Source organism: Phocoena phocoena, chromosome 12, assembly GCF_963924675.1.
Source record: "Phocoena phocoena chromosome 12, mPhoPho1.1, whole genome shotgun sequence".
Classification (NCBI taxonomy): Eukaryota; Metazoa; Chordata; class Mammalia; order Artiodactyla; family Phocoenidae; genus Phocoena; species Phocoena phocoena.
The window spans coordinates 43,217,668-43,278,026 of record NC_089230.1 but is presented as its reverse complement, the minus strand read 5'-3'; the positions used below and the strand labels follow the sequence as shown (position 1 = coordinate 43,278,026).

General features: G+C 38.0%; 2 protein-coding genes across 2 annotated transcripts; both read right to left on the bottom strand.

The window, feature by feature from the left end:
• Window positions 1-5,876: 5,876 nt before the first annotated feature.
• On the bottom strand, window positions 5,877-13,844 carry FAM162B (family with sequence similarity 162 member B). Its single transcript, XM_065888634.1, has 6 exons — window positions 13,795-13,844; window positions 10,539-10,663; window positions 10,214-10,393; window positions 9,958-10,069; window positions 6,430-6,538; window positions 5,877-5,909 (listed from the first exon to the last, which is right to left on the bottom strand). Exons 1-6 carry the CDS (start codon window positions 13,842-13,844, stop codon window positions 5,877-5,879), a joined length of 609 nt encoding a protein of 202 aa, XP_065744706.1.
• A 6,273-nt stretch (window positions 13,845-20,117) lies between these two features.
• On the bottom strand, window positions 20,118-36,385 carry GPRC6A (G protein-coupled receptor class C group 6 member A). Its single transcript, XM_065888633.1, is given in 8 exon segments — window positions 20,118-20,264; window positions 23,085-23,278; window positions 25,488-25,503; window positions 29,947-30,479; window positions 30,482-30,785; window positions 33,173-33,318; window positions 33,321-33,472; window positions 36,192-36,385. Coding segments are annotated over 8 exon segments (1,686 nt in total).
• Window positions 36,386-60,359: the final 23,974 nt, after the last annotated feature.

The following is a 60,359-nucleotide window of genomic DNA, read 5'->3' as shown; positions in this document are numbered from 1 at the left end:
AAGAATTTGTCCATTTCTTCCAGGTTGTCCATCTTATTGGCATAGAGTTGCTTGTAGTAATCTCTCATGATCTTTTGTATTTCTGCAGTGTCAGTTGTTACTTCTTTTTCATTTCTAATTCTATTGATTTGAGTCTTCTCCCTTTTTTCTTGATGAGTCTGGCTAATGGTTTATCAATTTTGTTTATCTTCTCAAAGAACCAGCTTTTAGTTTTATTGATCTTTGCTATCGTTTCCTTCATTTCTTTTTCATTTATTTCTGATATGATTTTTATGATTTCTTTCCTTCTGGTAACTTTGGGGTTTTTTTGTTCTTCTTTCTCTAATTGCTTTAGGTTCAAGGTTCGGTAGTTTATTCGAGATGTTTCCTGTTTCTTAAGGTAGGATTGTATTGCTATAAACTTCCCTCTTAGAACTTCTTTTGCTGCATCCCATAGGTTTTGGGTTGTCGTGTCTCCATTGTCATTTGTTTCTAGGTATTTTTTGATTTCCTCTTTGATTTCTTCAGTGATCACTTCGTTATTAAGTAGTGTATTGTTTAGCCTCCATGTGTTTGTATTTTTTACAGGTCTTTTCCTGTAATTGATATCTAGTCTCATAGCGTTGTGGTCAGAAAAGATACTTGATACAATTTCAATTTTCCTAAATTTACCAAGGCTTGATTTGTGACCCAAGATATGATCTATCCTGGAGCATGATCCATGTGCACTTGAGAAGAAAGTGTATTCTGCCGATTTTGGGTGGAATGTTCTATAAATATCAATTAAATCTATCTGGTCTGTTGTGTCATTTAAAGCTTGTGTTTCCTTATTTATTTTCATTTTGGATGATCTGTCCATTGGTGAAAGTGGGGTGTTAAAATCCCCTACTATGAATGTGTTACTGTCGATTTCTCCTTTTATGGCTGTTAGTATTTGCCTTATGTATTGAGGTGCTCCTATGTTGGGTGCATAAATATTTACAATTGTTATCTCTTTTTCTTGGGTCGATCCCTTGATCATTATGTAGTGTCCTTCTTTGTCTCTTCTAATAGTCTTTATTTTAAAGTCTATTTTGTCTGATATGAGAATTGCTACTCCAGCTTTCTTTTGGTTTCCATTTGCATGGAATATCTTTTTTCATCCCCTTACTTTCAGTCTCTATGTGTCTCTAGGTCTGAAGTGGGTCTCTTGTAGACAGCATGTATATGGGTCTTGTTTTTGTATCCATTCAGCCAGTCTGTGTCTTTTGGTGGGAGCATTTAATCCATTTACATTTAAGGTAATTATCGATATGTATGTTCCTATTCCCATTTTCTTAGTTGTTTTGGGTTTGTTATTGTAGGTCTTTTCCTTCTCTTGTGTTTCTTGCCTAGAGAAGATCCTTTAGCATTTGTTGTAAAGCTGGTTTGGTGGTGCTGAACTGTCTCTGCTTTTGCTTGTCTGTAAAGGTTTTAATTTCTCCGTCAAATCTGAATGAGTTCCTTGCTGGGTAGAGTAATCTTGGTTGTAGGTTTTTCTCCTTCATCATTTTAAATATGTCCTGCCAGTCCCTTCTGGCTTGCAGAGTTTCTGCTGAAAGATCAGCTGTTAACTTTATCGTTTTTCCCTTGTGTGTTATTTGTTGTTTGTACCTTGCTGCTTTTAATATGTTGTCTTTGTATATAATTGTTGACAGTTTGATTAATATGTGTCTTGGCGTGTTTCTCCTTGGATTTATCCTGTATGGGACTCTCTGTGCTTCCTGGGCTTGATTAACTATTTCTCATATTAGGGAAGTTTTCAACTATAATCTCTTCAATATTTTCTCAGTCCCTTTCTTTTTCTCTTCTTCTGGAACCCCTATAATTCGAATGTTGGTGCATTTAATGTTGTCCCAGAAGTCTCTGAGACTGTCCTCAGTTCTTTTCATTCTTTTTTCTTTATTCTGCTCTGCAGTAGTTATTTCCACTATTTTATATTCCAGGTCACTTATCCGTTCTTCTGCCTCAGTTATTCTGCTATTGATCCCATCTAGAGTATTTTTAATTTCATTTGTTGTGTTGTTCATTGTTGCTTGTTTCATCTTTAGTTCTTCTAGGTCCTTGTTAGATGTTTCTTGCATTTTCTCTATTCTATTTCCAAGATTTTGGATCATCTTTACTATCATTATTCTGAATTCTTTTTCAGGTAGACTGCCTATTTCCTCTTCATTTGTTAGGTCTGGTGGGTTTTTATCTTGCTCCTTCATCTGCTGTGTGTTTTTCTGTCTTCTCATTCTTTTTATGTTACTGTGTTTGGTGTCTCCTTTTTGCATCCTGTATTTTCGTAGTTCCCATTGTATTTGGTGTCTGTCCCCAGTGGCTAAAATTGTTTCAGTGGGTTGTGTAGGCTTCCTGGTGGAGGGGACTAGTGCCTGTGTTCTTGTGGATGAGGCTGGATCTTGTCTTTCTGGTGGGCAGGTCCACGTCTGGTGTTGTGTTTTGGGGTGTCTTTGGACTTATTATGATTTTAGGCAGCCTCTCTGCTAATGGGTGGGGTTGTGTTCCTGTCTTGCTAGTTGTTTGTCATAGGGTGTCCAGCACTGTAGCTTGCTGGTCATTGAGTGGATCTGGCTCTTAGTGCTGAGATGGAGATCTCTGGGAGAGCTTTTGCCATTTGATATTACATGGAGCTGGGAGGTCTCTGGTGGACCAATGTCCTGAACTCGGCTCTCTCACCTCAGAGGCTCAGGCCTGACATCCAGCTGGAGCACAAAACCCTGTCAGCCACATGGCTCAGAAGAAAAGGGAGAAAAGAAAGAAAGAAAAAATAAAATAAAACACAGTTATTAAAATGAAAAAGAAAGAAAGAAGAGAGCAACCAAACCAAAAACCAAATCCACCAATGATAACAAGTGCTAAAAACTATGCAAAATAATAATAATAATGACAGAGAGAACCCTAGGACAAATGGCAAAAGCAAAGCTATACAGACAAAATCACACAAAGAAGCATACACATATACACTCACAAAAAGAGAAAAAGGAAAAAATATATATATATATTAAAAACAAAAAGGAAGAGAGCAACCAAATCAATAAACAAATCTACCAATGATAATAAGCTCTAAATACTAAACTAAGATAAACATAAAACCATAAACAAATTAGATGCAGAAAGCAATCCCCAAGTCTACAGTTGCTCCCAAAGTCCACCACCTCAATTTTGGGATGATTCGTTGTGTATTCAGGTATTCCACAGATGCAGGGTACATGAAGTTGATTGTGGAGATTTAATCTGCTGCCCCTGAGGCTGCTGGGAGAGATTTCCTTTTCTCTTGTTTGTTCTCACAGCTCCCAGGGGCTCAGCTTTGGATTTGGCTCCGCCTCTGTGTGTAGGTCACCTGAGGGCGCCTGTTCTTCACTCAGAAAGGACGGGGTTAAAGGAGCAGCTGATTTGGGGGTTCTGGCTCGCTCAGGCCGGGGGGAGGAAGGGGTGCAGAATGCGGGGTGAGCCTGTGGCGGCAGAGGCCAGTGTGACCTTGCACCAGCCTGAGGCACACGGTGTGGTCTCCTGGAGAAGTTTTCTGTGGATCACGGGACCCTGGCAGTGGCAGGCTGCACAGGCTCCCAGGAGGGGAGGTTAGGATAGTGACCTGTGCTCACACACAGGCTTCTTGGTGGCTGCAGCAGCAGCCTTAGCATCTCATGCCCGTCTCTGGTGTCTGTGCTGATAGCCACGGCTCACGCCCGTCTCTGGAGCTCGTTCAGGCGGTGCTCTGAATCCCCTCTCCTTGTGCACCCCAAAACGATGGTCTCTTGCCTCTTAGGCAGTTCCAGAGTTTTTCCCAGACTCCCTCCCGGCTAGCTGTGGCGCACTAGCCCCCTTCAGGCTGTGTTCATGCAGTCAACCACAGTCCTCTCCCTGGGATCTGACCTTCGAAGCCCGAGCCTCAGCTCCTGGCCCCCACCTGCCCCGGCGGGTGAGCAGACAAGCCTCTCAGGCTGGTGAGTGCTGGTCGGCACCAATCCTCTGTGGGGAATCTCTCCACTTTGCCCTCTGCACCCCTATTGCAGCGCTCTCCTCCGTGGCTCCAAAGCTTCCACCCAGCCAAGCCCTGTCTCCGCCCATGAAGGGGCTTCCTAGTGTGTGGAAACCTTTCCTCCTTCACAGCTCCCTCCCAGAAGTGCAGGTCTCATCCCTATTCTTTTGTCTCTGTTTTTCCTTTTGCCCTATGCAGGTACGTGGGGAGTTTCTTGCCTTTTGGGAGGTCTGAGGTCTTCTGCCAGCGTTCAGTAGGTGCTCTGTAGGAGTCGTTCCACATGTAGATGTATTTTTGATGTATTTGTGGGGAGGAAGGTGATCTCCACGTCTTACTCCTCCACCATCTTGAAGGTCTCCCCCCCAACATATATTTTTAACAGGTGGGAAGAATAGTCAGAATGGGGAAAGAGGCCATATTTGAAGTGATAACAGCTTAGACTTTTTCAGAAGTGAGGAAAGCTATAGGTCCTCAGACTGAAGAACAAAGTCCTTAGCAGAAAAAATAAAAATAGATAGTGATGGAAGTCTAATATGCATCTCACATTCAGTATATCCGAAATAGAGGACTTGACATATGTTGCCTGTCATGCCTATCAGTTTTTTCCCCAGCCTTAGACATCTCAACAAATGGCAGCACCATCCATCTAGGTGCTCAAAGCAAGACCCCAGGCTTTTTGATGTCATTCTTCCTTTTTCTCTCCTCTTCCCACATTGAATTTACCACAAAATTCTATCCTTTTGACCCCCCAATACATCTCAAATTGCTAACCATTTCTCCATCTCTATATGACACCATCTTATTTAGGGTACATGCATTAATTATTCAAAATGAAAGGTGAATTGGAGAGAGGCAAGAGAGACAGAGTAAGACCATTTAAAAGATACTGCAATAAACTAGGCAACAGATGGTGGTTATTTCAGACCAGGGTGATATCAAGAGAGATGGTGAGGAGTGGTCCAATTGTGCATATAGTCTTAAGTGGCGTCAACAGGATTGCTGGTATATAACGACTTACTCAAGAGCAGTTGGAAAGATAATAAAATAGTGAGTGCCTGAGCAAGGCCATTTCAGATGGGGTGGTCGTGGAAGCTCTCACTGAGAAGGAGAATGAGTCAGCTACAGTAAGGCCAAGAGAAGGAAGGAAAGCCTAGAGAGAATAAAGGGTCTGACACCTTAAAAAACAAAAAAGAACTAGTGTGGCTGAAGCATAAGGAACCAAGGGAAGATGGTATGAAACACGGAGGGTCCAGGTAGTATCAAAATCCAATCTCTCATTTAGGAGCTAGAGAATCACCAACTGGGTAGACAGTCATTTTATCTAGGATAGGTTAAAAACAAGAGATGACTGAATTTCTTTATTTCTATGTTTAAGTGTTCAGCCCAGCAAACATTTAAGAAATTTTCCATTTGATGAGAATAATTTCAAAGCATAAGCTCTTTGCTGAGCCAACAGAAATGAGGAGACATGTATATAACATCAGTAAGCTCAGAAGACCCAGTCCCTGTGTGAAATATTGGGCTCAAATACCCTTGAAAACCTGAGAAGTAAAGAAGAGCAGGACCATAGGTCTAGGCAGAATGGTCATTGGCTAAATGTGCCTGGAGAGTGAAGATGGATCCAGGCAAACTATTCTGTGTGATGTGGCTGCCAAAATCTATTTCCAACTCTGGCTGTGTTACTAAAATGCAGTGTTCAAAAACAAAGAGGTTATAATCGCACTCTAAGGGACTCAGTTGCAGGTATCACAATGAAGAGGGACACTGATAAACTGGAGTGTGTCCAGAGGAGAGCTCAAAATAGAGGAAAGCTGTTACGGATGGAGAAATTAAGAGTAGAGAACAGATGACTCACAGAGATGTATCAGATATCTCCCAATATTTGTGGGGCTGCTCTTCATGGTAAAAAGTGATCAGCAGATGAAAGAATCTGGGGGAGCAAGAAGCAAAATTAGACAGTAATTAGCTCTTAATTCCCCTCTAGAAACTACATATTGGAGATGACAAGGAAAGGGCGTATACACAGGATACAGGCAAACTAGCCCACCTTGGTCATCATTTCCAACTTTTGCACTTCTAACTATTTCATGATTCTATGCAATAGCTAACTGAGTTCATGATTTAAGGAATGATGTAGTCTGGATAACTTTCATACAACAAAGTTCTTCCTGTGCAGATTTTAACCATGTTATAAACTGTTATTTTTGTTTCTGCTTATCTTATAAATGGAAACAAACTTCTGTCCCTCCTGTCCATATAGTTAATTTGTTGACTCAAATTTCCATGAACAATGCTGTTTCCAGTATGATAAATATATGCAGGTGGCTCAAGGTGTCTGAGATGAAATTGTTCTTACATTGAGAAAACAGCAGTAATCCCCCAAAGGAGAACAAAGCTCATAATCCTTCTTAAAATTCACAAGTCTATCTTTACTTTAAAGAGGTACTCACCCTTTTGGCTGACGCTATCACTGCAAAGCAGGCGATGATTGTGAGTCCAATCATTATGTAACAAGCTTTCAGTTGTACTTTGTTACTTGCAGCATCTATCATTTCTGGCCTAAACCAAGATGTGTATTCTGTTAATTATATTAAAGCAATATGATTTTCCGACTGGCATAATAAACAATGATTTTTTATGTAAATATTCCAAAAATGTCCCCGAATGCAAATGGCAGATGTGAAAGATTTCCAAATGCTAGCCCATTATCTTACCGATTTCAAGTTAACAGGTATTTATTCAGGTCCTAAATAATGTTAGCCACTATGAAATGACAATGCAGTATATTTGGTTTTTAACTGTTCAAAATATAACTACTGGAGATTATGACCTGGCTCGCCATCATTTTTGTTTCACTGACTGGGATAAAAGTAAGAATTAATGCCTATGTATGTCTATGACTCATGTTCATTTGGCCCCTGTGTTATTAAGTGGGCTTTGTTTTCAGTTTTGAACAGGTTGTTTCTGAAAACTTACTTTCATCATTTTGGTTTTTCACTAGCCTCCAAATCTCTTCTTGCCCCCTCCCATCCTGACTCCATTAAAGAAACTATTATACATTTTGTGAAGATGACTCTTATTATACTGCTATTATACATTATATATTTTGTGAGAATGTCTATTAGGGAATGGGTGTTTCCTTCGTGGCTTCTGCATGAAGTTCTCAAAAGAAGTGATCAAAATCACAGTGATTTGTTGAAGAAAAGACAAACACACCTTCATTTTCTTATTATTATTCTGACATTTTATATGCTTATTTGAATACTGCATAGTCTTATTTATTAATAAAGTTATATGCAAGTTATCCAGATTTTAGCAAAGTAGTGTTACAAAAGTAATCATGCCTGTAGGCTTTTATGATAAAATAAATTTTAAAAATTTGCAGTAATATGAAGTGGCAGTTTATAAATACATACAATTAAAGAATGACTTTTGAAAATGTATTCAGCAGTATTTTTTATCTTTGTCAAGTTTAAATAGAATGTAGTCACATAAAAAAAGAATTCCAGGAAGACAATTTGCAATTCTTCTTAAAAATGAAAATTTTTTTCTTTAACTTTCCACTAGCTGAAAGAACACAGAAAACCAATATCTAGCCTGCTTTCCTCAGATTTTAGGCAGATTAATGTAAGTTTTAAGGTAGTTGTCAGCAGATGAATTTTAGCACATTATTAGATTATACTTGTTGTTGACTTTTGTTCCAGATGGAACCTGAAAGATCTGATCTTTTTTACCCATCCATCTGGCTTTGAACAGCTATACCAAATTAGTTTAACACTGAAAAGAAAAGAAAAAGTACAGTCATTATTAAATATCATTAGTGTAAATCAGTTTAACACTGAAAAGAAAAGAAAAAGTACAGTCATTATTAAATATCATTAGTGTATGGTCCAAAAATTATAGGTCACTTAATTATATGTCCATTAAAAGCATAAAAATGAAAGCTGTTTATATTGTAAATCTAACATTTGGCTTAGGAGGCATAGCTCTCCTAAATAGCAATGCTTTTAAAAAATTATAGAAAATAATAAAATATTCAAATACTTTCATGTTTTCAACCCAAAACTACAATACTTTTTCTAGGCACCTTGCTCAAAGTTAAATTCTTCTGTTTATAATATTTCTTTTTATTTTATTTTATTTTGGCTGCATTGGGTCTTCATTGCTGCGTGCATGCTTTCTCTAGTTGTGGTAATCCAGGGCGACTCTTTGCTGTGATGCGTGGGCTTCTCATTGCGGTGGCTTCTCTCGTTGCGGAGCATGGGCTCCAGGCAAGCGGGATTCAGTAGTTGTGGCACGCAGGCTCAGTAGTTGTGGCTCACGGGCTCTAGAGCGCAGGCTCAGTAGTTGTGGCGCATGGGCCCAGTTGCTCTGTGGCATGTGGGACCTTCTCAGACCAGGGCTCCAACCCGTGTCCCCTGCATTGGCAGGCGGATTCTTAACCACTGTGCCACCAGGGAAGCCCTATAATATTTCTTTTGACTGTGATCCTGGGGAAATTAAATTATTTCTGTAAAATGGGTCTCTTCATATATACAGCCATGCTAAAATGGATCTAGGTTCTCTTGACAAGCATTAATTTACAATAATGCAGGTTCTTTACATTTTTGATTACTCTGTTGTGTAGCACTAGAATTCAAAATCCAAAAACACTGAAGATGGTCTTTTTAAGCTTTTCTGGGGCTAATTTCTTCTTTGGACTAAGTCTTTACTTTAGAGGCTATAGATCTCAAGGAAAACAAAATTTGCTTTATAATATTAAAAAACATCTTCGTGGTTGAATAAATGCTGAAAACAGATTCAAATTCCATGTTATTTCAAATTCCATGTCCATTCCTCATTAAATTTGATACAAGAAAGGAATAAAAATGTTTGAGAATTCATAATTGAATGAACATTTCCCGCCATATTTTGTTTTCCATTTGTTTGAGATGCTTTTGGTGACTAATAAATTAACAATCAATAAAAGTGTAGGCAATATGCACAGAACAAGATGTAGGCCCAGTTTCCATTATCCATTCTAATAGGCATTGATTACATCATATAAATATAATATTTGAACATCTGAAATCTTTATTTGATTTTATAGTTCTAGTCTCCCGTTTTTTTTTGAGATCAGTTCAAAAAGTTGTAGATTGATGTTATCCTTAGTTTCCTTCCTTCCCCTTGTAACCACTGCCTTGTAAAGTTCCCGTAAGATTTTTGGGCTTTGCATAAACTGAAGCTGTAGAAAGATGGTTTTTACAGGTTACATTTACTTTTTTAAAAAAAGACATATTACATTTACCCTGGAGTTGAAGTTGTCAGCTTAAGTTTTATCAAGCGAATCTCTGTCCTGGGTTTGGGATGATGAAAAGGCCAGCGACGCTGATGCGCCGTGGGTCTCCAGTCCGAGTAAACCCGTACTCAAGAGGGCTGCAGGACCGCGTACACCTGACATCTCCCACCCCAGAAGAGGAGGTCACATGAATGTGGCTTCTTCCCAGAGACTCTCTAGCCACCCCTCGAGCCATGATGCTTCCTTGGGTGCTTCAGGGAGCCGCCCTCCCTACCCCTCCCCTCCCAGGCCAGAGCCCCTCTCCCTCTCAGCCACCCGGGTGCACTCAAGGCCGGTGCCTTCCGTTTGGCCTAAGTATACTCCACTGTCTCATGGCCCGGAGCTCGCTGGGGGCGGGTATCTAAGCGACGGTGGAAGTGCCCACTGAACTTCTGGATTTTCACCCGACTTCAAGAATCTCTCTGTAAGCTTAGCTTAGCTCCCACAGCCCAATCACGGAGCCTGGCATTTAACCGCACTCGGGGGGCGTGGGTAAATTCCTTAAGGTGGTAGGTGTTACTGTGAAGACCTGTGTGGCTCCGCGGCCGCCTCCGCTCCAAGGTGCGCAGAGGTCGGGAAGTGGATGGACCCCGAGACCCCCAGGCCCGGCGCCGACCCTGCCGGGCGCACGCAACCCGGGCCGGGCACAGGCCACACTTACGGAATCCGAGGCGGGATCTCCTCCATCGTTGTGAAACGCCCGATCCACAGCAGGATTTCCCTGTCTAATTGCGACGGCTTGTGCTCGGCGGGGACCCTATGGGCCTTCCCTGCTGCGACAGCGACAGGGATGTACGGAGGCACCGAGAGACGGCACAAAGACCAGTGCACGCTCACGCCTCCGTCCCCCAGCCCCGGCTCCTCGCCCGCCTCTCCGCGGACCCCTCCCTCCCAGGCCGTTCCCAGTCCCTGCTCACAGGAGCCTGGGGGCTCCGAGCCGCCGGGGGCCCCGCCGCTGGAGTACTGGGGGTGACCGGGGGGCCGGAGAGACGTGACGGGCAGCCGCGCGGCTTCTGGGGGCGCTCCCGGGGCGCAGCGGGGGATGCGCCCCAGGCGGAGGTGCAGGAGGCGCCCGACGTTGGCGAGCAAGCTGCGCCCTGGTCTCCCGGCCGAAACCCAGCCGGAGCCTGGGACCGAGCTCCCGGGACGCCTGCCCCGCCCCGCGCAGCTCCCAGGGGAGCCCCGGAGGCGCAGCCGGAGTCTGTCGTGCGCCCCCTAGGTTCCCGGACTGCGTTCCCGGACTGCGCCCCCAGCCGGCGACCCGGGACGGGGGCTGGGACGGTCGCCAGGCGGGGCCCGGGAGCGACCTGACGGCGGGACTACTTTCCTCCTGAGGCAGCTCCGTGCCGCTCGTGTTAAAGGCGTTTCTTGGTGTGGAGTAGAAACGAGTTTCCGTCAGAGCTTTTTAGGTTCCACTGTTTGGTGCCCAAGATAATAAATCTAAACCCTCTCCTCCAGAGAAGGGCAACAGTCAGGCCTTCAAGTTCAGGTCGCTTCAGATGTTTACCAAGTAAGTGTCAGGACTTTCAACGAACTTCTGATTTTCCCATGAAGAGGTTTTTTGAAGCTAGCTCTTCACCCCACTCTCCACTCCCGTCCTTTTCTCTTTTCCAGGTAAAACGACCTCAGTTCCTACCACTGGTTTTCTCCACCTCTTTATTTCTTAGACCACAAACTCTTCAAACTCCCTTCAAAATGAGCTTTTTTTCTATCTTCCCTCTCAAAAAGAGGGGAGAATCCACTTTTCTCTGGTATCTAAATGGGAACAGGGACTCAGAGAAAGGGCTTGTAGGAAAGCTGGCTACTCCGAAGGAATCTACCTAGTCTACTTCCTCACATTCCAGGGACTACAGACCCCAGCCACGTTAAAGTGCTCTCCAGGACCCAGCCAGGCTAGCGCACCCTCCTCCTTACTGTCTCGGAGGTCCCTTCCCAACACAGACACTGCCCTACTTTTAGTTGGATCCCCACATATTTCTTTCCTTCCTAACTAGACTGTCCAGGCTGTTGAAGGCAAGATCTCTGTAACTCTGGGTCTTTCACATAATGACGTTTTAACAAAAGAGGACAGATTCATATCTCAGTAAAGAAATATGCATTTAGAGACACAATTGTGGAAGGAACCATGAGCTTTGCCTTCACACTAAGGTTTAATCCCCTAATTTGTGATTTAAGGATTGCACAATTATAAGCAAATCATTTAAGTCGTTTGTCTTGGTCTCATTTGTAAAATAAGAGTTGCTTCCTTTCAAGTTCGTTCATGCAACAACTACCAAAAAAACCCTACTCTATGCCAGCGACTTCTCAGAGCTGGGTATAGAGCAGTGAACAATGTCAAGTGGGGCTTAGTAGATGAAGAAAAAAAAAAGCAGGATGAAAAAAAGTAAGCAGGCATGGGGTGGATGCTATTTAAAAAGGATGGTTAGAGATGCCCCTCTAAATGTGCCTGGTACGTTCATAACACTTTAAAGATGTTTCTTTCCCTTCACATTCTTTAACTAGTCCCCAAACACAAGGGCATTTTAATTCATGAAATCTCTTGTAGGGAACTGTAGGAGGCAATGAGCTCCCTAAGGGTGTAGCTGAAACATTGGCACTTGGTAGATACTTAATTTTAATCTGTTAAATAGATGAAAAAATGAATGAAAAGCTTCAATAATGAAATAGACTCTATCTGGGCTAGTTTAAGAAAAGATTGAATACTTGAGGACATGTTGCATGATGAACAGAATGAATTCCTACCTGAAAAAGTACGTTGCCATAGATAATATTTGATGGTTGCAGGAATATGCTACTTGAAAATCCTCCCATTATTCAAATGGGTTGTTTTCTCCTTTAGTATTTTATTTTTCTTCACATTACTGAAAATACCCATAGAGCTAGAGAAAAACATCTGTGTGAAACAGCCAATCAGTAATATTATATATTACTGTAATATTATAATATATTATAATATTATATATATACTAACCAAGGAATATTAAACTAACTAAATAAGTTTATTTCCCTGGAGAGAACCAGATGTCAGGTATCTATACATGATTTCTCTCTCAAGCTTCTCTAGCATTGCAGAACCACAGGGCAAGAGAGCTGTGGCTTATGTCATGAGAAAAAGAACAGTTTGCATTCTGTTCTCTGTTCCTGATGCAATTAAAATATCACTATTCGGCAGTGTTCTACATTAAAAAAAAAAAAACACAGTTGCATGAGAGATGTTTTTCTTTAGCTCTAGAATTGGAACAACAACCAAAAAAAACACCAAAAACTCGAATCAACTTCTAATAGAAGAAAAACTAATTATATTCCTTTCTTTCTTTCTTTTAAACCAGGACAGTTCGTTTGTTCATTGAACAAATGTTCATTAAATGTCTCCTATGTGCTGGGTACTGTTCTGGGCTCTGAGGTTACAGCATAGCAGGTAAGCATACAAAAATCTTTGCTCCTCACAGAGTTTATTATTAATCCACAGTGGTTTCAGTTTACACGTTCTGTACTATGTTATTTCTCAGTCCAATGGTTCATCTAATTTGCATATACTATTTTCAGTTTTGTTCCTTCAAGGCTTGTTTTGATCAGTATGGTTTATGTTCCCATTTCCTACAGTTAATTTATTTACTTCTTAAGGTATACTGCTATAGCTAGGAATAATTTTTAAATAAAGTGATTTCATAGATTAAGTGGAAAGTGTGGTAACTTAAAAATTATTGTTATTTTTTATTGTTGAAAGCTAGTGTGTGCTCTGTACTGGGCTAAGGCAGGAAATGCAAAGACTGCTGCAGTCCCCAAGAAGTTCCCAGTCTGGCTGGCACTATATTCCCTCATCAGGAAATGCCTTGCTTCCAAAGGAGGAGCCGGGAGGGACCTTAACTAACTTGCTTTCCCATCCCCTACTAGTCTCTCTGTAGGGAAAGTTACTAAAGTGACAGCTTCCCTGCAGAGCCAGCTTACAGTGGCCTCCAGTGGTTCTGGCAACCTTATCAAGTGGGTGGTCCAGGCAAGCGCCTGATTACCTGCTAGGTCCTAAGCATGTGCTGAGGACACCAGCAAAAGCTCAAAATGAGATCTCAAAACCAAAAAAAAAGATCTATATACAGCTCTTCATGTTATTCCTTTTAAATCCCATTTTCACTGCTGTAGTTCAGTATTTTATTCTCTCTCAACCATCTATTGTAATGACCTCCAAAGTATTTTCCTCATCTCTGGTCAGTTCTTTCTCCAGTCTTTTCTCTGCCTAGCTTCCAGAGATAGTTTTCTAAAACATGGATGTTATCATATAAAACTTTCATGGCGCCAATCTCTTTCCTATTTCTTTTTCTAACCCTGCACCCTACATCCCTATCCACAGACTACAAAAACGACCTGAAAAAATATTATGATGAGGCAGGGAGGACTCTTTCAAAGTCTTCTGCTTTGATATTTTGCATAGTCTGATTCAAATCCATGCCCTTGTCATATCCCTAGACGTTTAAAATGTCACTAAGCAATGTAGGTAGGTTACATTGAATTACTCTGTGCTAATAGTGATGCACAACAACTGTCAATTAACATCGCGGTTTAGCTCTGGCTTGTATAGCTGGGTAGGCACTGTGTGTGTGACCAGTGCTCATCAGGGCATGGCTGAGTTCTGACTGGTTGAGTTGCTTATTGTCCCATTGTTCTAAACATTAGTCTGAAAAAATACATTCAGAAGAAACCAGGTTGGATTAACTGCTCCTGCCCTGATCAAAACCTTTCATACTTTCAATAATACATAGCTTGTATTCGTTCTAGAAATAGCAAATCTGAAATATATGCATATTTATGAAGTACTATGTATGCAAACTGCCCCCAGGACAGTGAAGAGGCATCTGCAATGGTCATGTCTCTCACATTCGTTGGCTGAAGGGTTATTTTTGTAGCCTACTTGAATGTCTATTAAGACTCATATATGCCAGATTGTGTGTAATTGCTAATCATTTTTGGTGGAGCATCCTCTGGCTCCCGTGATCAATTTCAAACTCCAAAATTCCTAGTAAGAATCTTTTTTTTTTTTTTTTTTGCGGTACGCGGGCCCCTCACTGCTGTGGCCTCTCCCGTTGCGGAGCACAGGCTCCGGACGCGCAGGCTCAGCGGCCATGGCTCACGGGCCCAGCCGCTCCGCGGCATGTGGGATCCTCCCGGACAGGGGCACGAACCCGCATCCCCTGCATCGACAGGCAGACTCTCAACCACTGCGCCACCAGGGAAGCCCCCTAGTAATAATCTTGTATGACAAAGTGAGGATTTTATGGTCCCCAACACTGAATTTGCTACAGACTTTTCACACTTGAGGCACAATTATGACTTTATGTGCTTCAAATCTGTATCCTGCAATAGCCTTTTATGATGACTTGCCAGTGCTTCTCCAGCTCCGTGTCCCACGCCACCCTCCTCATACACGTATAGGGAAGTGGTCTTGCAAAATTAATCCTACCCATTATAAGTGTACAATATAATACCTTACTTATATAGTTGCAATTGAAGAAGGGTTGTTATTTCATAATCATGATGTGAATGATGCCACCTTATATTCCCTTAAGACAATTACCTCTTGTCCTACGTGCCTTCATACAGTTCTTCAGCTTCCTTCAGCTGCTTGTCTCTCTCTTGGTTTATATGATCATGTTTTCTTGGAGACAGAGAACTGGCCTATTTGAATGTTTTCCCTATTCAGGAATTTAAAAAATCAACTTATCAAAATAATTTTCTTTTTTCTCTTCTGAACCTTTTTACTTCGGGCTACTCGTACCGATTTCTAATTTCCAATGTGAAGTCTAATAATATCTAGGCATAGCTAATTAAGATGACAGAGTCTCAGGTGTTTTTTTTTTTTATTTCTCCTTTCACCACTATCTACAAATGGACACTTAATTATTATTTACTATTTATGATTGTGATAATGAAGATTAACAACAGAATTTGTTAAGGATAATTGGCAGGGCACTAATACCACAAATCATTTAAATTATCAGAGCTCTCCAACAAGAGGTCTGGGTTGGGTAAAAAACCCAAAATCTAGGGAAATTTTTTAAGATTAAAACTGTAGGGCTTCCCTGGTGGCACAGTGGTTGAGAGTCTGCCTGCCGATGCTGGGGACACGGGTTCGTGCCCCGGTCTGGGAAGATCCCACATACCGCGGAGCGGCTGAGCCTGCGCGTCCGGAGCCTGTGCTCCGCAACAGTGAGAGGCCCGCGTACCGCGAAAAAAAAAAAAAAAAAAACTGTATAGCCTAGGAGAGAGAATGTTATAGAGGTTAAAAATCAGCTATTATTTGTTCATTATTCCTTCATTCTTTCATTCAACCAGAAAGTGTAGATTAAACACCTTTTCTCAAAAGCTTAGTACTACAAAACATCCAAGAGTTATCCCTGCTAGGCTGTCCAAAAATAAAGCATTAAAAATATCAAAAACAGCTGTCTCCTTGAATATATACTTGTTATTGGAAGGTCCATGTGTACTTTGACTAAATGCTAACTCTAAAACAAAAGAATTTATGACACTGACTGGGTGAAACATTGAATCAATAACAAAGTTCTGTTTAGATGATGCAAAAAAGGTTAAATAGGAATGGAGGCATACGTACCTAAATGTTAAGTAGTCTTTACTTCTGTTACAAACATCATGTTCTGAGTTTGAAGTGTTTCCTAGCTTCCTCTAGTAGTCATTTAAAATCTTGAAACCTAGCTCATAAAAAGCTGGACTGCTCTAAGAGTCCATCAAAGCACTTGATAGTTGTGTAAGTGTTTTATTAAAAAATTGAGTTATAAGGCCAGAAGGGAGTGACATGACATATTTAAAGTGCTTAAAGAAAAAAAAAAACTATAACCTAGGATTCTCTACCCAGCAAGGTTATCATTCATAATTGAAGGGGAGAGAACAAGCTTCTAGGGCGGGAAAAAACTGAAAGTGTTCATCTGTACTAAACTGACCTTACAGAAGTGTAAAGGATCTTCCTTAAGTGAAAAGGGAAAGGCTACGACAAGAAATATTAAATGAATGAATAAATGGTGAAAAAGTTTTTAAAGATTTTGTAAAGATTTTGTTCATATGTATTATAGTTTGAATATTTAGGAAGAAAGAGCAAGTTCTATAAGGGTAATTTCTATACTTTTCCCCAAGGGAAAAAAATGTATATAAGTTGAAAATGAGAGACTATTGCCCTGTGAAAATTAAAAGTTGTAATTTTTTGGGGGGGTCAATTTAAAAGTAACCTCTTCGCTCCTAAGAATATATTTTTACATTACCATTTCTTAATTACTTTATTTGGTAAACTAATAAAAATATATTTTAGTTTAATGCTTGTATTCATTAGTATTAAATTAAGCAGGAACATCTATATAAGTGTTTATCATGAAGCTGTTCTAAAAGTGTTCCATGAGGGTCCTAGTTCCTGTTATACTATTGACCATAAATAAAAAGTAAAAATATAATTGCCCACTAGGTGGCAACAGTATTCCAAATTGTTCTACTAATACACACCTACAGAGTAGGGGAGTTTTCCTAAATTCTCATGATACATATGAAGAGGATGAGTTCTGTCCCTGCCCTCAACTAGCTCACAGTCTGTATTCTGCAGCTCAAATATATGTACTTTCTGTTTTTTTTCATTTCTTTTTGGTCGTTAAAAATTCTAAGTATAGACTATTCTCAAGTATCAGAAGAAAAAGTGAGTTTAATATAGCCATTTTGCCAGTGTGGAGTCTGAGCTACCAAGTGTTATGTGCTGTGCCTGGAAGCAAATTATGAGTTTAGTGTCACAACCCCCAGTCCCCAAAGGTAAATCTAATAGACATTCTATGATAGTTTTTCTGCTAAAACATACATGGTTTCAGGCATTGCTTTTTTTCATGATTTTTCTCAGCCTCCAGACAATTAAATTGTCAGCCTCCAGACAATTAAAACTGGATTAGATAGCAGCTGTGCTGTAGGGCATCCAGTTCACATTTATTACATTTACTTCATAGTCTACTTTCGCCCTAACTAGTGGCAATAGAATTGCAAGTTGATGGGAACAATCTTACTCTTATCATCTGTACATTTCAGTATATTATGATATTTAAATATATAACATATTATTAAAATAACATTAAAGGGAACATAGAATTATCCCATATTCTCACATCCTGAACACAAATATTTTCTATTTCTCTATGCTTCCTTAGAATCTTTATTAAGTAAAGTACCCATAACATCTAAAATTTTTCACTTATAGATCATAAACCATTTCCATTTTGCAGCCTAATCTTTATATTTATCTTTTTATGTGGCATCTTAATATTTAGTTATAAAGAAATGTTATAATTTATTTTATTTCTATGGTGGACATAGGTTGTTTCTAACTTTACCTGTTGTAATTAATTACAGAATATATGATGTTCTGGATGGGCTTTAGTTCAGATATTTTGTTTAATTCTATCTCTAAATATGTACTCTCATATTTTTCAAAACATGTGTTCTGAATTTGATTCCCAACTCCTGTCAAGAACCATGTAAATGTGTGTTTTGTGTGTGTGTGTGTGTGTGTGAGCACACCAACAGTTTTACTCTGGGAAGTTGACTTAAGGAAATAGTTCAAACACACAAAAAATGTCCAAGTAATCCAATGTTATGATGTTTCTTCATATGTTAGCATAACTTTATTTTTGGTAACTAATGCTTTACTTTATCTTTTTGCATTTCTGTGACCAAATAACTGACATAGAGTTCATTTGGGGTATAAGTTTTCGATCTAAATCAATTTTCCCTGTACAGCACTACAATTATCCCTCCCTGTTTATTAAATAATATTCACTTTCCTGGAATTATGTGATTCTTATTTTACTGAATGCTTAAATATAATATATAAATGGGTTTATTTGGATTTTAAGATTCCATTTTATTTATGTTTGTTTTTGTTTCAATATTGCATCATTTAATTACTGTTACTTTATCTGGAAGAACTACTGACTCCTGGCAGTTCTCCCACCTTTATCATTATTATTCTCTTTTAGAATGTTCTTTACCACTTACTTTCTTATTTTTGTTATATAAAACAGCTTTTCATGATTTTCATTGCAATAATACCAGATCAGCAAATGGGCTGGTTAAGAAATTATTTTTCTTAAAATTTTTATTCTGAAGTAAAACATGCTCATTGTAATTAAAATTCAAACAGTAATAAAACATAGAAAGTGAAAGTCTGCTCAATCATGTGCCCTTTAGAGGAAACTAGTATTACCAGTTAGATACTTGTCTTCCCAATCTTTATATATAGTATGTATACAAAAATTATACTATTCTGCAGCTGGTTTCCATCATTCACAATAGATGGCAGGGCCTTTTAGTCGCTGTTCGTATAAACTTACTTCACTTTTTCAAGTGGCTGAACAGTCTTTTATTGAACAAATGTACCATAATTTATTTAATGAATTCTTTATAGACATTTAACTTGTTTGAAGTTAAAATTTTTTTATTCTTCTAAGGATTTTTACAAGGAATATCATGTATTTCTATGTAGTTGAGAATTTATTTCTGAGGTCTAAATGTTCTATCAGGAGAATTGCTAAGTCAGAGACTGTCTTCAGTTGTGATAGATACTGACAAACCAGGTGTTCTAAATTACTGTTTCATCTACAGAATATAATAATTCCTATTTCCAAACTAGTAAATTTAACAAATTTTGAAGGTCCAAGAATATCTTTTTGTACTTGGGTAAGCACTGTGTGGAACATACCCTTTCCTCTTGTTCTGTATGTGCTTTTTTTGTTTGTTTGTTTGTTTTCTGGTACGCGGGTCTCTCACTGCTGTGGCCTCTCCCATTGCGGAGCACAGGTTCCGGACGCGCAGGCTCAGCGGCCATGGCTCACGGGCCCAGCCGCTCCGCGGCATGTGGGATCCTCCCGGATGGGGGCACGAACCCATGTATCCTGCATCGGCAGGCAGACTCTCAACCGCTGCGCCACCAGGGAAGCCCCTGTATGTGTTTTGACATATGTGTTTTGACTGACCCACTGGAGAAACAGATTCTAACCTGATACTTGGATGGCTGTAAGATTATTTAATGTATCTCCTTAAAAGTTTAAACATTTTAGGTCAAAGGCATGAAAATAAGTGTTGATATACAACTCTGGAAACCTTTTCTCTCCCTAATTTGCAGTGTATATGGATTTGTATGGTATAGCAGCTAGTTGGGGTGTCTGAATTCACATCAACTTGGCCACCAAAAAGCTGTGGACTTTAGACAAGACACTTAATCTTACTGTTCCTTAAATTCCTCCTTGGTAATAGTTACTGACCTCACAAGATTGTTGTGAAAACAAATAACAACTACGATGAGGATAGTAATAATATTTTCAAATAGTGATTTATAGCTTTCAAAACACATTAACGTGCATTACCTCTTTAGATCTTTATAGTAACCTTATATGGTAGACAGAACAGCATTTTTATCATCAGTTTTTCACATAAGAAAACTAAGCCACAGTTAAGATGTGGTAACAATATCAAGGGATGTTTCTTTGACAAGTTAATGTTACTACCAAGGACAAGGAAACACTTACATAAGAGTTCCTGGCAAATAGTTTCAGGCATTGCTGTGTACGTATGGCATTTCTTCAACGTTCCTGAGGATGTTTACAATGAGGAAAAGACCAGTCTGTGACCAACTGTTTTCCCTCCGCTTTTCCCACCAAAACTCTTTGTATACAGTTATAGAGAAAAGTTTAATTACTAGAAAATAGAAATATGTGTGTGATTTATAAATGTGTACATGATAAAAGTACTGTGAGTTATTAGACAGACATTGCTTTTGTATAGCAATTCGCCTCACCCATGCCCAGTGGAAATAAAATAGGCAAGTTTCTTCTTGCCTCGGTCACCACTGGAAGCCTTGGTTATGCATCTAACTTGTACTTCTGTTTTCTCAGCTTCCACTAGAGCTTCATTACAAGCACTGATTTGGGGCCTTGCACACTAGGTTATTAGGGATAGCCCCAGAACTCAGTACACACTGGCTCTTAAAGGAGAACAGGAAAAGGACCCTCTCTCTTGTGTCTTAGAAGCGTGATTTGTCATTTTCTTGAAGTCTGACCTAACTGATCTCAGATCTTGTTGGTTTCTACTACCTCCTTGAAATATGTATGGGTGTTTCCATCAGAAAGGAAGCCTTGTCCCTCTTTTCATGGTTGTCAGTCCCTTCCGTTTAGTCCCTAAAAGCTCTACTCAGTTATCTGTCATCCTATTATCTCCCCCACATTTAGTGTCTCCCTTACAAAGTCTGGAGATGTCTTGGTAACAGTTAAAAGTAGCACTTCTTGCAGAAATTATAATAGGGAATCCTCTCTATATTCAATAATAAAATGAGTCACAGCATGGTTTAAAAAATCCAGTGTGAGTTACGGTGTTTAGCAGAGTGCTGGGTTCACAATGTAGTTGTGAGGGTGATAGTGATGATGACGAAGACAATGATGAAAGTCTGAGAACGCAGAAGGATGGCTACGTTTCTGTGTTTCAAGGAAAAAGTACCTTACTTCACTGAAATTTATGACAGGGAAAATTAGAATAAGATAGTGGCTTAAAGCATTTCTATGTTCATTCTTTCGTTGAACACATACATTTTGAGGGCCTATTATATGCCAGGCACTGTTGCAATTACTGGAGCCACAGTAAGGAATGAAATACAAAATTCCATGCTCTCAGAGGCCTTCTATTCTAGTTGACAAGATTGACAATAAACAGAATAAAAATAAGCAAAATTTCCAGAATGCTAGATAGTGATAAGTGCTAAGGAGAAAAACTAAAGACAGGAGGGTATAGAAGGAGTATTAGGTTGACAATGCAATTTTAAATAAGGTGACCAGGGAAGGCCTCCCTGAGATGGTGACATTTTAGGAAAGACAGAAAGGAAGTGAGAAAGTGTACCATGTGGACATCAGAGAAGATTATTACAGGCAAAGGAAACAGCAGGTAAAAGGCCTTGAGCTAGGAGAAGGGAAGACATGTATGGAAGACTGAGAAAGCCCGTGGGGTTGTAGGAAGGTAGTGGGAGATGAGGTCAGGGAGGTGCTGGTGGCAGGTAATGTATGGTGTTCAAAGACACTGGCTTTTCCTCTGAGAGAAATAGGATGTATAGGGAGGGTTCTGAGCAGAGCATGATATTTTACCGGATTACTCAGGCTTCTGTCTTAAGAACAGACTGAAGGGGCTAAGGGTGGAAGCAAGGAGCAGTTAGAAACCTACTATCTGAATCTGGGTGAGAGGTGATCCTAGCTTGGAGTGGGGTGGTAGCAACAGAGTAGAGGACAAAAGTGTCAGATTCTGGACTCACTTTGAAAGTATAACTTAGGATGGATATGAAGTGTGACAGAAAGAGAAGTGACAAGGATCCCACCAGATTTTTCCATGAGCAGCTAGGAGAAGGGAGTTTCCATTTATTGCAATGGGGGTAGCTTTTGGAACTCAGTTTTGGAGATAATTAGTTAAGATGACTACCAGACACCCAGGTAGAGATGTCAGTCAGGCAATTGTATATTCACTTGAGTTGAAATTCAGAAGATAAAAATCTGGGAGTCATCTGCCTTCTATATAGTGACATTATTTAAATGCCTGGATGAGATCACTAAGGAAAAGCGCAGACCGGTAAGAGGAGCGGTTCTGAGCTCTGGGCCCACCAATATTTATAGGCAATAAGAATGGTAAGGAAACAGCAAAGGAGACTGAGAAGTAGTGGCCAGAAACAGAGGAAGAAAACCAAGGGAGTGTGCTGTTGTGGAAGCAAATAAAGAAGGGAGAATAATTAGCCAGTAAGTGAAGTAAGATGATGTTTGTATTTATTAACTAGAGAGAAAGAATTTTGATGGACTGACAAGACTTCAAAAGAATGATGGGAGGAGAGATATTGAGGCCAGTGAATATATTCAACTTTTCCAAGGAGTTTTGCAGTAAAGAGAAATAGAGGAATGGGTAGTATATGGAGGGGAAAGTGGGGGTCAGTGGAGTTCTTCGGTTTTTTTCTTAAGATGGGAGGAAAAACAGCATGTTTGTATCACTGTTTAAATAACACAGAAAATACTTGAGGGTGCAGAAGAGAGTGGAGAATTGCCAGAGCAATGTCCTTGAGTAAGTAAAAAGGGTTGGGATTCAGAGGTCAACTGGAGGAGCTGACCTTGGCTAGGAGCATAGACAGTCCATCCACAGTGTCAGATGGAAAGCAGGGATACAGGCACAGATGTGGTGGCAGCAGAACACTGGAGTTCTCTTTTGATTGTCTCAGTTTTGTTAGTCAAATAGGAAGCAGGGTCCACTGAAAGTGAAGATGGGGAAGATGTGTTGGAGTCAAAGAAGAGAAAAGAAAGTATAAAAAGCCATCTAGGAAGGTGGACAGATTATGGGCTAGGGTAATAGTCTGATTGCCTAATAGCATTTAGGACCCACTGGAGGTTAGAGATCATGAATTTTAAATGAGAACAGTCAGCAAGGTAGGTGGGGATTTTTTCTTTTTCTTTTTTGCTTGTTTGTTTTTGCCAAGTTCAGCTACATGGGGGCTATACTGATTAGTTTAATATAACCAGGATTATATTTCGGTCCAATGAATAAGGTGAAGAGAGAGATGGACAAGGAAATTGAGGGTGTGTACAAGGGAGTGATATACAAGTTGACTATGGAATTTAAGGAGGGAAGTTGGGGACAGAGGACAGGCAGTAGGACCACTGGAGGTCCTGGCGGGGTCAAGGACTTTTGCAATTGAAGTACCAATTGATTTGAATGCTACAAAGCAGCCAACAACAAAATTACCTTAAGATTCCTGAACTCATTTTTTGTTTCTTGGTCTGTGACAATGAAGACATCATTCTTCAGGTCGTATTGTGCCATCTTGGCAATAGTCATGTGGCTGTTGATCTTCCAGAGCACAACATCATATCCAGTATTCATATCTCCACGGGCATCAAAATGAAATGAACTCCCTCCATCTGTGAACGTCACATTTTCTCAGTACATCAAGTAACTATGATCAATAAAAACAGAAGCAAAGACTGATAGAAATATTGTAAGTGTATCCATTACCCCAACTGTAACACTGCCTTACAGGAATATCACTTAAAAATTAGAAAAAGGACATTCTGGATCAGTGAATGCGGTAATTAGTTGAGAAGGTGCTTAACTACTAGGCAACAATTTGAGAAATGTTGAGAATTTCTGCCAAAGTCTTGCTCTGTGAATTTGAGAAAGCAAGTTAATGTTTATGGAGGTAGCTTCTCTAGCCTACAAAATTGAAATCTGACCATCTTTACTTTCTCCACGTTGCAGAATTAATGGGTCCTCTGGGGCAGATGCCTGGGCTCTAATTCTGGTTCCATATTTCATTAGTGGTGTGATCTTGGCAGTTACAATTTCTTTCTGGGCCACAGTTGAGGTAAATGAAACCTACTTAATATGATTATTATAAGAATTAAATGTAATTATGGATGTAAGCACTTTAGCCCAGTATATGGCACAGATTAAGGGTTAATAGAGATTAGCTTAATACCTTTAAGTACCTGTTATTGGCTAATAGGGATGTTGTGCAAATAAATAAAAATACTTTGCATCTATCAACTAATAAAGTCACCTGGCATTCATACATTACATGCTAATACTCAAATCTGTGATGCCCTTTTACTCCATAACAACTCAGCAAAGCAAGCTGAGCAGGGATCGTCTTCCTCTTTTCTCAGAGGAGGACCCCAGCCGAGGGGTGAAGGACCTTATCTGAGGATACACATCTTGACTTTCATTATGAGATCTTTCCATTGCACCTAACAATATATTCATTTAAATTCTCCTCATTGTTTTTTTCCTTCTGACTCAAAGCAATCGTCCCTGTGCCATTTGGAGTTATGGAAGGCAGGAAATTCGTCCTTTCCTTCTAGAGTCACAATCAGCCTGGGCCTTTGGCCAAGTCTGAGTAGGTAATCCAAGCCAGTAGCTGTCATGCGCATCAGCCCCAAAATGAAGGCTGAGGGGACAGAACTACAGACCTGGGCAACAGTCTGGTAACGACAGCACCCTGCACTAGGGTTTGTGCTGAGGGGCGTCCCTACCCGAGAAGTTTAATTGGTGAGCCCAAGGTAACTGCTAGTGTCTGCCTTCTAAGTCCATACTCGTTTGGTGGGACGCGTAGATCTTCTCATCTCCAATGGTTTTCAAGTCTGTTTCAGTAATTGAAAGTATAGTAAAGTGATCTCTAAATTCTATTTCCAATTTAGTTCAGAAAATGATTTTTTTTTAACTTGAGAAGAAATATAGTGAAAAAGTACTTTTCTTGTTACCCAGTTTGTTCAGTGAGAACTTGTATGCAATATAGCTAGAACAGAAAATGTTTTACTGACAAATGAGGCAGCCGTATTGAGCTTGTGCTGCGGGAGAAGAATACTGGACTGGGAGGGAGGAAAACATTTGAGTTCTGGCTCCACGGTCCCGTGCATCTATATCTGTGATGCTTATGTGGCTTTTGTTAGGTGCAAAATCTATGGAACAAGGCTGAAATTATTCTATTTGAATAGAGTTATTCTTATTCTATTTCTTCCTAGTTAATCTTTTTTAAAAAAATATTTATTTATTTGTTTGTCTGGCTGTGCCGGGTCTTAGTTGTGGCATGTGGGATCTTTGCTGCCTCGTGTGGGATCTTCATTGCGGCATGTGGACCCTTAGTTGCGGTGTGTGGGATCTAGTTCCCTGGCCAGGTATCGAACCAGGGCCCCCTGCATTGGGAGCGCGGAGTCTTAACTACTGGACCACCAGGGAAGTCCCTTAGTTAACCTTTTATGAATGTTTCTTTCCTTCAGTTTTTTCCCCCTTTGGCAAATAGAATATAAGAAAATCAAATTGTATTTTAAGTAAATATATTAGCTACAGTAGTCATGTCAATAACCAAATATCACTTTAGCAAAATCTCTAAGCATGTATATTGATTTTATTATATGTCCTCACAGGTTTCTTAGTTCTTTTAATCAATTCAAATTAATTAGTATTGCTTTAAAGAAGCAGGATGTCAGATCTAAGGTGGTAGAATTAACTGACAAAATCTTATCCCAGCAATTGCCTGGAACAAAAAATATGGAGGGAACAAAAATAGAACAAGTAAAGCCCTACCTTCAATGTTCCCATCTCTACCTGTGTATTGATTTTTCTTCTGTTCCTTCCTTAAGCAATATACACACGTAAGCCCCAGGAACTTAGTTGTTTAGAGAGCATATCCTCTTCCATTCTTTTGTTTGAACTATAATTTCCACCAGTTTTTTCCTCCATTTAATCAGGTTTTACAGGGTAAATTTCTGACACATATAAGTTCTGTAAATAATGATAACATTGTATGATGTAAATAAACTAGCACAATTCCATGTTTGTTCTTACAGGAAAGAGGGTGGAGGCAAACAAAACAGTACATTCATCACTTGTTAAATATTCTATCGAACATTTGCTCTGGATTAAGGTAATTTTGAACATTAATGCTTACAGTTATTAAGCTATTTAAGGCTTTTTCCATCCATTATTTGTTTATTTTTCATCAAGACTCTGAAACTCATGATAAGTTGACTCTAAAATATTTAGAGAGTAGGATTTGCATCTCCATGATTATATAATTCACCTCTGTATGGTAATGACCTGTTTCTGAGAACACGAGGTCAGGAGACCACTCCAATTAAGCTGCTGTGGTTGATGCTGTTTTCCGTATCCCCAGCCTCTCTGCTGTCCACTACGTCTCCTTAAGTGAGCTGTGCTTGTGAAAAGAGGTATCTATGTGAGCGAATTAGAGACTAGCAAGGAAGCAGCCTTGCATCTCTGTCTGGTACCCAATCTATGTCTTTTTCTTTTGTAAACTTTTCCATGGTGTAGCAAAAACGCACATGACTAAGGCTGGGACCGTTTCACTGCTAACTCTATGAGTGCCCACGGGCCAGACCTTTATGGCTGAGGTCCCCTCCATCTCTAAACTGCTGCAATTCTCAGTCACCAGTAACACTTCTTCTTGCCAGTTCTTTAGGACGAAGTGTAATGAACAAGAATCGGTGGATCTACCATAATATTTAAAGATTAGAGATGATGTGTGTCAATGCTTAGTATAGTAGGCCTTAAAAATTATTAGTTATTATTTTCCTCATTGCTCCACAATCGTTCCCTTTTTGTCCTCATGTCTCTTCTGACTTTTGGACCACTACACTTGAATGTCTCATAAGTTCTTCACATTCAACATGTCCAAAATGGAATGGTTAATATTTCTTCTCCCTTCCGGACCTTCACTTTTCTCTGTGTTTCCATCTCAGTAAATGGCACCAGTTGCCCAAATTTAGAATCATTTGCGACATCTTTGCTTTTCTCTGTCATTCTTTACATCCAATCTATCTCCAAATACTCTTCGTCTTTCCTCTTAAGTATATGCCTCTCCATCCTCATTGTCACACCCTTAGTACCTGTAGCACTTATACCTGAAGTATAAGGCATCCTTATTGTATGCCTGGATTACCAAACTGGTCTTTCTCTGTCTAGTCTTGTGTTCCTCTAGTCAATGTACATTGCAGTAGGAATACTATTTCTACAATGGAAAGCAGGTCACATCACTCTTCTGTCTAAAAATAGCTTTAATTGGCTCCCCTTTGCTCTCTCAAGTCCAAACCTTTAAACATAGCTTGCAGACTTTCTATTGAAAGGATAGCCTTTGTACCAGCAATATCAGCATCACCTGAGAGATTGTTAGAAGTGCAGACTTTCAGGTTCCCCACACTGGAACTACTGAATTAGCATCAGCATGATAATCATATTACCAGGTAATCAAGTTTGAGATGCTCTGATTGATAAGGCCCTAATGATGGATGCTTCACTAACCCTCCACTCTCATTTGCCTGTAATTTCCACAAAAGACTCCAGTTCTATGGCACTACTTTCTGATCCCCGAAGATGCCATGCTTTCTCTCTCTGTGGCTTTGCTGGAGTATTTCTGGCCTGCTTAACTTCTACCCATCTATCATATTCACCAGAGATGTCATGATCTTTGGAGAATGTTCTCTGAATTGCTAATGTTGGATTAGTTGCCTCAATTATATGCTTCTCTACCATCTTGTATTTATATGAAACATTGTAATGCATTATTCTGCACTGTGATCAGCTCCTTAATTGATTGTTTACTCCTCTAGACACATGACTCCTTTAGGGAGAGAATTGTCTTGTTCTCCATAATATTTTCAACACTCAACACAATGGCTGGAACATTGAGACACCCAACAAATATTTGCCAAATAATTGTGTAAAGAGTAGTTTGACTGTTATACATTCTCTCATCCCACATACATCACTCACTACCTTGCATATCATCCACAGTAGAGGAAAACAAAAAAAGAAAACCAAAATCACTGTTCACAACAAGGAGGTGGTATACTCACACACATCTGAGGAACATAAAAAAAATCTGTTGAGATAAAACAAGTATGACTACTATCCCTGAATACTGCTCACAGACATCACCAAATGTGGAGCCAAGGTAAAGATTATCCTCAAATATTGGAAAAAACTAACTCCTTTAAAGTTATTTGAATCTAAAATCATTCAGAAAGTATTATTTAAATATTAGTGAATTTTGCCAGGGGACAAAATAATTTTTAGGAATATATCTTTGATTAATGACCCTAAATGTTGCTGATCTTTTTTTTTTTTTTTTTTTTTGCGGTACGCGGGCCTCTCACTGTTGTGGCCTCTCCCGTTGCGGAGCACAGGCTCTGGACGTGCAGGCTCAGTGGCCATGGCTCACGGGCCCAGCCGCTCCGTGGCATGTGGGATCTTCCCAGACCGGGGCACGAACCCGTGTCCCCTGCATCGAAAGGCGAACTCTCAACCACTGCGCCACCAGGGAAGCCCCTGCTGATCTTTTAAATTTAATGTCTATGAAGATTTCTTCCTAAAAAGACAATTATTTGTCCAATTAATTCTGGCATAGACATGGCTCACTCGTGATCAAAGGAGCAAGGCACTCCCCTATTCCTCCTTTCCAGTCTGTTTCTGTTTGTTCTGGATTACCATGCTCCCGGGGTGGGGGGCAATAAACAATGACCCCAGGCTCCTAGTGTTTAAATAAAACATTTTAGAAGATCTGCTTCAATTATACTTTCTCAAGATTTTTCCTCAGAATGTTTGAGACTTACTCCTGACTTAAAATACTTTCCCAGAGGATAAATAGCTATTGCTATTTGTACTTCTCTTCTCTTGAGTCTCTTTATAGCTCCTCCCGTTTATCCCATCTGTCTCTGATTGTCTATTTTCTCTCCATTAGTCTTTCTCAACCTCTCATTCTTAAAATTTCATGTAGTGGTTTCATTATGATGGTCCACTTAACTTAGAGATTTTTTGTCTTTTTTTTTAACCAATCCCTCATTAAAGTTTTACATTACATAGAGTATGCTTTCAAACAGGTATCTTAAAATCACTAGACATATAAATATGTGTGTGTGTGTGTGTGTGTATACACACATATTTTAAAGAGAGTTTTAATTAAAAATAAAAATTCTAATCTCTAGTCTTACCTCTTCATTAGGTTTTTTCTGCCTTGCATTTACAAGGTGAAAACTAGTTTTAAAATGAGCAACTTAAAACATCCTATGACCATCACATGATTCACCCAAATGTAAGCTGATCACTTCAGACCTTGGAGCTTGTGTTTGTGGGTGTTTAAAGTAAGAATGACAAAAGTAGAAACAGCCTGCCATGGACATTCACGTATGTGATCAGAAGAATTGGATCTTATTCCTTTTTACCTTTTTTCCCTAACAAATGTAAAATAAATATCTTTTTTGGAACATGATTCTGCCTTAAGACAGGTTTGGCTTTGAATATACGTTAGTGAGAAATTTGTTTCTAATGAGTAAAATTTATCATATAAAGCAGCAGTTTGCTTTTAAGTGCCTTGTTTATGAACATTTTAAAAACACAATGGAAAATTTTCACTAAATAGGGCCATATTATGCTTTAATTAGAGTTCTATAAACTAATCAAAGAGAAGAAAGGGAAAGACTTTTACACAATTAGTGGTTCATTTAAACCTGAGATATCATAGAACTTGTTATGACTGACCTAACCACATTCATCTGAAGAAGACTGGAGTCCTAGGAAGACTGCCCTAAGTAAGAGTCATAACTGGAGGCGTTAGGACTTTAACGACCAGAGACACCACGAAAACCAAAGGGTATGGAGTCAGAAGACCCAGACGAGAGTCATATTTCTGGTACTTTCAGCTTTAGTTTCTTTATGCATAATATTTAGCAATAATAAAAGGGATCATTAAACATGCCTGGTCTTGTGTTTGTTAAGAGCATCAAAAGAGATAATCATTTGAAGCTTTGAAAAGCTGCAAGATCAGATACAAATACATAAACCAAAGGAAAATAGCACTATCAACAGAATCTTCTTGGAAATTAAAAGAACACGACTTTGGTGGGTCAGAGTAGGAGGTGAAGGTAAAATAAAAAACTCTATTATCCTTAAGAACAAAGAACTAGCGATAGAAATTCAGGTTATTCAAACACTGCAAGTATCTACTTATAAAAGGAATACAGTTAAGAGCAGTTTATATAAATATTGCAGATTAAAGAAATGATGGTAGGGGAATTTTCTCAGATATGTGAGTTAGTACCTCCCATGGTTGGAAGGCATTGGGGTTCTGACTGTCTCGAGCTTGGCACAGATCCCGAATGGCATAACCAAGGGCAAACACTGCTAGCTGAATACTGTGAACAAGTCCCGGCTCAGTGTAATCCCACAGGAAGTCATTTCTCAGCGAGAAGTTCCTTTCTATATCCTTGTTAGCCTTGTAGGCCAAAGTCCCCTGAGAATAGTTGGAAATGCATTGACTCAGATCACTGTCCTTAGTATATGCAACAGGCAGAGCCTTGAGCATGGCATATTCATTTAAGGGCTTGTTATTATCACTGGGAAACATATGCAGATTTTGAAGAAAGGAATGGAAAGAGGACATATTCCTTCTTCTAAAGGTAAACCCCACAACTTTGCCAATCCTTCTAACATTAGGAATGGCGGTGATCTTGGTGGCCGTTGACCAGTTATCGCCAGCAATCCAGATCTTATTTATATTCCTTTCAATGGCTTTACTGAAGAGATTGAAAACATGGAGCTGACTCAGAAATACCACAACGACATTAACCTGGCTTCTGCTATGATTCTCTCAAGTGTCTGACTGATCCTGACTTCAATGGTATTATCTGAGAGGAAGGCTGGGAGAACTTCTCTGAAGGCTATGCACACATTATTTGTTGAGGTCTGAATTGCAAAAGTGTTGAGAACCAGTTGTCCATAGTCATCATCTGTGGTTAGGATGCCAATCCAGTTCCATCCAGATTTCTGAATCAGGTGGGCCATTGCTTTAGTCTAGTAGAAGTCACTGGGCACAGTCTGTAAAAATGAAGGAAAGCGAATTTTGTCACTTAGGGTTTCTGCAGTTGATTCGTAACTCACCTGGAAATGGACAGAAACTTTTAGTTACGGTGTTGATGAGCTGCAGGTGGCTATTCATAGTAGATATTCTTCTCTTTGATTTCTGTGAGTTTCCATAACATTTTCTAAATTCTTTGATCCTTTCCATCCTTCCCCTTCAATGAGCTACTTTATAAATAGCTTAAATCACGATACTTAGTACCTGGTGACTGTTGAGAGTCATTGCTTTTCAATCATTTGGTACTGTGTATAGTATAAGCCCTTCAAGGGTTTAAACTCTATCTTAAATCTCCATCTACACTCCTATATCCATTTATATCTATCTTATATCTCAGGCCAGGGCCAATAGTGGATATTTTTAAAAAATACTTAGAGATAAATATGGGAAAATGCAGCCAGTCAAATAAGCAAAATGAATTTTCAGACACCTAGTTTGTTCAAAATTGTGTATAAATGACAACTTTGATGATTTTTATTCTAGGTAAAATAAATCATCCAGACAAATAATCATCTGTCCAGGGGTCAGCAAACTTTCTTCTGTAAAGGACCAGATGTAAAATATTTTAAGCTTTGTTGATCACGTGTGGTCTCTGTCATATATTATTTTTGTATTTTTTGTTACAACCTTTAAAAAATTTAAAAATCATGCTTAGCTTGACATCTCAAGAGCTTGAGAGCCACATTTGACCCACAGGCTATACATTCAATAGTTTTCGGACTCCTAATCTACTCAAAAGAGCAGCAGCATTTTAGGAGACCTTCCTAATGTGTGCAAAGTTTTGCCTAATTTACAGCTTTGGCGATTTTATTCTAGGGAGAGTTATTACCTTCCACAGCTGCAATTGCTCTGTGCCACTTCCTCAGTGATTTTATTTTTTACTATTTACAGCAGCTACACGGTATGGGGGAAAGACAATAGGCTTTGGCGTCAAACAAACTGTTAGAATCCTGACTCCAATAAATTTGGCTAAGTTAGTTAACACTTCTTTCCCTGTGAAACAACAGGATTCTTGTGAAGACTGAAGGAGAAATTTTAAATGGATAGTGGCACACAGTGGACATTCACTAAACCTTAATTCCCTTCCCAGTACCTGACATAACTATGCTCACCTTCACTGTGCCGCCCGGGCTTCTGCAAAATCCGTGTTACCACAGAGAGTCCCCTCTCCTATTGTGTGGTCTATCATGGAAATTACATTTTCACATTAAACAACCATTGTTAAAAATAATCTACTTTTCTTACTTGTCACTTAACTAACTTTATACGTAGTCTAGAAATTTGGGGCCAAAGCCTTATCTCTGAGATATTTGGGGGAATAGTTCTTTTTGTTTTGTTTTGTTTTGTTTTGGACTTAAACTTTTCATTATCAAATTCTCTAAGCTATAATATAATGGAACTCTCAGAGTCTTATATGGGTATATGCACTTACTTAGTCTAGCTCCAGAAAGTTATATATTTTGAATTCTTATGTACTTATATTATACATGTATATATTTCTATCTGTTCACTTCTATCAGATGGTCATTTCTTGATAATCTGACTATAAGCCTTTTCTAACATTTTGCTTCTAATCTTCCTTGATCTTAGAAAGTAATGACCTAGTGAGTTACAGAGTGATGTGATATGAAGATTAATTGGTTCAAAATCAAAGCCGAGAGAGCTTGCTTGACTCTGAGTAATGTGCAAGGACTTAGTGCAGGGCTGTCTAATACACACTTTGGTCTTTCAGAGACCATTTTGCTTACTTCCTGGTTAATGGTTTGCATTATAGGAAGCTCAGTAGTTCACAGTCTCTGCTCAAAGCCTTTCCATCATACTCAGAACCAAGTGCAAACCATACCACAGCTTACAAGATGCTATATGACCCAGCCCTTACCCCTCTCTACAAATGCATCTCTTACTCTGCTCCTTTCTGCTCAAACTGACCTAACTATATTGACCTTTTGATATTCTTTGGACATTTCAACTTTGTACTTACTGCTTTCTCAGCCTAGGTACTCTCCTCTTGACTGTCCCTTTTCATTCAAGTTTCAGGCTAAACGTCACCTCCTTGAGAGTCTTCTTTGACTTCCACACCCCTTTACCCCTCACTTCCCCTGCAGTTTTCTTCATGGTGCCTGACTGATGTTATTTTAGAAACAAGGCAGTTGAGGTGCTCAGAAGTTTCTGTCTTATCCAAATCACACTGAAAACTGTCAGAAACTAGACCTGACAGATTGAGGGATGACTACTCCCTTAGTGCTTTGATCACTATGCTATCCATAATAGGGCACATCCTTTTTTTTTACTGAAGAGAAAGAAAGGTTAAAGTAAAAGCATCTCCCCCACTAGTTTCCCAGATTACCCTGATCCTTTCATGATAAAGAATATGATCAAACCCAAAGTATGGAGGTAGAACAAAACCCACCTGTGGCATGAGCTGTAAATTCAACATCCGGGAGACAGCCATGGTTATTTCTGTGTAGCCAGCACCTATGACAGCCTTAACCCTTGGCATGTATCTGGAATAGTCACACTTAAACTCCATGATTTCTCTGGAGCAGTTGAACTTAGAAACCTCAGAGCAGCTGCCATTGCCTCTGTGACATCTATGCAAGTGTCATAGATTTCATACCCTAGTTTGACTCCAGATAATAGTGTTGAATTATTGATCATCTCAATGCTGTGTATCATGGCAAGAGTTTGAAGAAAATTTGATACTTCAAAGCTGTTGAGAAACAAGTTTTTTTGAAATTAGAACATAACTCTTCTACAGACATGATGATATCCTATTTTATTCTCATTTCTGCCGTATAATGACAATTTATGAATTGGTGACACTTATCTCTTGAAGGATCTAAACGTTATTTATTTAAAAATAGTTTTTGATGGAAACCTTTCTCAAGAGTATATAAGGGGACCTCCCTGGCAGTCCAGTGGTTAAGACTCCGTGCTTCCAATGCAGGGGGCGTGGATTCGATCCCTGTTTGGGCAACTAAGATCTCACATGCTATGCAGCCAAAAATAAAAAATAAAAAAAAAAAGAGTATATAGGAACCCACAGTTTCTCAAATGGAGTCTACAGAACAGGATTTAACCTTTTCTTGGTTTTTTTCAGGATCCTTTTGAATATTCAGTTTAGTATTCTACAGTATGAAGATGTTTTTGTAGTTAGATGTCAGCATTTTATTGCTGTCCAAGAATCTGCTTTTATAGACTCTGCCATTTTTTACTTTTGTGATGCTAATCTATTGTGGTTAGAGACCAGACGAATAAGACTCTTAAGAATGACTTATAAAACAGGCTCTGGGTAAACGCACAATAACTTTCTCCTAGATAGCATGCACTATTTCCGTTCCAAGGCATAGATATTTCCCCTTTTAGCGGGTTTTTCCAGTTGGCTTCTGGACTTGTGATTATTCCAGAGCATTGAGTTGTTTAATTACTGATTTACTGTTAAGTTTATTTCACCCACCGCTGTATACAGAAGGTTACAAACAGTGCCTAATACAGAGTAAGAATTCAATAAATACTTTTTTTTTTTTTTTCCGGTACACGGGCCTCTCACTGTTGTGGTCTCTCCCCTTGCGGAGCGCAGGCTCCGGAAACACAGGCTCAACGGCCATGGCTCACGGGCCCAGCCGCTCTGTGGCATGTGGGATCTTCCCGGACCAGGGCATGAATCCGTGTCCCCTGCATTGGCAGGTGGACTCTCAACCACTGCGCCACCAGGGAAGCCCAATAAATACTTTTTGAATGAATAAAAGGGGATATTGTTGTTCAGGGTTTTGATATTTTCAAGTTTCTTTTAATTCATTTAGTTATGATAAATAATATTTGGATCATGCTGTTTGTCATTACAGACTATCTAAATGTGAAGTTTGGCAATGAACATTAAGTGTTTAATTTAAAGAAAGAAACAAAGAAGAGAGGTTAAAGTAATGAATTGTCTGGCAAATAAAATGTGTAATATTTGTTATAAATCAGAAACTAACACACCATTGTAAAGCAATTATACCCCAATAAAGATGTTAAAAAAAAAAAAAAATGTGTAATATTTTCAGAGTCCCCCACGTGTTAGCTCCATGAGAGTCTGAACCCCTTTGGTGTTTACCTCAGGATCCCCCCATGCCTAGAATGCGACCTGGGTAATGTAGGCATTTAATAAATAGTTGCTCAATGTTGAATGAATACTGTTTCTCTCAAGGAGTAACAGTAAAGCAAAATGATGTTCAGTGACTTTTTTTTTCCAGAATAAATTTGCTTATTAGACCAAATGATTTTTTTAAATCATTTTCCATCCTTATTTGTTGGCCTATGATTGTGGGCCTTAAATCTGCAGTGCCTATTTAGTGCTCTGAAAAATCCTCATTAACTATTTCGGGGTGTTCGCTGGTATTCCTGATAATCAATGATTAAGATGACAGTAGCTCAAAGTACCCAACGTAATGCCAGGAAGGAATCTTAGAGTGATGTGGGATCACATTTCACCTGAAAGCATTCATAAGGGGCATGCTAAACACTTTTTGATTAAAAAAAGAAAAAAAAGGGGGGGGGGGAAGAGGAGATTAAATTTATATACAAAAGTATCAAGATAGAAATCAGGATTTGAGAGTTAGAAGGAAGCACTGGGATCACATTGCTATAGCAACAGAAGCTGATGCTGCCTGTCTTTAAAAGTTATCCAGGCCCTTATTTTACAGAAGAGAAAAATCAGAAGCTGAAACTCAGAGAGTTTAAATGATTTGCCTAAATCTACAAAATTACTTTGTCACCAAACTGAAATTAGAATTCAAATAGCCTGTTCTCCTTAAAGAAAACCATCTGTAGTATCCTCCATCCAGCTTTATTTTTCTATAATACTCCGTGACAAATGTCTCTTCTGTAGTCAAGCTTTCACGATATAAAGTGTTCATGAAGGAAGAAGGAACACTCTGAGTTGAAGTAGGGTTCTTAATTCATTATGAAAGAATTAGATGATTTCAAGAATGAAATAAATACAGTGTTGACAAAAATGTTAGTATGGAGAAAAATTTTAAGTGCAGTCTATTTTAAACAAAGAATTAAATAAAGATCCATGTTTGAAACAACCCACATTTGTGGGTGATAGGAATATAATTGTGCTATGTATGCTTGTAGTGGACAGGCTACTGTGTCTTACTGGTTTTCTCCTGTGACTTCAGGGGTTATTCTTTATAGGCAAAATCCAAATGAATATATTAATGGGAAGCATTCATTGCCTCTGTACTTTGAGGTTGATTATACATATAGCGCTAATATATCTTTCTTGTAAGGAAGAATAGCAAGACTTAACTTTATGCAACTTAAAAATGTATGAGTTTAAATTTGTTAAAATAATTTAGATGTTAACACAAGTAAACATTTACATGCCCTAGTCTCACTGCATAATCTTGAAATCTAAATGTGTTCTCTGAAGCTTTACTCACCCAACACACTTCTGGATTTCTGGCCATCTGGGGCAGTCTTCTGAGGACAACATTTTTTCATGAATGGCAAACAAACCTCCCATCATGATATGCCCTGGAGAAGTGGCAGCCACAAAGTCATCAGGGGTCTGGCAAGGCTGGGAAGTAGCAAAAATAATCACAAAACAGGTAATCAGTACTATCAGTAGTGCCATGTTTCTATCTCATTTGCTCGCTTCTTGCGAGTTCTGAGGAATCATTGAGCTCAGAGAATGCCAGCAACACCATTCTTATTTCACCTGTAAACACCATATAACGTATTGGATAGTGTCAAGGGCCAGAAACACTCAGTGTTCACATCCTTGATGACAGTCAAAACAGTTCTTCACCAATAAGACCATAGCAGACTTTCTCACACTCCGTTGTTGATGTGTGATGGCAGTAATGCCAGGTAAAGCTGATAGAATTAGAAACACAGCTCCTCACTGTGAAAGCGTCTTTGACTCAACTGACATGTCAAGGGCTTTGAGTCATGCTGGCATTTCTTTTGAAGTAAGATGTAGAATCTTCAAGAGGGAGCAGTTTGGGAAAGTTTTCCCTCTTCAGAAATGGACAGTTTTGGGACTTCCCTGGTGGCACAGTGGTTAAGAACCCACCTGCCAAGGCAGGGGACACGGTTTGAGCTCTGGTCCGGCAAGTTCCCACAGGCCGTGGAGCAACTAAGCGCCACAACTACTGAGCCTGCTCTCTAGAGCCGGTGAGCCACAGCTACTGAGCCCACGTGCCACAGCTGCTGAAGTCTGTGTGCCTAGAGCCCATGCTCCGCAACAAGAGAAGCCACCACAGTGAGAAGCCCGTGCACTGCAATGAAGAGTAGCCCCTGCTTACTGCACCTAGAGAAAGCCCATGTGCAGCAACGAAGACCCAACGAGCCAAAAAATAAAAATAAATTTTAAAAGTTATAAATAAAAAAAAATTCTGAAAAATTAAAAAAAAAAGAAATGGACAGTTTTGCATTTTCCAAGGTATCACATTCAAGGCACAAAAGCTGAAAAGTAGTTTATAAACTGTTTAGAAAAATAGCATCCCATATTTATTTCCCCAGAAAAGCTCTATATAAAAAATGAATTTCAGTTATATTTAGGTATTTATCACTGTGAGTTCACATGTGTTAGAAATAAGTAGTTTCTGTGGTGATGGGCAAAACTAAACATGAGATGAAACTTGTCTGATGTAGTAGTATTTTGCTTTGAACAAGAAAGTTCTGTCATAGATCATTGACATTTCCACCGCTGTTTGTGGATTCTATTTTTATACATTTGGAGCTCTTCAGGCTACATGTTCTCAGTGCTTCAGAATCTGAACTAACATGACTTTGTGGGTATCTCATAGAATTTAACAGAAGATAGATAAACCTCAGTAACTGGCACTATCAAGAGGTTAAAAAATTTTTAATTTACGTTTTAAAATCAGTCTTTTTCAAACATTGGTTTAAGGAGGAATATATCATGGGCAAGCAATTCCAAATCTAATACATCCAGTTTATTTGATGGGTAGCAGATACATTTAAAAGAATTTCAGAAAATAAAAGAGTCCAGTGGCAATTATGATATTTTTCATCATTGAAATTATCCTGAGGTTCAATTGACATGTGGAGCTGTGAAGGGTGGAGAAGTCACAGCCCTTCACACGGTGTCACATGTTTCCTTAAGTCTTACCATTTTTACTAGCGGCGGGATTCCCTCTTAGGATCCAATCCAGTGAACTTCAGTTGTCTAGAAAGTTTAATATACAGGAGTCTGAAGACTCTTCAGATGTCTAGCAATTGCATTTTACCTACTTAATCTTTATTATTCATTTGTGTATGTGTATGTATGCAATTGGATAAATTTATGTTTTCATGAATTTAGTTATTTTGCTCAGGTATCTCCAAGATCTGCCATGATTATAAGTTCAAAAATGATTTTGGTAAAGATATACTAAAAAATAAGAAATTCAGATAATTATCTGTCAAAAGTATATAATAGGTATTAAGCAACTCAGAATGATTCAGAAGACATGACCCTCATGTGACCATATTGCTCAGACCTGACATTTATTTGAAAAATCAGTGACAAAAGTTATGCCCATGATCTCTTAGGATGTAATTTTAACAATATTTAGGGTCTTTGTAATCTGACTTTCTTATTTTTTTTATTTTTATTTTTTTTAGAAGATGTTGGGGGTAGGAGTTTATTAATTAATTAATTTATTTTTGCTGTGTTGGGTCTTCGTTTCTGTGCGAGGGCTTTCTCTAGTTGTGGCAGGCAGGGGCCACTCTTCATCGTGGTGCGCGGGCCTCTCACTATCGCAGCCTCTCTTGTTGCGGAGCATAGGCTCCAGACGCGCAGGCTCAGTAGTTGTGGCTCACGGGCCTAGTTGCTCCACGGCATGTGGGATCCTCCCAGACCAGGGCTTGAACCCGTGTCCCCTGCATTAGCAGGCAGATTCTCGACCACTGCGCCACCAGGGAAGCCCCTGACTTTCTTATTTTAATAAATATAATCTAAGTTGGAAAATCTATTTCTATAAAGGAGCCTTCTGAAAGTAGGAAAACAAAAGTTTTCAAAAGCCTTTGTCCTGTAAAATTCAGTGTCATGTGGCAGAAAGTGCTCAAGCTTCAGAAGCTGACAGACTGGGTGACCATGAATGTGACCATGAATGAGTTACAGAACTTTTCTGAGCAATAATTTTCTCATATATAAAATAGGTAAGATACTCTATCTCATGGATATGTTTTGAAACTTGAGCTGACTTGATTTGTAAAGCTCCTAAATTCTAGTTGGCACTCAATAATTAGCTCCTGTCTTAATCCATCAGGGCTACTATCACAAAAATACCATATACTTGGTGGCCTGTAATCAACAAACATTTATTTCTCACAGTAGTGGAGGCTGGGAAGTCCAAGATCATGGCGCTGGCAGATTCAGTGTCTGCCGAGAGCCTGCTATAAACCTCACATGGTGGAAACGACAAAGGAGCTTTTTCAGGGTTGCTTTTATAAAGGCACAAATCCATTTGGGAGGGCTCTGCCCTCCTGACCTAATCACTTCACAAAGGCCCCACCTCCTAATACAATCAGCTTTGGGCTTAGGTTTCAACATCTGAATTTTGGGAGGGCATAAACATTCAGAACATAGCAGTTCCCTCCTTCCCCTTCCCAAAATCAAACTGAAAGTTATTAATTCGTAAATTTGGAATGCTTTCCACAATTGGTTAAATCATTGTTCAGAGCTCTTTCTCAAATATCTTAAATGCATGCCTGGTAGAAATGATGATGTTTATAATTGAACCATTAGCTGGTTATTGTCTCCCTAAAATATAAATCCATTACTGAGTTCAGGGTGAAGGAAGATACAGAGTATACTAATTACTTCAGAATTTCACTGGACACGTTATCCTCATTGTTGTAGTTTCTATTATTATCAAGATTTGATTTTGGACCAGGGACAAAACTTTTAGCCATCATTTTTAATCTACAGTTACTGTACATTTTCTGCAATTTACAAAGACTTAAAAATGACAACAACAAGTCTTACTATTTCAAAAGATTTTATTTTTAGCCTTAACTGTTTCTGAAAGACAAAAACTTAATCTTCAAGTTTTGAGAGATGAATTACTGATGGCAGTAGCTTACTCCTCCTTTTGATCTCAAGGTTCTATATTTCTTTGTAACTATCTTTATATGAAGAGATATCTGCCTAATATTTAAAGGGAATAGTACAGAAGTGATAGCACCACCCAAGTAATTCTTATAAAGACACCATTGCCCTGTTGGGACAAGTATAGTAAGGAAAATCAATAAGTAAGGGTGCTTTGCTCTATCATTAGTTTGCAGCACTTCGATGGGATGACTTACTGCAGCCCCAGTAAGCTAATCTGAGCTACAGTAGTCACTAGATATGATCAGCATCTTAGATGGCCTATTACTATTATCATTCACTTGCAAAAATCGAATTATCAATTAATATGATGCTTAAGCAGCATTGAATGCTAGAGGGATACCATTGTACTGTAAGTCACAAAGTTCAGCAAACTTCAGCTAGAGGTAAAATGAGATGGCAGAGGCCTAAATCCCCAGTGGACACAGTTGGCTGCATAGCTAAGTAATTGATTTTGTTTAGTTGGATTTCAAATATATCAATAATTTTAGAGTTGGTTCTTAAGAAGTTTATAAAACAATTGAGTCAAATTGTGGTCGTCTTGCAATCTTTCCTCTGTTGGGTCCCCTGTTCCCCTGTACTTACTCAGCTTGTCTCAGTATTCCATCACTGTGTACTCCACATTGAATTGTCAGTTATCACTGCAACACTTCTGCTCCATCATACCCTGTCTGCTGTACTCCTGTCTGTAACTGAAATTTCTCTCCTAGCACTTTTTTATGTAATATATAGTTTTAGCATTAGGAAATTAATTTTCTTTAATGTTCAACATAGAGGATATTATCCTACTCAGGTCATCCTAGGATGTCTGTGGATGGACTTCATAAAAGTCTGTGAATCCCTTAAAATTGCATAAAAAGTTTGAGTGAACATGCATATATGGGTTTTTCTGGGGAGAGCATTCAGTGCTTTTATCAGATTATCAGTCTGTTTCCCCCAGAGAAGTTAAGCACTACTGTCTATTATGACTAACTTGAGCCTTGCTTCCCAGGAAACACAGGAATGTTTCCTGAGATAATGATCCTGCCTTTATTGTTACCTATTTGTAACTCAAATCATCCCCACTAATCTTCCACCAACAACTTCATCATTTGTTTGATACCCATTCATCATTTAACACCACCAGTCAAAAGACCCACAAAGTACTTCTCATCCATCGCAAAGCAGAACACAACTAGCTCACCACCCTAAGAAGACCAGGCCTACTTACCTTACTTGCCACAAAATGAAGGGAAGGATTGTTGTTTTCCAGTGAACTTAAGCAGCAGAAACAGTCTATACTGTTTCATTAGTTCAGAACAGAACAGGCCAAATGTTCATTTTTCAAAGCTATTTTCATTTTACTTTTTTCTACCAATCATGCAAAAAATGCTATTATTAAAATAATCATTTTGTTGTAATTTGAGGGTGTTTCCCTCTTAAGAGGAGAACTTTAATAATTTAGGTTACCATTTAGATCTACCTTTCATAATCTCACATGGAATGGTAATGTAGCGTTCCATCATCTTCTCTTTTAGCTCTGATATTACTGTTCCAGTTATAAAAGTACTTCTTTCACCCAGCTCATCCCTAATTGTAAAATGGGCAAGGAAATCAAAATCCTAAAGGATTTGCCTCAGTATCCAATTATTGCCTCAACTTCTTTTTATGTATTAATTGAATCTCTCAAATTTCAAATTATATTTTATCTTCAGTGGAGTTATAAAAAAGTTAAAAGGCTTTCATCTTTTGTATAAGTTACACATGCTTTAAAGCCATTTTCAAAATCAAGTTAAATTGGAAAAACAAATCTGCTGAATCACTACTTTCATGCTGTTGATACAATTAGTCGATTGAGTGAACATCTCACTTTTCAGTTTTTTTGGGGTTTTTTTTTTTTTTTTTTTTTTTGCGGTACGCGGGCCTCTCACTGTTGTGGCCTCTCCCGTTGCGGAGCACAGGCTCCGGACGCGCAGGCTCAGCGGCCATGGCTCACAGGCCCAGCCACTCGGCGGCATGTGGGATCTTCCCGGACTGGGGCACGAACCCGTGTCCCCTGCATTGGCAGGCGGACTCTCAACCGCTGCGCCACCAGGGAAGCCCTACTTTTCAGTTTTTTGATGTGTACGTACGTAGTCCAAGACAAGTGCTTAGCTCTCTTTTCTCTATGGTAAATAAATAATGCATAGTTTATAAACTAAATTTTCTTCAGGAATTTGCAAACTGTGCTCCTGTATCCCCACATTCCTTAATAAGTATTCTGCATACAACAGATGCTTATGTTGGTGAGAAACCTACTCCTTCTTACTCAGGTTACTGTGTTGGGCTCAAAGTTGCAAAAGTCTAAAGATAATCTTTTTTTTACCCTACAGATGTTGATACTAGATTACTTTCAACCTGTTTGTATTTGGGTTTTGGCATTAACTGTCACTTCCTTAGAGAACTTATTCATTTTCTTCACAGCATTTATTAATATCTCTCACAGTTAGTTATGTGTTTACTGTCCATCTGCTCCATTATATTTTAAAACTCTATAAAGATAGAGATTATGTCCATAGGGTTTCTTGGCTATATCCAGTATCTTTTACAGGGCCTAGCACATGGTAGACACTCAATAACAAGCTTTTGGACAAATGAATGAGTACATTGGAACAGCACAAAAATGGGTGGCTACAGTTTAGACTGCCCTTCTTGGCTGGGTGTGTGTAACTTTAGGAACCTGCAGCACCCAGAGGAACTCTGAAACCTGAATATTGGTAAATCCCACTCACAAGCTAAAAGCAGAAACTCCAAGTTCACATTGGTTTTCTCTGGTTTGTGATCTCAGAACGAAGATTTGTTTGGGGAATCAGTGATACGTGCTCCCCTATTTATTAATTCACCCTCCACTCCTAATGAGGTGGAATAGTAAGCACCTGGCTGATTACAGATCCAACAGACTGTTCATGACCTGTTATTTGTTTTCAACATACTCCATCAGGTTCACAGTTCACGTTGTGAATGTCACGTGTCTGTGTTTTAAGGATAAATAACTTTTTATATGTGCTTCACATGCAGTGGTTTGTTTCAGTTCAGTAGCAGGAACAGGCCAAAGTAAATGATAAGTAATTAGACAACAAACTCAGTAACTCTGTCATATGAACAGGTTATTAGTGGAAAAACTGCAAGATTGCTCAGGAATGGGAGTATTTCCCTTTATAGGTTTCACATCAATATAGGCAGAAATAAAGAGGTTGGTGAGTTTGAGTGGGAAATAAGACATTATATAAGAGACAAGCTCAGCTCTTCTCCCTTGAGAGTCCGGATAATCAACAGATTTAATCCCTCAAACAAAGGCAGACAAATTTGCTTAAACCAGGTTGGTGAATTATTGCAGATCTAGCTGCTTCAGCTGGCAAGCAATCACTGAAGGGTTTTTTTCAAAGTTTACTTATAGAAGGAGATAACAGAGCTATTGAAAACAAACAGGTAAAATCTCCTCTGTTATGATTACAAAAGACAATGTAACAGATAACTTATTTAGAAAGATAACAATATACTTATGATTGCTGTATAGAATCCTAGTTGGTTAGACTCAATTGACCAGCATCATTTAGCTCTTTGAATCCATCAATTTGTCCTCAAATACTGTAGAAATAAATGTATATAATTCTTTAAATCTGTAAAGTAGAGAATGAGAGTTGGAAGCAAGAAATAAAGTTGAATCATAAACATATGTGTGCTGATAGACTATTATCCATTTCCTGAGGTACTATCAAAGGTAAACCGATTATGTATCAGTTCAGTGCTTTTGAGGAAATGTAGAGAGAACTTGGATCATTTATACCTGCAGTTCTGTTCTAAGGCATGCTTTATCTAAATTAGTCTCAGTGCCTGGCAACTGATCAAAGTTACTTCTTATTTGTCTGTAGATTCTTTCCTTTCTTGGTAAAGAGGCATATTAAACTGTGCCTACAGTGTATTCATATTCAGTAAATACTTACTGAGTGTCTGCTATGTCTCTGGCATAGGTGCTGGAAAAGCAGAAGTGAACAAAACAGAAAAAAATCCATCCCTCATGAGGCTTACATTCTAATAAAGGAGGCAAATAATTATACAAAATGTATGTTTTATAATATATTGGAAGGTATTAAGAAGGTTATAAAGAATAATGAAGCAGTGAAGGGACATAGGTAGTTCCAGAGTCAGTCTGGAATTTTGGTCAGGCAAGTTGGTTATTTAAGGGCTTGCTGAGAAGATAACATTTGAGCGAAGATTTAAAGAAGGTGAGGGAGAGAAGCCTATGGATATGGAAGGGAAGAGTGATCCAGGTAGAGGAGTACAAAGGCCTGAATAGGGAGCACCCAGAATAGCAAGGGGGCCAGTGCATTTGGAGTAAAGGGAGCAAGGAGGAGGGTAGTAAAAGATAAATCAGAGAAATGACAGGGACCATATATGAGGGCCTTGCAAATCATTGCAAGGACTTTGGTTTTAAATGAGAAGTTATTGGAAGGTTTTGAGTAGTAGAGTAATATATCTTGATTTACATTTTTGGTAGATCACTTCATTGCTTTTTCATTTTCTTTTTTTTAAAAAAATTTTTTTGGAGTATAGTTGATTGACAATGTTGTGTTACCTGGTTTACATTTTTAAAGGGTCAGTTTGTCTCTGTGTTGAGAGTAGATTGGAAGCAAGTTGGTACAATAATTTAGGCAAGATGAGGCTGGCTCTGATGAGTCTGGTAGCAGCAGAGAAAGTGAAAAGTAGTCAAATTCTGGACGTATTTAAAAAGTAGAGCCAGCAGAATTTGCTGACATCATTACTTAGAAAAATGGCCAGCTCTAAAATATTTTTTTCATTTCTCAGTTTCCATTATATAGCTATGCTAAGGATGCTGGTATAGATTCAGGAAGTCAAATTACTTGGCTATAGAGACTATATTTTGAAGTAGATAAATGTTCAAGAAAAACTACATAATATTTCTCAATGTTTTGTACCATTATTATATTTATCCTAAGATATTCAATAAAATGGTATAAAAGATAAAATGCAAACAGTTTGTCTTTTCTCTTACTAAGTATATAGTAAATATTATTTTTAATGAGGTGTGGCCGAAACATTTATTTTGAACTTCATGGTTCTGTCTTTGTGTTTACCTAACAATAACAGAACATGTCCATCTCGGAAAATGCAAAAGATCAAACATTTGGCTTCAAAGACAGTAAAGGGAAAACAGGAAAGGAATAGTAGTTGAATTTTTCAACTTTTGAACTCTGTCACTATCTCTTACTTAGTGTGTTTTCACACTTTGCTTTCATGCTTAGTTTAAAACCACTATAACTTGCTTTAGTAAACGAGATGATAAAAGCATTTTCTTGTGATTATGAAGTAAACAAAAAATTTAAACTCCACTTAACAAAATATCTTCCAGGAGAGATAAGAAAAACAAAACACTGATGAGTTACAATTTCAGTGAATGATAGAATGCTAGCAAGAGAGGTGTCCTAGTTTGGGTGCTAGGAAAATCTGAGGGAATTTTATGTGAGCTATTAGAGGAAAAGAAAAAATTAAATCTCTAGGTCAAGGTTTCCCAAACCTCCTTAAGATGTTAATAGTTGTCCTTTGATAAAAGGATTATTTATTTAATAAAGTAGGAAACATTGGGTTAAACTAAGAAGTCATATCCCCCCTAGCTCACCACCGCAGCCCAGGTCTCTGATTTCTCAGCCTTTATTTACCTTAGAGAGATACAGCCACATGCAGGTATCTTTTACAAAACGCATGTGCTAAGTGCTTTGTCCATTTGAAAATGGGATTTGTCCCTTTTTCTTACTGATTTGAAGGGGTTCTTTATAAATTCTGCTAGACATATGAATTAAAATTATTTTCTAACACTGTATATATTGTCTTCTCAAACCTCTCTCCATTGTTATTCTCTGAGGTATCAGAGAAAAATAATGTCCCATTTAGGTTAGAATGATAAGTCCAAGGAAAGAACTTCATGGGTAAATCAGGAAGGGACTGTTCTTTTGTTACTAGACTGGAAGTTTCCATAGGTGCCAACAAAACCCCACAATGAAACTGAAGCTGCAGTTTCATTTGAATGCTGTATTTTGGGCCCTGAGGGAAATAATATTTGCTAGTTTCACTTCATCTTTAGGATATTTAGTCAGAATTGACTCCTAGGATAGAACATAGACAGGCCATCAATAAATACCTTAAGCTGAGGTACGACCAACAGTGCACATGTTTAAGTTAGTTTCTCTTTTAATATCTTATTAGGCAGAAAATAAGCAAAACATGAGTCAACTAAGGCAGAGCTGAAATTCTGTCTCCACCATCAAATACTTGAATGAACCTAGCTAAGTAACTTAATTTCTCAGATCCCTTATCTGTAAACAGGGCTAATAATACCAACCTCCCAGGGTTGCTATGAGGATTAAATAATACCAAGTATGAAAAGCACCTAATTTAGCACCTGGCACCAGTAGTTGCTAAATAGGTATTATTAGTGAAAGGAGAAGGAGTCAGACTCTAGTATTTTTGGCATGTGGATTAGATGCAAGTACTAATTCTTCATTTCTATTTTGTAATCCACTCCCAAAGCACTGGGTCCAAAATTGAGGTGAGACATTGATTTAGAGTCACTAAGCAGCCTCGAGGCAAGAGACTGACCCCTGCAGTGAGAGGGCCTTTCTCCAGAAGCTCCAGAGTTCATATTCTAGGCTGAATCCAATCTTTTTTATGGCTATATTGAAAACTTTAAGAAGTTATTTGTAAATTTTGAGAAAAAATTTCCATTTAGAAGAGATTTTGTAATATAATAGGGAAGTTCTTTATTCATAAGCCTTTTTTTTTTTTTTTTTTAAGTCAGGCACAAGGCTTGTGACAACCTAGAAAAATATTGTTCAACATCCCCACCTACTGGTAACTCTAAATAATATTATTCAACTGGTGAAAGAACTGAAAATTCCTAGTTTTAAAGATATGAAGTACTACTAATAATGATAATGATTAATGTGTACTGAGCACTTACAAGGTCTTGGAGACTTTCTCAAGAGTTTTATGATATGGTAAATCACAGAATAATAAACTGTTTTGGATTGAGTCAAAATAACCTAAGGAAGCAATAATAATTTTCAGCACTACCACTGGGCAAGAGAACGAATCACTGACTCAATCCAAAGCAGGATCTTGGGTCCATGTCATCTTGGGTGTACAAGATTGCAGCAGCCTTCTAAATGGCCTCTCTGCCTCCAGTTTTTTCCCAAGCCTATCCACTTTGTGCTGTGACATTAATGTTCTCATGATGATTAAAAACAAAGAAAGGAAATAAGTTTCTGAATAGACTTTAAAAAAAGATTTAAAAAATTTTATATCAGAGACAACAGTCTTAAAGCTAAGACTTTCAGTTGATAGGGTTGAACCTGTGGGAGAAGAAAAAATGTAAAGATGAAGGGCAAAAGGCAAGAGAACATGAAGCATTTGCCTTATAAAGTTGATGTGAAAAAGTATATCAAAGCAGATTTCCCCACCCTGATTAGAATAAGATCTCATAGGCCAGGGGAAATGGGAAATTGGGAAAAGATGTTATCTAGATAATGAGCTGGAGCCTGGAGCCGTAAGGTAATGACGCATTTAGGGATCTGGGGAGAGTGGGAGTGTATTTTAGAAGTGGAAGGAATATAATTCATCTGTGGTCACAGATGGACCGGAGAGCTTGCCATATATTCTTTGACACTCCTGTCACTGAGAGAGGAAAGATGAGATCTATGACCCCCTCCTTGAATTTTGGCTGGTTCTATAATTTCTCTGACCCACACAATATCACAGAAGTGACACTATGCTGGTTTCCAGGCCCAAGTCTTAAGAAATGGGCCGTTTCTACTTACTGATTCTTGGAATAGTCTAGGAGCCCTGAGGCTCCATGTAAAATCCAACTACACTGAGACCTCCATGGTAGACAGGCCACGTGTAGGTACTCCATTGACAATTTCAGCCCAAACTTCCAAAACACTAAAGATGTGAGCGAAGCCCCTTGGACTCACCAGAGCAGCCCTTCCACCAGCAAAATGCCACTAAGTGACCTTAGGTGATGCCACATAGAACAGAAGAATTGCACAGCTGAGCCTTGCCTGCATTTTTTGACTCATGAAATCAAGAGATACAATAAGATAATGGTTGTTTTACAACACTACATTCTGGGGTAAATTGGTAGCCAGCTATAATCAGAACATCCCCATGCAGCCCAGTCTCAACACAGCAGCCAGAGGGAACATTGAAATGTAAGTCAGACCATGTCCCTCCTCTGCTCAAAACTCTGCAAAGTTCTGTCAACTTTTTGTAAACTTTGTTAGCACTGTAAACCCCAAAGTTCTTATAGTCACCTTCAAGGCCTTACATGATACAGTCCCTATTACTTCTCTAACTTCATTCCCTGCTACTGTCTCCCTTGCCCACTCACCACCGGCCACTCTGGCCTTCTGCTCTCCAGGAAGGAACTCAGCAGGTTCCTGCTAATGGCTCTAGCAGTTTCTCTGCCTGGAACACTCTTCTTCCAGAGCTACTTTGCTAACTCCCTCACCTGTCTTAAGTATTTTCTCAAATGTCAACTTCTCAATAGGCCTTTCAATGAGACCTATCCTGATGACCTTATTTAACAGTATTAATTGTCCTCACTCCTGGCACTCCCACCCTCCCAGCACTCTTGATCCTTATCCTGTACTATTTTGACTTTTTTCCCATACTTATGCCCTTTTAACCTACGACATAATTTATTTATTCATAATTTTATTAAATTATTTATCTGCTTGGGTAGAATATGAGCTCCCCAAGGGCAAGATCGTTTTCTGTTTTGTCCACAGATGAATCCCAAGTGCCTGGCAATTACGGAAGTACTCAGTAAGTACCGTTGAATATTTGAATGAATGAGTTTACCTCGAATTAATACTGTTACAGTGTCTTCTGCTGAACATACATCGGTCTTCAAAAAGTAAGTTTAATTTAGTTTTAAAGAGAAAAATATGTTAAACTTTAGCTAACTTGAATTCTCTGAATGTCAAGCTATTTTCCCTGCTGTATGCATTTGAGCCAGAAGACCCTAGGCAAGCCTTTTCATCCTTGGAAGAAACAATTTTCCAAATAGAATATAATCATCATTATAGTCATTATCATCATCTTTGTCACTGCTTGAAAACCCAAATTGAAAAACAATTTTACCAGTGCAATTCCTTTTGTGAGACAGGAGTAAAGCATCATCTCAACTATTTTCATTCGTTATTCTCAATAGTTTTCCTTTTTGAGCCCAAATTAAATTTTCATCTTTTCCTAGTTTGCTGAGTGCTTTGGTATGAATGGTTGCTGACTTACGTCAAATGCCTTTTCTATGTCTATTGAGTTTTTTTTTTAAGAATTCTATTAATGTAGTGAATTATACTGATTGATTTTAGAATGTCAGAGTATTCTTGTATTCCTGGGATGAAACCCCTTTGTCATGATGTGTCATCCTTTTAATATATTGTTAGATTCCATTTTGTTAACAGTTTCTGTGTCTATGCTTATAAGGGATAGTTTGTAATTTCTTTCCTTGTAATGTCTTTGTCAGCTTTTGATAAAAGGGTTATGCTGATCTTGTGAAATGAGTTGGAAAGTATTCCCCTCTCCTTAATTTTTCTGAAAATTGATAGAAGTCACTAAAGAAACCATTCAGACCTCAAGTTGTCTTTAAGGAAAAGTTTTTGATTGTGATTTCAATTTTTTAAAATAGAAGAGGGCTATGCTGATTTTCTATTTCTTGTATTAGTGTTGATGAGTTGTTTTTTAGAAGAAATTTGTCCATTTCACCTAGATTGTTAAATTTAGTGGCCAAAGGTTGTTCCTAAATACTGCCTTATTATCCTTTTGCTATCTATATCTAAGATCTGTAGTGATATTCCCTGTTTTATACTTGATGTTGGTCATTTGCATTTTATCTCATTCTTTTTATTATTATTCTTGCTAGGGGTTTATAACTTTTATTAATCTTTTCAGATAATCAACTTTTTGAATATTCTTTAATGTTTATCTTTTATTAAAATGATTTTTTTCTCACATGTTTATTATGCTTTTCCTTCTACTTACTTGGTTTTAATTTGCTTTTCTTTTGCTAACTTCTTAAGATGGAAACTTACATCACTGAATTTAAACCTATTTTTCTTTACTAGTGTAGTAACTTAAAGCTATATGTTTTCCTTCAAATATTGCATTAGCTGAATCTCATGAATTTTGATCAAAATCAAATTTTGATAGATTATGTTTTTTATTATTATTCAGTTCATTTGTTTTCTCTTATGATTTTTTCCTTTGACCCATATTTACTAAGAAGTGTGCTATTTAATTCCCAAATATATGGGGATTTTCTAGATGTCTTACTGTTGTCAATTCCTAATTTAATTCCATTCACAGAAAATACTCTGTAAGATTTCAAACTTTTGAAATATACTGAAATTTGTTTCTTAATAGCTCAGTATATTTGATAAATGTTCCACATACACTTGAAAAGAGTGTATATATAGCTGTTGGTTATAGTAATTTATAAATATCCATTATATTAAGTTGCCTGATAGTTTTGTTCAGATCTTCTAGGTACTAATTTTTGTCTACTTTTTTGTCTACAATTATTAAGAGAGGAACATCAAAATCTCAACCTATGATTGTGGACTTTCTGTTACTTCTTTTAGTTCTTCCAGTTTTTGCTTTATGAATTTTGAAGCTTTGTTTTTTGGGTTTTTTTGTTTGTTTGTTTTATATTAAAGTATAGTTGATCCACAACGTTGTGTTAGTTGCAGGTGTACAGCAAAGTGATTCAATGATATATATACATATATCTATTCCTTTTCAGATTCTTTCCCCATATAGGTTATTACAGAGTATTGAGTAGAGTTCCCTGTGCTATATAGCAGCTCCTTGTTGATTATTTTATATATAGTAGTGTGTATATGTTAATCCCAAACTCTAATTTATCCCTCCTGCCCACATTTCCCCTTTGGTAACCATAAATTTATTTTCAAAGTCTGTAAGTCTGTTTCTGTTTTGTAAATCAGTTCTTTTGTATCATTTTTTTAGATTCCACATATAAGCAGTATCATATGATATTTGTCTTTCTTTGTCTGATTTACATCACTTAGTATGATCATCTCCAGGTCCATCCATGTTGCTGCAAATGGCATTATTTCATTCTTTTTTATGGCTGAGTAGTAATATTCCATTGTATATATGTACCACATCTTACTTATCCATCCATCTCTTGATGGGCACTTAGGTTGCTTCTATGTCTTGGCTGTTGCAAATAGGGCTGCAATGAACTTTGTCTTTGAAGCATACATATTAAGGTCATAAAGAATTGACTCTTTTATCCATATGAAATGCCTTTCTTTATCTCTGATAATATTCTTTCTTCTGAATTCTACTTTGTCTTATGCTAATATAACCGCAATATTTTGTATAGAACTTCAACAAGTGTTGCCTACCATTCAGAAAATCACATCATCAACAGCAATATCTCTCATGTATTTTAGTTACAAAAAAATCCCACACCAATATTATGCTACATGTATAACTGTTCTGTTCACCATGATTCTATGTTTAGATACAGGCGCCAGATTTCTTAATAAAGTGTTTTGGTGTATCTATTGAATATCTATTTTGATATGCATGCTCCTTATTATTTTCTTTCTTTAGCTTACTCTTCATATTAGAGCCAGTGCATTATATTGATTAAATATATTTGTGTAGTTATCTATGAATTTCTCTGGCATAGTAAAGAAAATTTTACAGAATACTTCTTATGAAAACAGGATGTGGGGATGTGAGTTCATAGGGCTGAGAACCACTGGTCTAAGTATGTATGATACAGACCCTTTGCTGGTAGGAGGTCTAACAAGCTTGGTATTATACTGGTAAGACTATGAACCTTTAAATCAATCAGGGCTGGATTCAGTCCTCGTTCCTCTGTTACTAACCATGAGACCTTGGGCAAGTAACTTAAATTTTTTGAGTCTCAGTATTATCATCTGTAAAAAAGCCATATTTTACCTATGTCATAGAATCACTGAGGATAAAATGATATAACATATAAAGTACTTACCATGGTGCTGAGCATATTTGTGTTTGGTATACAATGTATTATTATTAAAACCCAGTAAGTATATTAATTCCTATAATGAGTATTGAGTACCAATTATAAGCAAAGTGTTATATACTGTTAATGATATAGATATTGATAAATGCTTTACATTTATTTTTTCATTCCTGAGGAACTCGTATCTCCATTTTGGCTCATAAGATTCAATGTGCTATCCTTCTACCATGTGTTTTTTCCAAGTATGCCAAATTCTACTCCTTTCAGTTTGTCTTGGTTGTTTATTCTGGGTCTTGAATTTGCATTGAAATATATCAAACACTTAGTTTTGGGTTTTTTAAAAATTTCCTTTTCTCTCACTTTCCACATGCTCATTAGCATTTCTTATTTCCCTGCTGGACCTCAGGACTGCACACAGGTGAATGTGAGGTTCAGCTCTCTTTGGATGTCATCAATCTGTGTACAGAGGAGATCATTTTGTTGGGTGAGGCTAGGCAGCCTGCTTCCTCAGCAAGCCTGGGAGTGTCCCCTCAATGCAGGAATTAAAGAGCATCCCTGAGAGGGAGGGAGCCTCACTTCCTACACAAGGGTAGGGTTTGTCACAAAGCTACCCATACAGAGAGTGCATCATGCCTGCTGCTTATGGAATGAAGCAGTGAAGACATCATATCCTTCCATTCTCTGGCACAATGAATCTTAAAACATCAGAAAGTCATGAATTTGAAAAAAATCACTTTACAATCTTAACTTTTAAGTTAAACTCACAATTTCATTATCCATGACATGTATTCATAGTCTCACAAATTTTCATGAGTACCAATTTTTCTAGTTTAAAAATTTGGATTGATTCACATCAAAGTAGATGATGAAATAATTGGAAGTCGAACATATGCCTGCTGTTGGCACCATGGAATTACTTTCTCTCTCTATAGGCTTGTAATTATCAACATACTGGAACAGAGTCAAAACAGAAATCATCCTTACCGTGACCCTGACTCTACTCAAGTCCATCTTTTTACCTTAATCACTTCCTGTCTCAACTATTGCAATTTCCTTTTTTTATGGTCTTCTTTAATCCTCTTATTTCTAACTCTAAGTGAATGATGAAGGCAGCTGGCAATTAATAGATTATTTAATGGAAACTCGTTGTAAGAGAATTTTCCATTAGTTTAATTTTCCTTACGTGATCCACCACCAAATCATATAATGACCTTGACAATTTGCCTACAATCTCTGGAGGGACCAATTGACTTTTATGTCTCCCTTCAAAATTAACTCATGGTTAGAAACAGATAATCAACTACCTTTTTGATATGACTTAAGTTATAAATTAGTAGCTATTATAGCTATGTTGTGAGGATGATGTGGCTATTTATTCAGTTCATAAAATTGAAGCTTACTTCACATTTACTCTAAGTTTGTGAATAGGCTTAATATACACTTTGGTTTTACATCTGATTTTATGTTGCCTTACTTGTCAACGAATTAAGTTCCTAGAGATGTGAGTAAACAGAAATTACAGATAGATCAACCTAAAACCTGTAATCATATGTAATTATTTGTTTTCTATGTTAGTGTAAAGGTTACTATAGTTTACTTTCAGCACTCTGTGCCATTTAATTTTTTAAATTGATATATTATTTTCAAAGTTATATATCTTCTAATTTATTGTGATGCATACAATTGATGAAAGATATATTGCTAAACTTCAACACAGTCGACTTAATATATATATGGAAACACATTTTTAGTACTACAGAATTTAGGAAAATGATCAATAAGGATTTGTATTTGAAATATTAATCACCTGATGGTCTTAGCTATTTTTGATTGTATAAAGTTAATATCAAAGCCAATTTTTTACTTCTCTGTCTCTTATTGACTACCCCTCCCCACCTTTGTTTTTTTTTTTTAAGCTGAAATGCATGATGTTTTTTGTTTGTTTGCCAACATGATTAGCAAACAGTTTTCATCTCAGGATAAATATGGGTTCTATCACCTTTCTATATATACTGCATTTTTTAACTTTATATTTCCTTATTTTATGTAGAATAGTAAAAATTCTCTTGAAATTTCACTTCACATCATATATATATGGCTAATCAAAAAGATAACATATGTAACATGCTTTCTGATACAGTAATTATTAGATTATTTCATTCAAATGTAAATTATTTCTTGTAGTAATCAAGAAGAATATTCCACATGTAGTGTTCTATCCGTTTAATAGTATTCACAAGTTGACTGTGGAAATGGAGAAATTATCCCATGACTTTCTTTATAAGGAGCTGGAGAAAGACCCAGCAACTTCTTGGTATTAATTTTCCTATTCTTCAAAGCAGAGAAGGTGCAGGCAGTGCCCAGGCACTGCTAACACCATGTATTGATGTACACGCCAACTTAGAGAGTGATGGCTGCTCCCTGGAGGAGTTTCCCAACAGAGTGTCCCCAAGGGGATAGCATTGATCCCCCTCAGTCTCTTTTGGGGCATTCAGAGTCTCTGGTCTGCTTACCCCTGTCTATCAGAAGATTCAACTGTTTACCCCAATGTGTTGGATATAACATTATCATTTTCTACATGTGCCATGATGTGAAAAACCAGGAAAGCACAGCTGAGTCTACAGAGAGATTATGATCACCTTCTCATTCCTCAGCCTCCCCTCCATATTCATCCCCTCCTCCTTCCTCCAACTCTCTCCTCCACACTCTGTTCTCAATGAGCCAATGCTAAATCATAATCTCATTGACGGATCCTTTATTATGTCTCTAAGGTTTTAGACTGTGGCTTAGGCTGAGACATATTTTCCTCCCATATATCTTCAAAAAGCCAATTTTTCTAATCTTAATGGGAGAAATTTATGACACTATATTGATAAAATCCATTTCATGCAGTGATTCCCTGGTTCTGAGTTAGGTATCTGCATATTTCTTGTGTAATTCTGGTGCAAATGGTCCAACTTCAAGAAGTACCATTTTAAACCTTGCATTAGATCTGACCAACTACCTCTTCTCTTGACCTAATATTTACTTACTTATTACGTTATTCTATCGTTCTTTATCCTTTACTGGCACCCAAAAGCAATATGTTATGGAAAGAGTAACATTTACTCAGCTCCTCCAATTGATAGATTGTTCGGTAAAGATGATATATTGGGCTCAAAAGCTTTCAAGCAGAGTGAGGGATGAGGAATAAATACATTGTACACACAGCCTTAGAACCACAACCTGCAGTTAGTAGGCATAGTATCCATTCCACTCAGTGACAAGTTACAAAATTAGTGATCTAAGCAAAACTAATCTTGTTTAGCTTGAGGAAATTACATGAGTTCTTAAAAGAGTTATTGATTTCAGTATTACATTTAAAAAGCAATGTATTTCATCAAAATTACTAGTGATTATTAGTCAAACTATGATATACAGTAAAGTGATTACAAACAGTATATTCACGTGTTAATTTTGTAAAATACAAAACTTCAAAGGCTGAGAAGAAATAAAAGCTACAATCTTCAATATTCATGGAAGAGGGATTCTAAGCAAAGGAATCCCTTTACTTAGAGTGTATGTCACAACTGGGCAATGATGTACAGAAGTATACTTAGAAGAAAAACAGGTTTGGAGCCAGCTATTGACTTATAAAAAGGTAAGGACAAAATTATGATAAATAATGTGTGCTGCCTTAAATTAGATCATCTAATTTCTTCTAAATTGTCCATGACAGTAGATACAACATGACTGAAAATTCATACCTACAATGCACATCTTTTAACTTTAATTATTGGCCTTGTTATGATGGGGATATTAGGACTAAAAAGCATTTCTGGTTTTGCCCACTTCTCCCAAGTAAACACTGGTATTACATGAAGTGGTTTCCTGTCTTTATCTTTTTTGTTGTTTTTTTTTTAAATTAAACTATAGTTGATTCACAATATTGTGTTAGTTTCAGGTGTACAGCAAAGTGATTCATATATATATATATATATATATATATATTCTTTTTCAGATTATTTTCCATATAGGTTACTACAAGATATTGAATATAGCTCCCTGTGCTATACAGTAGGTCCTTGTTTATTTATTTTATATATAGTGGTATCTATCTGTTAACCCCAAATCCTAATTTATCTCTTTCCCTTTTTCCCCTTTGATAACCATAAGTTTGTATTCTGTGTCTATGAGTCTTTTTCTGTTTTGTAAATAAGCTCATTTGAATCATTTTTTTAAGATTCTACATATAAGTGATATCATGTGGTATTTGTCTTTCTCTGCTTGACTTATTTCACTTAGCATGATCATAACAAGGTCCATCCATATTGCTGCAAATGGCATTATTTCATTCTTTTTTTATGGCTGAGTAATATTCCACCAGAAATATATATATATATATATATATATATATATACACACACACACACACACCACATGTTCTTTATCCATTCATCTGTTGATGGATGCTTAGGTTGCTTCTATGTCTTGGCTATTAGTAATAGTGCTGCTATGAACATTGGGGTGTATGTATCTTTTCAAATTAGAATTTTCATCTTTTCTGGATATATGCCCAAGAGTGGGGTTACTGGTTCATATGGTAACTCTGTTTTTAGTTTTTAGTTTTTTAAGGAACCTCCATACTGTTCTCCACAGAACACCAATCTACATTCCCACCAACAGTGTAAGAGGTTTCCCTTTTCTCCAGACCCTTTTTGGTATTTATTATTTGTAGACTTTTTTAAAAATAGATCTTTATTGGAGTATAATTACTTCACAATACTGTGTTAGTTTCTGTTGTACAACAAAGTGAATCAGCCATATGCATACACATGTCCCCATATCCCCTCCTTCTTGAGCCTCCCTCCCATCCTCCCTATCCCAGCCCTCTAGGCCATTGCAAAGCACCAAACTGATCTCCCTGTGCTATGCTGCTGCTTCCCACTAGCTAACTATTTTATATTTGGTAGTGTATATGTGTCAATGCTACTCTCACTTCGCCCCAGCTTCCCTCTCCCACCCTGTGTCCTCAAGTCCATTTTCTATGTCTCATGTTTATTCCTGCCCTGCAACTAGGTTCATCAGTACCATTTTTTTTTTTTAGATTTCATATATATGTGTTAGAATACAGTATTTGTTTCTCTCTCTCTGATTTACTTCACTCTGTATGACAGACTCTAGATCCATCCACCTCACTACAAATAACTCAGTTTTGTTTCTTTTTATGGCTGAGTAATATTCCATTGTATATATGTGCCACATCTTCTTTATCCATTCATCTGTCGATGGACACTTAGGTTGCTTCCATGTCCTGGCTATTGTAAATAGAGCTGCAGTGAACATTGTGGTACATGACTCTTTTTGAATTATTGTTTTCTCAGGGTATATGCCCAATAGTGGGATTGCTGGGTCATATGGTAGTTCTATTTTTAGTTTTTTAAGGAACCTCCATACTGTTTTCCATAGTGGTTGTATCAATTTACATTACCACCAACAGTGCAGGAGGGTCCCCTTTTCACCACACACTTTCCAGCATTTATTATTTCTAGATTTTTTTTTTTTTTTTTTTGCGGTATGCAGGCCTCTCACTGTTGTGGCCTCTCCCATTGCAGAGCACAGGCTCTGGATGCGCAGGCTTAGCGGCCATGGCTCATGGGCCCAGTCACTCCGCGGCATGTGGGATCTTCCCGGACCGGGGCACGAACCTGTGTCCCCTGCATTGGCAGGCGGACTGTCAACCACTGCGCCACCAGGGAAGCCCTAGATTTTTTTATAATAGCCATTCTGACCGGCATGAGGTGATACCTCATTGTAGTTTTGATTTGCATTTCTCTAATAATTAGAGATTGAGCATCTTTTCATGTGCCTCTTGGCCATCTGTATGTCTTCCTTGGTGAAATGTCTATTTAGGTCTTCTGCCCATTTCTTAATTGGACTTTTCTTGTTTTTTTTTTTTGATATTGAGCTCCATGAGCTGTTTGTATATTTTGGAGATTAACCCTTTGTCTGTTGTTTCATTTGCAAATATTTTCTCCCATTCTGAGGGTTGTCTTTTTGTCTTGTTTATGGTTTCCTTTGCTGTGCAAAAGCTTTTAAGTTTAATCAAGTCCCATTTGTTTATTTTTGTTTTTATTTCTGTTACTCAAGGAGGTGGGTCAAAAAAGATCTTGCTGTGGTTTATGTCAAAGGGTGTTTTTCCTATGTTTTCCCTCTAAGAGTTTTATAGTGTCTGGTTTTACATTTAAGTCTTTAATCCATTTGGAGTTTATTTTTGTGTATGTGTTAGGTGGTGTTCTAATTTCATTCTTTTACATGTAGCTGTCCAGTTTTCCCAGCACCACTTATTTATTTATTTTTTTTTTTAAACATCTTTATTGGGGTATAATTGCTCTACAATGGTGTGCTAGCTTCTGCCTTACAACAAAGCGAATCAGCCATACATATACATATGTTCCCATATGTCTTCCCTCTTGCGTCTCCCTCCCTCCCACTCTCCCCATCCCACCCCTCCAGGCTGTCACAAAGCACCGAGCTAATATCCCTGTGCCTTGCGGCTGCTTCCCCCCAGCTATCTACCTTACTACGTTTGTTAGTGTGTATATGTCCATGACTCTCTCTCGCCCTGTCAAAACTCACCCTTCCCCCTCCCCATATCCTTAAGTCCGTTCTCCAGTAGGTCTGCGTCTTTATTCCTATCTTACCCCTAGGTTCTTCATGACATTTTTTTCCCTTAAATTCCATATATATGTGTTAGCATACGGTATTTGTCTTTTTCTTTCTGACTTACTTCACTCTGTATGACAGATTCTAGGTCTATCCATCTCATTACAAATAGCTCAATTTCATTTCTTTTTAAGGCTGAGTAATATTCCATTGTGTATATGTGCCACATCTTCTTTATCCATTCATCCGATGATGGGCGCTTAGGTTGTTTCCATGTCCTGGCTATTGTAAATAGAGCTGCAATGAACATTTTGGTACATGACTCTCTTTGAATTTTGGTTTTCTCAGGGTATATGCCAAGTAGTGGGATTGCTGGGTCATATGGTAATTCTATTTGTAGTTTTTTAAGGAACCTCCATACTGTTCTCCACAGTGGCTGAACCAATTCACATTCCCACCAGCAGTGCAAGAGTGTCCCCTTTTCTCCACACCCTCTCCAGCATTTATTGTTTCTTGATTTTTTGATGATGGCCATTCTGACTGTTGTGAGATGATATCTCATTGTAGTTTTGATTTGCATTTCTCTAATGATTAATGATGTTGAGCATTCTTTCATGTGTTTGTTGGCATTCTGTATATCTTCTTTGGAGAAATGTCTATTTAGGTCTTCTGCCCATTTTTGGATGGGGTTGTTTGTTTTTTTGTTATTGAGCTGCATGAGCTGCTTGTAAATTTTGGAGATTAATCCTTTGTCAGTTGCTTCATTTGCAAATGTTTTCTCCCATTCTGAGGGTTGTCTTTTGGTCTTGTTTATGGTTTCCTTTGCTGTGCAAAAGCTTTGAAGTTTCATTAGGTCCCATTTGTTTATTTTTGTTTTTATTTCCATTACTCTAGGAGGTGGGTCAGAAAGGATCTTGCTGTGATTTATGTCATAGAGTGTTCTTCCTATGTTTTCTTCTAAGAGTTTGATAGTTTCTGGCCTTACATTTAGGTCTTTAATCCATTTTGAGCTTATTTTTGTGTATGGTGTTAGGGAGTGATCTAATCTCATACTTTTACATGTACCTGTCCAGTTTTCCCAGCACCATTTATTGAAGAGGCTGTCCTTTCTCCACTGTACATTCCTCCAGCACCACTTATTGAAGAGGCTGTCCTTTCTCCATTGTATGTTCTTGCCTCCCTTGTTGTAAATTAGGTGACCATATGTGCGTGGGTTTATCTCTGGGCATTCTATCCTGTACCATTGATCTATATTTCTGTTTTTGTGCCATACTGTCTTGATTACTGTAGCTTTGTGGTATAGTTTGAAGTCGGGGAGCCTGATTCCTCCAACTCCGTTTTTCTTTCTCAAGATTGCTTTGGCTATTCAGGGTCTTTTATGTTTCCATACAAACTGTAAAATTTTTTGTTCTAATTCTGTGAAGAATGCCATTGATAGTTTGATAGGGATTGTATTGAATCTGTAGATTGCTTTGGGTAGTATAGTGATTTTCACAATATTGATTCTTCCAATCCAAGAACATGGTATGTTTCTCCATCTGTTTACATCATCTTTGATTTCTTTCATCATTGTTTTATAGGTTTCTGAGTACAAGTCTTTTGCCTCCTTAGGCAGGTTTATTCCTAGGTATTTTATTCTTTTTGTTGCAGTAACTGAGATTGTTTCTTTACTTTCTCTTTCTGATTTTTCATTGTTGATGTATAGGAATGCCAGAAATTTCTGTGCAGTAATTTGGTATCCTGCAATCTTACCAAATTCATTGATTA

Bases quoted from the DNA above. Each gene is read 5' to 3' on its own strand.
- FAM162B (XM_065888634.1), bottom strand. From the start codon at position 13,844: ATGTTAATTGACAGTTGTTGTGCATCACTATTAGCACAGAGTAATTCA. The intron at 10,664-13,794 runs GTAACCTACCTA...CTCCACACCAAG, and splicing joins TTAGCACAGAGTAATTCAAT to AAACGCCTTTAACACGAGCG. The intron at 10,394-10,538 runs GTCCGGGAACGC...CCGGGAGACCAG, and splicing joins GGTCGCCGGCTGGGGGCGCA to GGCGCAGCTTGCTCGCCAAC.